At 36.6% G+C, this 57,756-nt stretch overlaps 3 protein-coding genes across 3 annotated transcripts; 2 read left to right on the top strand and 1 right to left on the bottom strand.

Annotated features, from left to right (window-relative positions):
• The first annotated feature begins 4,812 nt into the window (after window positions 1–4,812).
• On the top strand, window positions 4,813–27,096 carry LOC126974958 (tubulin beta chain-like). The gene is made up of 12 exons (XM_050822726.1): window positions 4,813–5,078; window positions 8,083–8,194; window positions 11,733–11,858; window positions 12,906–13,007; window positions 13,982–14,109; window positions 16,381–16,548; window positions 17,479–17,593; window positions 19,275–19,345; window positions 20,463–20,602; window positions 23,583–23,742; window positions 25,146–25,247; window positions 26,693–27,096. The coding sequence occupies exons 1-12, from the start codon at window positions 5,022–5,024 to the stop codon at window positions 26,765–26,767; spliced, it is 1,356 nt and encodes a 451-aa protein (XP_050678683.1). The 5' UTR covers window positions 4,813–5,021; the 3' UTR covers window positions 26,768–27,096.
• Window positions 27,097–30,635: 3,539 nt separating this feature from the next.
• On the bottom strand, window positions 30,636–32,713 carry LOC126974907 (RNA-binding protein 48). The gene is made up of 2 exons (XM_050822639.1): window positions 32,523–32,713; window positions 30,636–31,502 (listed from the first exon to the last, which is right to left on the bottom strand). Exons 1-2 carry the CDS (start codon window positions 32,622–32,624, stop codon window positions 30,780–30,782), a joined length of 825 nt encoding a protein of 274 aa, XP_050678596.1. The 5' UTR covers window positions 32,625–32,713; the 3' UTR covers window positions 30,636–30,779.
• Window positions 32,714–44,156: 11,443 nt separating this feature from the next.
• LOC126974036 (uncharacterized) lies at window positions 44,157–49,502 on the top strand. Its single transcript, XM_050821412.1, has 3 exons — window positions 44,157–44,768; window positions 47,865–47,935; window positions 49,135–49,502. The coding sequence occupies exons 1-3, from the start codon at window positions 44,589–44,591 to the stop codon at window positions 49,286–49,288; spliced, it is 405 nt and encodes a 134-aa protein (XP_050677369.1). The 5' UTR covers window positions 44,157–44,588; the 3' UTR covers window positions 49,289–49,502.
• The last annotated feature ends 8,254 nt before the right edge of the window (window positions 49,503–57,756 follow it).

Below are 57,756 nucleotides of genomic sequence, written 5' to 3'. Positions count from 1 at the left end.
TCCCTATTGTTATAGTGAATTTGTTTCACGGCAGAACTGTCAAACCATGCGTCAATAATTTTTCTCATAGAAAATATGTCCATACAAAACAAATATTGGAAATAAAAATAATGCTGGGTTCAAAATCGAAATAATAACTATCCTATCTCTCAAGTTGGACTAAACTGCACTCCATGAAGTAATCCCCATTTAAATCCGTTCATTAGTTTAGGAGTCCATCGGGGACAAACAACGTGTCACGTAATTTATAGATAATATTAAGATTTATGCCATACAAGAGGTGACAACCCCCACTTTAAACATGTGTTAAGTGTTACAGTGATTTAAGTATTGTGTTACCTAACATCTTAGAAGTTTATTTTCACTGTTACCGCTTTTTTTATTCTTTTGCCTAGCAGCAGTGTGCATGCATTAGTTCTGTTTTGGTTTGAAGGTTGCTATATCTTGTTGCTAGTTAATTTATTGAAGTAGTCGTTACTTTACGGAAATCCATAATTATCCAAATGATTTCGGTGTTCTTTTAGTGTTAATTTCGCAAATATTTGTCTTTAAGCAATACAACATGTGTCTCGCCTCTACACTGAGCATCCTCAGGACGTGTTGACCAGCCTAAATCTGGCACGAGACTCCAACACATGTCGAATTGTTTAAAGACAAATATTGGCAGCTTTAACACTAAAGAAAACTCAAATCATTTATTTTTTATAATACTGACACACTTTTTACACAAATTATCTTGCCCCAAGTTGAGCATATATAGCCTGTTATGGGTTACAAGACAACGATATATTTAATACAATATACTTACTTAAACATACATAAATTCATATAAACATACATAAATACATTTAAACATCCATGACTCGGACACAAACATCCATATTCATCATATAAATGCTTGCACCTACCGTGATTCGAACCCGGGACCTCTAGCTTAGTAGGTAGGATCGCTAACCACTCGGCTATACAAATCATTTGGATTGTTGCTAGTCGTTTAGCAACTTTGACAACATATGATTATATCTCAAAGGGATGAGGGTGAATGCAATGTAACTCACTATTTTGTTTTTTCAGGAATCCTGTGAACCACTGTATTATTACAATGTAGTGATATTATAACATTGACCATGAGGTGAATATATTGATTAACATGTCATCTCTTCAAAAAAAAACATATACTTATAATAAATTATAAGCTTATATCTTTTTATTTAGTAATTAACAGTTTAAATTAAAGTTTCAATCAATATTGTTAGCATCAGTACATTTATGAAAATTTAATATATGTTCACAAAAATCGTCACGTTTTTGATCTTAATAGTGATTTTCATTATTATAACACTAGAAATAAGGGATTGCTTGTAACTCATTCTAGTAGGCTTCATAAGATACATAATAGCTTTAAGGGTAAATGTATACACTTTTATAATAAAGTCACAGCCACTGTTCAGGCATTATCAATAAATAAATTTAAATGTTTTATTAAAATATGGCTCGTCCTAAGTCCTATTACTCCACAGCAATATCTAAGTGATCGGACAGCCTGGGACTAGATTATGATTATTTTATAGCAATAACAGTACAATATTGTATATTTTTATTAAAAAGGATTCTGGGAGTTTCTTGCACCACTTCTTCTCTCTCAGAGCGACATTTGTTTCCGAAGGGGTAGTATTAAGTATATTAGAAATGACATCAAAAACAATTGTAATGAAATCAATTTGGAGAGAATATAATTTTTTGAGAAAATAAATGCCTTCACTCATGTATAACATTTACATTAGCTTGTAATTAAACAATTTTTAATGTCGCTAAATAATATAAATAAATCTACTATCATTACATACTGTAACTCAAGACTAGGTATTATCTTACCACTTGAGTTATAATAGGTGCTTATAGATATTATTATTATTATTATTGTTTGGCTTGATGGCACATCCTTTTTAGATTTCACCAATGACGAGTGTATATTAATCAACTCTTTTATATAAAGCGAGTTTCATGAATGAACAAGGTCTTGATAAAAAACAGAGTTGCTATAAGATGAGGATCAGGAACAGGCGTTGAGAGAATGAGAGTGAAATGATCACTATCATGAGTAGATGAAAGGGCAGACCAAGACAGGCTAGACGCCAGGGATGGAGAAGTTATTGAGAGATCAATTGCAGTCTTTGGACTTTGAGATGGAGGGACTCTGCGAGTATGAGTCCCATAATTCAAAACACACAATTCTAATTCATCACAAAGATCAAGGAAAGAGGATGAAATAAAATCACAGTATTAAAGGCCCCATGACTATGATGAATATTAAAATCACTTAAAAAGGATAGGTGAAGGAAGACTAGTAATAATACACATTTTAATTCAGAAATGAGAGCAAGATTAGGGTTAGGAATGTAGATAGAATGGAAAGAAATATTATTAGCTCTTATAGCAACGGAAAAAGTGTCGTAGGATCTAGGAAAATTGATATTTAAATACTAAACTAGCATGATAAGCATATCTGTCAGTCCTATCATACCAGAGAGTGTAACCTGGGATCCTTAAGCTGGATGCTTAAGACATGTTTCCCGAACGGCGAAGACAGACAGATTGTATTTTTTAAAAAGAGTTATAATTTCATTCTTCTTGTGACAAATGTGTTGACAATTCCATTGAAGGACGTTTGGCATTATGAATAGTTTTGTTAAGCTGAGTAAGTTTAGATATGATGTTGTTCGGTAGTTTTGTGTCCTCAAAGCAAGATACAATATTTAAAATAGTAGAAAATAAGAGATCCAGAAGATTATCGTTAGAGTTCAATTTTTCAGATGGTTAAGCACATCTATTAGGGAGACTAGAGTGAGGAGTACTAATTCAATTAAATTTTTGAGATATGGCGTGTGGCTGCGCCAGTCGGGCGCTAATTATTTCGCCAATGTCGAGTGGAATTAAAGAGACACATTATGAATGGAAATTTTGTATGAATTTAATTTGGATAATTTATAAGTGGCAGGTTTTTTGAGTATAGCATTATTTTATATGGTTAGTTTCTAGCCTGGAACAACACAATATTATACAAAATACACTCTACATTACATATTTACAGCTTAATATTATTATATTTCACATATTAACATAAAAAATTACAATATGGACTAAACACAGATGTTAACAAACACACAACATTTACTGGACAGGGACATTTTGGTGGAAGAATGTCATAAAATGGATGAAGAAGAGCTTGATGAGCTTGTCTGTCATAACTTGAGGAAGAAGAAGAATCTGGAGTAATTCTTTGGGTATAATGTAAAATATAAATAACCAGCATGTGATTGAGCGCAGATGAAATGTCTGCACTGGCAGGAATGTGAAGAAGCAATAAACCCTATCTGGGAGTTTTTGTCCTATAAAAGTTAGATCCACAGTTGGGGTTGGAGTCCAAATGTGTGTGTTATTTTCAAATGACTTTCCATTGAGCCCACGGGCTCTGATTACACAACCAAATCCTCTAAGGTCCACTCCACTGGAACATCTCTCACAATACCCATGCGGGTCACATTGTCAGATGGAATAATGGTGTCATATTTCGCTGCAGCAAGGCTATTATGTTCTTAAAATACATTTGCGGCATCAGCAGTCTTAAACTATTCAGATACTCGGTTTTTGCAGATGCAGTTTACACCGACCTTGGCTCACTTTGTCTTTTCCTTGAAGGTTGTGTCAAATCTTCATTCATGGGAGATGGGTTAGTAATGGGATTTTTATCAGAAATCTCTCCCTCCGATCCTGGGGGAGGGATTTCTGACCAAAATACTGACAAAAGACGCCACCGATCATATTTACACAAACTCAATACTTCCAATTTATGAGACAACACACTTATAAACAGACAAATTACTAATTAGACAATCAATAGAAATTAAAATGCAGCAAACACACAAAACAGGTAAATTAAGTAAAATAAGAAATCGCTTTAAGTACTAATTGTTTCTAGCACTCACCCACCCAAAATAACCCGTGCTTATAGTTATGATTTTTTCAATTTCTTATTGCAATATATTTACGGATATCGAAATTGCTAAGAATTTTAATAGTTTTACCTTAATAAATAGACCGTTGCGCGTTTAGCTTGATCTGTAACACGTCATATCACAATAATGCAGCAACAACACAATTTATAGTTCTAAATGATAAAGGAGACGTTAGCCTGAGGCATTTTATTATCGAGAATATGGCGCTACCAGTTTACTTTACACTATTACATACTTAACTACACTGATTGCTCACAAAAGTTATCTAGATCATAATTAAACTTAAAATAGGCCGAATCGTTCAAAATTTACATTATAATTGTTAAATGTTAATAATTATAAGGCTTCAACAAGAACGAGTCCATCACGCAAGAATAAAAAATTATGAATTGAAGATATATGTTAACGTCAATGTCAGTTGTGACATTATACAACCCAATAGCGATAGGAAAATAGAAAGAGATTTTATATCGAGTGTAGCAATAAATTATTATTTTATTTTTATTTTTTGATGTAAAAAATACATTACGGCCATTATCCCACACCCATAAAATATACATATAAAATATTATAAAAACCGATCAAGCAGTTTCGGAAGAGTTTGGCAACTAACACTGTGACACTAGAATTTTATCTATTAGATATATAAATATATTATTTCAAAACATTTGAAACTGACCCATGAACGTTCTGAGCAAATTGTAAAAGTTTATGCATTTATTCATTTGGTAATTTCAATAAAAAATATTTAATTCAAATGCTGCATTATAATTACCTAATATTTATATTCAATATATTTTATCATAAGTAAATAGAATTTAATGAAAGATATAAATTTGTAAACAAAAGTTTCAAATTAATTAAGTATATCTTCCTGGCTTCAAAAGTCCCATTGCTAGAGTATAACGCTCACGTGGTACCGTTAAAAATAGTACAAATGCAGCATTCGCAATAATTTTCCCCTTGATTACACACATATTAGTATCACGGTGAACGTGCACGAAAATGCGTGAAATAGTGCATTTGCAAGCTGGACAATGCGGCAATCAAATCGGATCTAAAGTATGTAAAATATTTGTTGATTTATTTTTAATCTGTGACCTATATTGTGTGAGAAAATAGATATTCTATTTATAAATCGTTACGCTCCAACTGATAGAGTCGCGAACTTTTGCAAGTTATTGAACCTATTTATTGCATTCGCGAATGGGTATAAATTATAAAATACTTACTAATTTTTATAATAATTCGTTTTTAAGTAACATAATAAATACAAAGCTAGTTACTAAATGGGAAAAGGGTTGTCGTCGTTGTAATAATATTACTAAACTCTGTTATTCTATCAACGTAGGTGCTTATAAATATATATTTGCGAATGTTTTCACTCATTAGCTTTATATGCTCAGGTTGCGTAACACTCTATTTTTGACTGCCAAACAAAAGTCTCCGGTTTGATACACGTTAGTGTATAATGTCTTCAATAAAAAGCCCGAGTTATATTCTTCCAACGTAATAGTAGTTTGATCATTTAATATTAAATGTACAAAATAAAATACATTGCAATGAATGTTATGAGCCGTTCAAGATATAAAAAAAAACACTATGTACTTACATAAAAATAAAGAAAAAAGGTTACTTTAGAAAAAAGTTTTTATTTAAAGTCTATTGTTCATACTTCGTCGACTACCTATTTCATTGTGGTAGTAATGAGCTTTTAATGTAAGTAGTAAATAGCGGTAATAAATTCCTTTGTTCATTGTTACGGTATTTTAATGTAAGGGGCATCTTACATATGCTGGTTGCGCTGTGTAAGTAATGAGTGATAATAATAATGTTGGCAATGGATCCCCGATTCGATAATTGGCGGAATATCTACAGTATTTTACGTCCTAAAATTGCTTCAATAATGGGGAGACCGTCCAGAAAATTAGTGATATAAGAAAATCAGGGGATAAGTGGGTACAGTAGGGTGCAGTAGGTTGTTTTACCTACATACAAGATAGTGGTTCACTTTGATTATTTCTGTAGCCTGGTGCTAATAGGGCCAATATCAATAATCATTGTTTTCTTAGCGGCTTAAGTATACTGCAGCCCTTTTATCATTTTTTTTACTTAACTGTATGAAAGCGCACACTACATTGGCCTTTTTTACATAGTAACTTTTGAAAGGTTGTTAATACACTTACACCCTTTTAGCACAAAAAAATATCTTACTTTTACAATAAACTGGCATTAAAATCTCGTTACATACAAAAACATACTTTGGCCCTTTTAGCACCAGGCCACAGATTTTATGATATACAGAATCATATAAGCATATATTAGTGCGCTGTGATTTATAAATATCGACTAAAATCGCCCCAGATTTTGAACTTTATACGAAACTCCAACTAAAATATGACTAAAAATTACAAAAAGTCTCTCATACGGTGGTTCCCAATATACTATATACAAATAGAGATAAATTACTACCTTCTACTGTCAGTAATTAGCTGTCAATAATCTGAAGCTGTCCCACTATACCCGATAAGTCATTCTTATCGCCTTATACTGGGACGGGTGAATTGCAATTTCCATACAACATTTAATTGCTGGTAAGCTATACCATCTCAGCGATAGTTACGATTTTAGGTCACAACCGGAGATAGACTGAAAATTGGGAACGGTCGTAACAGAGCTTGCCACACTATGAGAGATAGCTCATAGACTATAGAGGTTTGCAAGGTTGAAGTGAGGTATTTTAATCTCTGCTCAAAACGTAATTAGCGATATTTATACAAGAGGGGGCAAACGGGCAAGAGGCTCTCGTGTGAGTAGCCCATACTAGGGGTCAATAAATTTTTGCCGGCCTTTAAGTTGGAAGTATGAGTTAAAGGTCCCAAAGTCCTATCGGTTCGAGAAAAATGCAGCCGGTAATTGAATCCAAAAGATGGTTGCGAAAGGTTAGAAGTTTCTCAGAAAACGAATGATAGACGTCAACATGATTAGGATGGAATTTCGTATTTTTGTCTAAAGTCGGGTGGTGGAATTGGGCTATGGTATCAATCCTAACAATTCCATTGAGCTCTTCACATGTTATTATATACGTATAGAAGATGCAAATACAATTAAGCGACGTTTCTATGCAACAACAAGTGATCACGGATTTCGTATTGAGTGGTATTGAGGCGCCATATTGAATACGGCCTAAGCCATTTTTTGCTTATTTCGCAGGTTCAAGTTTATCATTGTAGGCTTTGTATCTACCTATACTTTAACAGATTATAATTGACCAAGCAAAAATCTTACTTAAAGTTAGCCGGGGCTTAATAGTCGCTCCTGCTATTCATAATGGGCTACTGATTCGATTGTAGGTATATAGCTGAAAATTGTAGTCTTAACAGAAATCACCGTCTTCTGTCGGTACCCGCGTGCCAAACAGTAGTTCGCCCTGATTGTGATCTATTTACAGACAACATGACAACATGACAAACAACAGACTTGAGTTATAGGTTCAGTTGCTGCTCCAACTTTGTGAGTCCTCGCATAATAGTATCTAGCAATAGCAATGTAATTGGTGTTGTAACCGTTTTAATTAAAATAAAAAGAATATAGGAGATTAATGGTTTTTGACTGGACCTGCGCAGGCCACCTAAAATTGTATAATGTCATATTATGTAGGCAAAGCAATTTTTTTATTTTATGAACTAAAATGAGGAGATCCATCACCAATGTCACCGTTATAGCCCAAATGATTGCGAAACTCAAGTGGCAGTGGGCAGGGCACATAGTTCGATGGACAGATGGCCGGTGGGGCAGTAAAGTTCTCGAATGGCGAACATGTACCGGAAGAAGCAGTGTTAGTAGGCACCCCACAGATGGACAGAAGATCTGATCAAGATGACCGGAAAACGTTGAATGAGGGCAGTGCAGAGGCGTGAAGATCTTTGTGGGACGACTTTGTCCTGCAGTCAATTCAGCAATCAGTCTTCTGGCTAAGGATAATGATCTAAAAGATGAGCTGGTTTCTTAACAGTTTGTCTCCCCATGTCACAGTCTCTACAAACATATTATATTGATATTTCAGTTTTGGGAGATAATTTCGGACGAACATGGGATAGACCCCACCGGAAAGTATTGCGGTGACAGCGACCTTCAGCTGGATAAAGTGCAAGTGTACTACAACGAAGCCGCTGATGGTACGTAATACGGCCCAATAGGAGTCAGTTCAATAAACTATATTACTTTTTGAACGCTTCGATATCGGTCTTTGCAAATTTGAACTGTCCAAAGAGCATGTAAATTAATTGACTCTTGTTATGATGACCTTTGACGTCATAGTGCACCAAGAGTTCCAAAATGGCATTTAAATGCTATTTAATGTAAGTATTAAATACAACCAGTTAAAATATTATTATACCGTACAATTTAGTCAGATTATTTAATTGTTAGAAATAAATATATTTTTAAAATACAATTTATACAAATTGAAATTTATTTACTTCTCGTCCATTGAAGACCTGTATAGCCGAGTGGTTAGCGATCCTACCTACTAAGCTAGAGGTCCCGGGTTCGAATCCCGGTAGGTGTAAGCATTTATATGATGAATATGGATGTTTGTTTCCGAGTCATGGATGTTTAAATGTATTTATGTATGTTTATATGAATTTACGTATGTTTAAGTAAGTATATTGTATTAAATATATCATTGTCTTGTAACCCATAACACAGGCTATATATGCTTAACTTGGGGCAAGTTAATTTGTGTGAAAAGTGTGTCAATATTATATTAATATTATATTATTATTATTATTGGTTGTATGGTTCAGTAGAAATATTATGAGTTACACGAGGCTTGGTAGCTGAAGTATGGTACAAATGGTTTCCGCCCTTTTTTAATAACGTATCTCTAGTGACGGATACATTGCTATCACCGGTACAGCCGTACCCAATATACTATGTACAGATAGGGATAAATTACTTCCATCTTCTGTCAGTAATTAGCTGTCAATAATCTGAAGCTGTCCCAATATACCCGATAAGTCATTCTAGTCGCCTTATATTGGGATGCGTGAATTGCAATTTCCATACAAACTTCTATCGCTGGTAAGCTATACGTCGTCCCATTAACAGACGGATAAGGTGAGTTACCGTCGATGACTTTATTGGGACAGAAAAGTCATCGATAGTTATGATTTTTATCTCAAGTAAGAGATAGACTGAATATTCGGAACGGCCGTTAATTACAACATTTTATCTATGCATAGTTACGTCCAATATAGTTATAATCCAATGCTGTATGTCGACAGGTTATTGAAATGTAAGTAAGCGTAAAAGGATAGATTTGTCTACCTCTAGTAAGTTAAACTGATATAGATAGGTAATTGAAAACAGCCGTAAGTTGAGAAAGTAACGTCATGTTGTCGAAGTAGCGTGGCGGTGTGCGGTCACATCCATATCAATTAATGTCACTTTATTCATTTATTTCAAAGATGACACTTATGAAACACGGACGAGTAAAAAAGAAGGACTCCACGTCGTGATATTTGCAAGTGAAGCACCGTTATGCTAGTGTGTGTGCGGCTACGGGGGACCCTAGTTACACAAATAAAATTTGAAATACAAAATTTTATGAACGATCCGATTGGATTCGAACCCACGACCTCTGGCGTTCCGTGCCGGTGCAGGCGGGTTTCGAACCCGCATCGTTCATAAAATGTTGTTTTTCACATTTTACAGTGTTTGCTAGTTGATACATCTACCCGTTACTGACATTTTTATGTTTAATCTCTTCTTTTCTAACTTATAATATACTTACTGACATATCATTGTTTTTATATCACAGCAACCTATTTCTGCCGTGAAGCATTACTGTGTTTCGGTCTGAAGGGCGCCTGAAATTACTGGGCAAATGAGACTTAACATCTTATATCTCAAAGTGACGAGCGCAATTGTAGTGCCGCTCTGAATTTTTGGGGTTTTTCAAGAATCCTGAGCGGCACTGCATTGTAACGGGCAGGGCGTATCAATTACCATCAGCTGAACGTCCTGCCCGTCTCGTCCCTTATTCGAACAACCATCGCTTCCCTCGCACATATCTTGCAGTGCCATAATATAATATACCATATAAAATGCCATAGTATTTCAACTTTTTGCCGAAAGAAAGGTCTGTGTAAAATAAAATTAAAGTCCAATAATTTGTATTTATTATAATAGATTGTTTCACTAGCTTTCAGACAAATTCACTGAAATCACCGTAACTATAAGCATTCTTTTGCTACACGTAAAATAATAGGCATAGATACACTTCGGCACGCGCGAATTCGCGCTCTAAAATCGCCCGGTAAACAAGCGACATAAAAAACTCAAAGCAAAACGTCTTGCACCCGGGAACTCAACTAAAAAAAATCTAACAGATTTGTGTGATAGCCAAATTTTACGAAATTTGGGTTACCTACTCCCGAATGTATATCCAGTTAAATTTTCTCACAGTAAATACTCCAGCCATTCCCTTTAATATGATGTTAAGAATTTCTATAATCACTAAACACTTGTTGATCCAATTATGCCTGATTGCAATCATAAATCTAATAATACGATTAATTTACTAAACATCAAGAAAGCCCATTTGCCTACTTTTTTGTAATTTTATTTATTTATAAAACAGTATAAAAAAGGGATTCGTGGTTTTATGAAACCACGGTAAAAGTGAAACTGTTATCACATTATAGACATTTAACTAAAAATTTTTGGAATAATATTCCATTAAGGGTATAAAAATATGTAGTATAAACCATCTAGGATAATTTTCGCATCGAATGGTGGTAGTTTCACGTCGATACGATCAGTGGTTAAGGCGTGATTGAGCCTCAAACAAAGACCATTTTCATTATATATATTTAAAAGATATAGGTACACATACACACATATATTAGACTTTATTCAAATAAAACAAATATTATCTATTATTAACTATATTATTTACAATACTATGGTTACATTAGATTAAAACTATCAGTACGGGGAACCGTACCAAGAATACTGGCAGCATTTCCGCGTTGGATAGCTAGGCTGATCCGTTGACAAACGTTTAGAACTAACGTTATGTTATTAACGAAATTTCTCAAATATTCATATACGATAATGCGCGTGCAGTACAATGATTCTTTTCGCATATTGATGGGATTGCCTCGGGTATGTTTGCTGAATCAAGGGTGCCTGATTTTTATGCTGTGATGAGAAAAAGAGTTGCTTCCTTCTGGGATAGACTCCGCAAATGTCAGAATCGCATTCTCCAAACGGTTTGTGACGGGATGCCTAGCAATATGTTTTCATATTGGCTATCTCTGTATCAAAACAAAAATAGTAAATAAATGACGGTGCCATGACCAAGACTCCTGGGAAGAGCTTTATTAACCTTTCCAGATAGTTTATAAGTTTTGTGTATATTTTACTTTTTATCTTTATATAATGTATTAAAATATCATTAAACCTATTTGTTTTATCATACGCATACTGGGTAATTTTGCTTTTTAAAAACTTATTATTATTATTAACGTTAGCTTATCACAGATTTTCTAAGAGTAAGACTTTTTTAGGTTGGTTTTTATACAACTCTTGCTGATTTTTGGTGTTTGCCTGATTAATTAGTTGTACGTCATTGAAAACCTTTGATAATTCACTTTCACTTTTTGTTTCGTAAACATATTTTTATTCTATTATTTAAAATATATGCAGGTAGTCGCTATGTTCCACGGGCTGTTCTGGTTGATCTGGAACCTGGGACCATGGACGCAATACGATCATCAACCTATGGAGAACTCTTCAGACCTGATAACTTTGTTTTTGGACAAAGTGGAGCAGGTAAAGACCAGATGTTCATATTTTTTAATAAGAATTACACGTGTGTTACTTGGTACAAAGATTATTGGTAGATACAAATTTATATTAACGCTTCCATTAGATCTACGATGGTTCGTCAGGGTTGCTATCGACTAGTTTCGGACCATTCGGAAGTATTTCATCAGGTGTGTGTGCAGTTACTTCGCGGTGATTTCCCGTCTCAATCTGGGGATTTGCACTTGCAGTGTGCGGCTTGATAAGATGGGGTGCACCGGCGATGGTAACCAGCACAGAAGAACTAAAACTATTATTTCACTATTGCTGTTCACGGGTGCACAAAATGTACTCACAGTCATCAGCACTATGGGTTTAATTCCAAGATGCGTCTAACAGCACGGGATTCCAGCAGTTGGCAGAGACCAACCCTTGTTTCTTTTAAAATTAGGTCATCGGTTGATTTTGATGGCTTCCAAGAGCTCGCAAGACACTGAGTTCTTGTCGCGGGCCAATAATTTTACCTTATCGAACCTAATATAATGTGAGGTGTCGGAGTTGAGTGTATGCTCACTCACTGCTAAGGTGCTCTACGGAAGCCTTCCGTATTCGGAGGTTGTCTAAGTACATCCTTAGTAATCAAAATGCCAATCAAAATTAAACTTAAACAATATGAGACATGGTATACGATATTCAACCTTACAGCCCATAGCACTAAGTCGAAATTTCCTTGTAATGATGTGTTCTATGTGTCGAATTTTCTAGATAATTTATTGAAGTAGGCGTTATTTTGCAGAAATCTATAATTATCCAAATGTTTTGAGTTTCCTTGAGTGTTAATTCCGCCAATATTCGTCTTCAAACAATTCGAAACGTGTTTCGCCTCTACACCAGGTATACTCACGAGATATTGCCTCGCCAAACTCTGGCACGAGACTCAAGTCTTGAGAGTCTAGAAACATTTTGGGAATTTTCTAGATATAATGTTTTCCGTATTTATTAGAAACCATATTTCAAACAATTCATTTTTTATAACATGTTTAATCCCGTAATGTTTGCTTATTGCATCTTCAGGTAACAATTGGGCTAAAGGCCACTATACCGAAGGTGCTGAATTGGTTGAAGCCGTTATGGACGTCGTGAGGAAGGAGGCAGAACCATGTGACTGCTTACAAGGTATTATTGAAATTAATTTTATTTCATTCTTAATTTAGAAGTTGGTACTAATGGGAGGCTCCTCTGCACAGGATGCCAGCTAGATTATGTGTACCACAACGGCGCAATTTCTGCCGTGAAGCAGTAATGTATAAGCATTACTGTGTTTCGTTCTGAAGGGCGCCGTAGCGAGTGAAATTACTGAGCAAATGAGACTTAACATCTTATGTCTCCATGTGTCGAGCACAGTTGTAGTGCCGCTCAGAATTTTTGGGGTATTTCAAGAATCCTGAGCGGCACTGCATTGTAATGGGCGGGGCATATCAGTTACCATCAGCTGGATGTACTGCTCGTCTCTTACCTTACAAAAGTTGCACTTCAAATTATCTTCAATTGTTCGTATACCCAGTTATAATTACTATATATTCATCCATTAATGCAGGTTAAGCCTTACTGCCGGTTAATTGAGTGAGTTATCCAGCCTAGCGTAACTTATTATTAAAATATTCACATGAAATCTGCAGAGATTTGTGATGATTGACAGATGACGGCTATAATCTTGTAAAAAATCGGAGATAGCTAAAATACCCTACGTTTTAAGCAACTGTTCGCTTTCAAACTTAGCCAGATTATTCGTCGCCAATCGCCATACTGTAATTACTACTATTTCAAACTTATGTCAAATGATTGCGCGTTTCATATTTAAATAAATTTAAATTTTTACTAAGGCAGTCAGTCCCACCTCTTATTACGTAATATTTACTTCCGCTTTGAGTTTGAGTGTTGGGGCCCTCAACCACATCACGTGTTTACAAATTGCGCCCTTACCTACGGCTAGCAAATATTTTTATTCGAAAAAGTACATGGAATCACTTATTGAACGTCTAAAACTTCTACCCAAACGAAAATTTACGCTTCAGACCTGAGAGGAACGGGCGCAAGAAACAAAGAACAATATAATTTTGTAATCAATGATGATAGGAATACAATTTCAGGGTTTCAGCTTACCCATTCCTTGGGAGGGGGTACTGGCTCCGGTTTAGGTACCCTGCTGCTCAGCAAACTACGTGAGGAATATCCGGACCGGATTGTGAACACATTCAGTGTGATGCCTTCACCAAAGGTACGTTACCACCATGCCGTACGTACAATGTCGACATTAACGGCCGTTTTCAATAACTTTTCTTTCCTAAAAATTAGATTAGACAAATCTATCATATTACGCTTACTTACATTTCAACAACCTATCGACATAAAACATTGTACTAACAGACGTTTTCAATAACCTAACTTATCCTTAGTTTAACTTACTAGAGGTAGACAGATATATATATATATATATATACCTATTGACAGATAGCATTGGACTATAACTATATTGGACATACTTATCTATATATAGATAAGATCTTGGCAGCAATGTATCCGTAAGTTAAAATAAGGATAGATATGTTATTGAAAACGGGCGTATAACTATATTGGACATAACTATAGATAGATAAGATCTTGTCACTAAACGTTGACAGCGCGGTATCCGTAACTAGAGATACGTTATTGAAAACAGCCGTAGATGAACACAATGGTAGACCTACTACTTAACCATAAGCAAAACAAACGATAACATTCAATTAAAACTTTTTAACTTAATATTTTTATATTTACGAGGAAGTGTACCAAGAATATTGACAGCATATCCGCGTTCGATAACAAGGCTGATCCGTTGACCGAAATACCTGCCAGCGCTTGGGTTTCCAGTAGCCCTATTGAGGCGCGTAGATAGTACTTTGCACATTCTCAGCGCCTCTGGACCAATTTCTCGACATCAAACGACTTAAAGATGAACAGCGCCAACTGACGTAACTTGGACATTAGAAGGAGCCAGAGTGTCGACGCAAGTCCCGTCCCACACCATCGCCCCTCCCGGTGTCCAAGTATTACCGTACCTACCATAAGCATAAAAAAAACTCTAAAAATTAAAGTTAATTTGACGCAGGCGTGGTCGCTAACTATAGGCCTTATGAGAAAGCTCATGGTCGCTTAGTCGGCTAATTGAGAAGGCTATGCACTTTCCCTGTGATCGGATCAGAAATGAGGAGATCCGTAGGAGAAAATGTCACCGACGTAACCCGAATAAATGCGCTGCTAAAGTGGCAGTGGGCAGGGCACATAGCTCAACGGATAAATAGCTTTTGGGACAGTAAGTCCTCGAATGACGACAAGTACCGGAAGTCGAAGACACAGTGTTGGTAGGCCCCCCACAAGATGGATTGATGATCTGGTCAAGATCGCCGGAATATATTGGATGAGGGCAGAACAGGATCGATCGTCGTGGAAATCTTTGGGGAGGCCTTTGTCCAACAATCGACGTCTTCCGGCTGAAATGATTATGGTGGATTGAAATTTTTAAACAAAAAAAAAATATTGATTAAGGCGTTACTTTGCGGAAATCCATAATTATACAAATGATTTGAGTTTTCTTTAGTGTTAATTCCGCCAATATTTGGGAGAGAGACTGAGTCTCGTGCCAGTGTCTCTGTTCATTTACACAAAATGTAAATATTCAAAAATTATGTAATGAATATAATATGACCATTTAAAATTGAATAAATAATACAAAACTTGCGGATAACAAAGTGTAAAAAAAGTAACTTAACTTATTTCTCAGGCGGCCATTTGCATTACTTTCGACGCTTAAACCATCAAAAAAATGACTTAAATTACTTGGTAGTAAAAAAATCCTGTTGAATAGTAAATCACATATAATTATGTATGTATAGTATGGCAAATATATCTATGCAACTTGAAACGATAATAGCAACGACAGCCTAGAAGGTGTCGTTAAGATTATCGTAAAAATGACGTTGTCAAATTCGTATATTCGTCTCGGACATTTTGAACTAAGAGTAGGATTAGGACCGATAATATCGAAAAATGTTTCGTTCGTTCAATCATCGTTTCGACATTGAATACGATGTAACTAAGAGTAGGATTCGACACGACTTATGCCACGATACATCAAATATCGATTTTAGGAGTAGGCGCCCAGGTGTCTAGTGCGCCGTCGTTACTTACAGGTTGTTCCGAACTAATATTATGGAAAATTGATTGATTTAAATGAATTATCCCTAAAATTGCTTTACTCACGCGACGTTGTTCGCAGGTTCATCTAGTTTCGTCAAATGATTTTCGTCTGCTTTTGACTCACTTTAGCTATGTTTAAGATTCATTTAACTTTGAATATTTTTTATACACTTTTGATAAACTTTTAAATGACAGGGAACAACTTGGCACACGTCCGATCGCCTCAACGGTCCGAAGGAAAGTGGGGGAATACCTAGTTAGGTTGAAATCGCGTTTTCCGCGAACATGATATATAATACATATAAATGTTTAGGTTTCAGATACTGTGGTTGAACCTTACAACGCGACCTTGTCGGTGCATCAGCTGGTTGAAAATACCGACGAGACGTTTTGCATCGACAATGAAGCTCTCTACGACATCTGCTTTAGAACACTACGACTATCTTCGCCGACCTATGGCGATCTGAATCATTTGGTCTCAGTGAGTTTCACGCTCTCTAATATTTACAACAACCATCTTTACCAACCTATGGCGATCTGAATCATTTGGTCTCAGTGAGTTTCACGCTCTCTAATATTTACAACAACCATCTTTACCAACCTATGGCGATCTGAATCATTTGGTCTCAGTGAGTTTCACGCTCTCTAATATTTACAACAACCATCTTTACCAACCTATGGCGATCTGAATCATTTGGTCTCAGTGAGTTTCACGCTCTCTAATATTTACTACATCTATCTTTACTAACCTATGGAGATCTGAATCATTTGGGTCTCAGTGAGTATCACGCTCTCTAATATTTACTACAGCTATCTTTAATAACCTATGGCGATCTGAATCATTTGGGTCTCAGTGAGTATCACGCTCTCTAATATTTACTACAGCTATCTTTAATAACCTATGGAGATCTGAATCATTTGGGTCTCAGTGAGTTTCACGCTCTCTAATATTTACTACATCTATCTTTACTAACCTATGGAGATCTGAATCATTTGGGTCTCAGTGAGTATCACGCTCTCTAATATTTACTACAGCTATCTTTAATAACCTATGGAGATCTGAATCATTTGGTCTCACTAAGTATCATTATTATGAAGTTGTATCGGGCCTGCGAAATTCGACCGCATATAATAAGGTACAATTGTTTTTGAATTTTATGAACATTATTTTTAATTTGATTGAGAAATAGACAGCTCCTGAGAACTGCATAAAATAATTCTTGTATTATACTCAAAATACTAGGATGAGATATAGTTTTATAATAATCAAGTAAATGCTTCTCTTTCGTTAAGAATAGAGCTGAAATGTTGAAAAATAACGCATTATTAACTCTGAAATGCTTACTTTTAATTTTGTTTATGGTGTTTATAGAAAAGCGCGATTTTATTAAAATAACGATTGTTTTTCCAGCTCACAATGTCTGGAGTGACAACTTGTCTTCGGTTCCCTGGTCAACTGAACGCTGATCTCCGAAAGCTGGCAGTCAACATGGTACCCTTTCCGAGGCTCCACTTCTTTATGCCAGGTTTGATAACCATGAATATCCCACCACGCTGATAATTGGAACTCCCTAACCACTCGTTTCGCAAGAAACTTTTTTTTTATGGAAAAAGGACGACAAACGATCTTAAGGGTCACCTAGTGTTCAGTGATCACCCCCACCCACATTCTCTTGCAACACCAGAGGAATCACAGGAGCGTTGCCGGCCTTAAAGGAAGGTGTACGCGCATTTTTGAAGGTACCCATGTCGTATCGCCCCGGAAATACCGCACAAGGTAGCTCATTCGACAGCTTTATTGGACGTGGAAGAAAGCTCCTTGAAAACCGCACTGTGGAGGACCGTCACTCATCCAGATAGTGGGGATTATATCCTAACTTGCGTGGCATGTCGTGCGAAGGTGGAATTCGGCGGCAGGAATCATGTTAAACAGCTCTTCGAAACACTCCCCGTGATAAATGCGGTAGAACACACACAATGAAGCGACGTCTCTACGCAACGCCAAGTGATCCAGCCGTTCACAGAGCACTGCGTCCCCGACAGTTCCAGCTGCTCTGCGTTGCACGAGGTCAAATGGATCGAGCTGATACTGGGATACTGATCTTATATGTCTTGTTCAACCCTCAGGTTGACGTACAAGACATACAGGATTTATCAACGATACATCACTCGAAGGTTGGCGCAGTGGAATGAGCGCTCGCACGGAACGTGAGAGGTTGCGGGTTCGAGTCCCGTATCGTACATTAATTTTGTTTTCAAATTTAATTTATGAAATTAATCCCAGAAGTGTGGGTTATCACTTTAAAGAAAAATAACTAATCTTTATTCTGTCAATAGTACTATGAACTGTGTTATGTACATACATTCACCAGTGGGAGGCTCCTTCGCACAGGATGCCGGTTAGTTTATGGGTACCACAACGACGCCTATTTCTGCCATGAAGCAGTAATGCGAAAGCATTATTGTATTTCGATCTGGGTGCCGTAGCTAGTAAAATTACTGGGCAAATGAGACTTGACATCTTATCTCTCAAGGTGACGAGCGCAATAGTAGTGCTGCTCAGAATTTTTGGATTTTTCAGAATCCTGAGCGGCACTGCATTGTAATGGGTAGGGCGTATCAATGACCATCAGCTGAACGTCCTGCTCGTCTCGTCCCTTTTTTCGTAAACAAAATACATACCACTATAGGATTCTACTTCGATTATTTACTGGTTACGCAAATACAAACACACAAAAAAATACGATCTTTGTGTTGTATAGTCAGCTTAAGGTTTCTATACAAATGAAAATTCCCAGAAACTGGGACGATATAAAAATAGCGAAACACGGACGAGTAAAAAAATAAGGGCTCCGTGTCACCTAACATAACAGTGTACCACCAAAACAAGCCGGTAAACGTGTAAATATATAGCCCCACGCATACACTTACACTAATACAAGCCGATCGGCCGCCATTATGAGTTTTGCCATCGTCTGTGACAGATCAGTTTGCGTCGCAATAAAATATTTTAAAAATGCCGTCGAGCGTTGTGAAATAGTGTAAAAACAATAATATAAAAGTATTTGTGGATATATGATTATCGAAGGGAGAAAAAATTGTGTAACTGGTATAAACCGTAACCGCACGCACACTAGCATAAATGCACACTAGCATAAATAAACTGTTCTTACTAGTCCGTGCAATTATAATGGAAATTTATTGCAGGATTCGCTCCATTGACAGCGCGAAACAGTCAAGGTTACAGAGCGTTAACTGTTCCCGAACTGACGCAACAGGTAACTTCTATTGGGATACATTCCTTAAGTTAAATAAAAAGGATTGAGTGGTTTTATGAAACAACGGTAAAAGTGAAACTTTTTTTCACATTATAGACATTTAACTAAAAATTTTTGGAATATTATTCCATTAAGGGTATAAAAACTGCTTTATCAATCTTAAAATTGGAAAATTGGAGTGATAATGGGAAATAATAAAAGTAGATTAAGTCACCAACTAATATTTTTATTGAATATGTCTTAGCCCTGGTTAAAAATATGTATGTACAGTTTACATGGTGACTGATTCCCAATACTTTTCAATCAATATTTTTAATCGGGGAGAGTACGACATACATAATACTTAACAATTCTTTATATTATATACACATATTAAAAACAAACAAAATAGCGTGAAGCACTGGCACAAATGGTCTATACACTACACGGTCAGCTTCTGCGAACTATAGGCGCCGCGACTTGCACAGACGAAACAGTTTGAGGCTATGTAATAAAAGCTTCACTTTAATAAAAATTAAATTAAATACTAAATTTTTACTATAATTTTAGTAAACCCAACGTTTCAAGACATTTTCAAAATGACAACTATGACAAATACTATCTTGATTCATTTCATCTGCAGTCCCCCAGAAAACGAGGTCTGGAAAGGTCTTGAAATGTCGGGTTAACTAAAATAATTATAAAAATGTAACTTTTACGCAAAAATCTAATGAAGAAACACAGTTACAATTACACGCGTTTTAATCATTTAAAAAGTGTTTTATTTAAATGTGTAACACTCGCTCTAATCAAAGAAAATACTTTATGAAACAATAATTTTTTCCAAACTTTCGTCGCCTCTATGCATTGTGTGGAAGAAATACGTTGTCTGCATAATGAACAAGTGAGTGTTTATTTGGAGCTGGTACAGGATCTATACATTTACCTTACCGGACGTTTCGTCGTCCAAGATTCGCCTTCTTAACATTCGCCTTCAACACCTCATCTCGAATGCATCAATCCTTTGCATTTCTGGGCTCAAATTGTCCACGTCTCCACTCCATATAGGAATATAGGGAAAACCAGTGCTCTTATCAGCCTAGTCTTAATTATAATACCAATTCCTTTTATCTTCCAGATGTTCAGTCCAGTCAATATGATGGCTGCCTGCGATCCTCGACACGGCCGCTATTTGACTGTGGCCGCCATATTCCGTGGTCGAATGTCTATGAAGGAGGTCGACGAACAAATGCTGGCCATTCAGGATAAAAATTCAGGGTAAGATAATCATATCCTATCTATATATATAAAAATGAATTGCTGTTCGTTAGTCTCGCTAGAACTCGAGAACGGCTGGACGGATTTGGCTAATTTTGGTCTTGAATTATTTGTGAAAGTCCAGAGAAGGTTTAAAAGGTGAATAAAATTGAAAATGCTCGGAATTAAATAAAAACAACGATTTTGATTTTTCTTTGATGTGTCCCCCGTCGTTCAGAAATCAATTTATTAAAATAATAGTTTAAAATGAATAACTAATTAGAATTTTGGAATCTTTCTCAGGAGGTAAAACATAAACTTAATTTTAGGTAACTGTAGTAGTAAGATTAACTATAGTTGTTAACTATTAATCAGATTATTTTTATGTAGATTGATAAATCTTACGTTTTGTCCAAAAATAAAATTTCTGAACCTAACAGACTGTATCAAAACTGTGTGTGTCTATCAATATCAAATTGAAACCTTATAAATAGCCAGTATTTCAGGAAAACTCTGTTTAGTAAGTAAGGAATATGTGTGTATTAAATCGAAAATAATAATAAAATTTCATTCGTACCGAACATTTTTTTTATTTGTTTTTATAAAAAAGGATTCCTTTTGTTTGTTTTAAGTGTATTTTATACAAAAGTTTAGGTATTTTATTTATCCATTGAGGCAGTACGAAATCTGTCCGGTCAGCTAGTAATTAATAAAATTTTAATGTATTCAAAATGGACAGTTGTGTTGTGTTTTCTGCTGCCGCACATTTTCTAATAGCTTATTTGAGAAGAAGGAAACTGTCAAGATTTAGGAAAAGACCAAAACGCTTGGGGATAAGAAACATAATAAACTTTTTGTTTGGTAGACTACTGAAACTATTATTAATACCTTTTACTGTTGTAGTTTTTCTGAGATATGCATTAATTTAAGAGAAAATAAGACGTGTGGCACTCGGGGACTGCCGCGGTAAAGCTATTGCAGAGCATTTTTTATCAACTTATGCAATTATAATAATTTATTTATTTTATTTATGCAGTATTTTTTTTTGATAAAATTAATTTAAAAAAAGCAAACCGGAAGTAAGTAAAATTTTACTTGCAAGATTTGATTACAGACAGACAACGGGACAGGTGTAATAATAAAAAAAATAAAGAAATTAAAAAAAATCAAGACGTCCCAGGCTCGAACCTGGGACCTTCTGCACAAAAAGCATACGTATAACCGTTGTTCCACGGCAACTGTAATGACCGTGGCGAAATATCTATATAGATCTAGTAAGTAAGTGTTAGGTTATTTTCGTTACGGAATTTCTGGCTTCGGACTCCACGATCAAGGCCCGCGATAGAAGCTATGCAATAGCTTAAAAACACCAATTTTCTCAGATAAGTATAAGGAAATAAAATGTTGGCCGTGACTTCCTGAATGACCTGTAGTAAGTTTCATTTTAAAGAAATATGAAGCACGCAAGTAACTGACAATAACATGATTTTCTCTATACATAAAATAATTCAATGTTTTTTTTTTTTTCACTTAAATTAATGCATATCTCAGAAAAACTACGTCAGTAAAAGGTGTTTACGTAATAGTTTCAGCAGTCTATCAAACAAAAAATCTGTTCGATTCCTTGACCTTCAAATTGACCTCACCCTAAGTCCACGATTTCGAGATATGGAACCAGTGCGTCAAACTCAAAAGTCGAAGTCAAAGTTTTTATTTGCATAAACATGTTACATAATATTATTAAGTACATGTTTGCCACATTTATGACGTGCAAATTTTATAAAATACATTTCTAAATCATTAGTTACAATAATATAAATTTAACAAAAGATTAGTAGCAATATTATATAGTATATAGTCAAGTTTCTACTAAGGTATATTTTCAATTTAGATGAGAAATTTCTATTTGACGATGCCTCTCTTATTGTTTTTGGGATGTGATTATAGATTTTTATGCACATACACAAACACTCGCAATCAACATGGAAATATATAATGTCAGGATTTGAAACATTATAAAACCGTACATAATTTCATACGTATATCCACTGCTTATAAGTGTTCATGATACCAGCTAACTATGAGTATGCCTTTCTAAGTACACAGTATTAGTTCCACTTCTCTGCTTTATACACTTCTTCAATATCTCATATTTAAGATATGAATTTTCCAACAACATTAGCTTCCGTCCGTCCATGGCAAATGATTAATGCTAACTGAACTGAACGGCGGCGGAGGGCCCGGAGGGGACGGTTCGCGCGCACGTAGGGCAGAGTAGCCGCATCGCTCCGCACCGCATTAAATTCGCATCGGATCGTTTCGCAATCGCGTTCGCGTTGATTCACCCACGTAGGACACCGCGTTACACAACTTGTAGAAATCGCGCTCGCGAGCCAATACCAAACAATCCGGGGTATCTTTGAGGGCGTCTCATTCACCAACAGCCGACGGTTATTAGCCATTATTAGCAAAGTTTAACAGTAAATGTGGCACGACAACGGCACACCTTTTTATTTATTTACGACGACGCACGACGATTTATTTATTTATTTAATTCAGAGAGATCTCCATATATATTAGTAAATGTATTAGTAACAATATCTCTTATGTACTACGCTAGTATTATTAGTAGAGTATATTTATAAACCTAGAGCTAACTGTATCCAGTGTTTCTGGAAGAAACAGTCAGCTCTGGCAGCATTCATCTTTAGGATGCTGTTACTGCTAACACGAAGACGCTGCAACATGGAAACCGCTTTTTTGCGCATTATGGCATGGAAACCATCCACAGATGCCTCAGCAAACATTCCAATAGCGCTACAACGCCATGGTAGCCCCAACAGCCTCCTAAACGCATTATTATATGTGATACGTAGAAGGCTATTAGATGCCGCATTTTGCGATTACGCCAACGACATCGTGTTGGAGCGCAGCGGTGACCAATCCTTAATCTAATATTATTATTATTTAATTAATTACGTGATGTCAAATTTACTTGCAGATATTTTGTGGAATGGATCCCGAACAATGTGAAAGTAGCTGTTTGCGACGTGCCGCCACGTGGTCTCAAAATGGCCGCCACATTCGTCGGAAACTCAACAGCTATTCAAGAAATCTTCAAGCGAATTTCTGAGCAGTTCACTGTTATGTTCAGAAGGAAGGTTAGCTTTTGTATCAGAATAACTGACTTCCCAATTGCTCTCGTCACTTTGAGACTTAAGATTTTACCAGTGGTCCTCCCCCTTTGCACAGGAAGCCGGCTAGATTATGGGTACCACAACGGCGCCTACTTCTGCCGTGAAGCAGTAATATCTAAACATTATTGTGTTTCGGTCTGAAAGGCGCCGTAGCTAGTGAAATTACTGGGCAAATGAGACTTAACATCTTATGTCTCAAGGTGACGAGCGCAATTGTAGTGCCGCTCAGAATTTTTGGGTTTTTCAGAAAGGTAGGGCGTTTCAATTACCATCAGCTGAACGTCCTGCTCGTCTGATCACTTATTTTCATAAAAAAAGACATAAGATGTTAAATCTCATTAGCCCAGTAATATCACTAGCTACGGCGCCCTTCAGACCGAAACACATATATATATTGCACTTTACTGATTGGTGGAGGATAAAGGCACAACTGTGTTATTTATTCCTGCCTCTGAAATCCACCTTCGCACGACACGCCACTAATAAGGATCTCCTCCCGACCATCTGGTATACCGACGACCTGTATAGCCGAGTGGCTAGCGATCCCACCTACTAAGCTAGAGGTCCCCGGTTCGAATCCCTGTAGGTGCAAGCATTTATATGATAAATATGGATGTTGGTTTTCGAGTCACGGATGTTTATATGTATTTATGTATGTTTAAGTAAGTATCGTTGTCTTGCAACCCATAACATAGGCTATATGCCTAATTTGGAGCAAGGGCCGCCGAATTCCACCTTCGCACGACACGCCACAAGTTAGGATATCATCCCCACCATCTGGATGTGTGGCGGTCCTCCACAGTGCGGTTTACAAGGAGCTTTCTTCCACGTACTACAAAGCTGTGGAATGAACTTCCTTGTGCGGTGTTTCCGGGACGATACGACATGGGTACCTTCAAAAAAATCGCGTACACCTTCCTTAAAGGCCGGCAACGCTCCTGTGATTCCTCTGGTGTTGCAAGAGATTGTGGGCGGCGGTGATCACTTAACAACAGGTGACCCGTACGCTCGTTCCTCCCGTGTCCTCCTATTCCATAAAAAAAAGATAATTTGTGTAAAAAGTGTGTCAATATTATCTGGTTGCGTGTCGTCCTCAGAGTGGTTTTCAAGGAAATTTCTTCCACGTTCAACCAAGCAATTTGGGGATGATACGACATGGGTACCTTAAAAAATCGCGGTTACACCTTCCTGAAAGGCCGTTAACGCTCCTGAAATTCCTCTGGTGTTGCAAGAAAAAGACTCATATGCTCATTTGTATTCCTTTACCTTAAAAAACATCCGTTGTTAGGCGGTCCTCCACAGTTTACTCAGTCAAATCTTGGTCAGCTAGTTTTTTTTAAGATATTTAGTCAAATCTTCTGTCACAGGCTTTCCTACATTGGTACACTGGCGAGGGTATGGATGAAATGGAATTTACTGAAGCAGAGAGCAACATGAACGATCTCATATCGGAGTACCAACAATATGAGGTTAGTAACTATCTGTTATATGTAGAACCACCGACCTCTAATATATACCACTGGACTGACGGCTGTTAAAGTGCTTTTGTGCCTGTTTGATTCGCCATTTTGGCGCTGTTGGCCATGTTACATGTAGCGAGAGTTTGCGGTACTAAAACTAGTGATGACAACCTCAGCAAACATCGATAGTTGGTGGAAAACTATTTACAAAAAAATGTGTATTTTATTAAGTTGATTCTTGAAGATTTTATATCTAACACGGAAAACGAACGAAATTAATTTAAAATGCAAAAATACTTCAGAATATTGTACGTCTAGATAGAGCCTCTTGCTTTTAGACAACGTCAGTCACTTTGTTTTGGTGTGCTTGCGCTGCTGAAAATAGAGGCTAACAGTTCACCTCTATTTTTCCGACGTATTCACTGTCACAGTATATCTAGACGTATAAATTATCTAACGGCCATTTTCAATAACCTATCTATCCTTAGTTGAACTTACTAGAGGTAGACAAATCTATCCTTTTACGCTTATTTATATATCAATAACCTATCGACAGATAGCATTAGATTAAAACAAATAATATAACTGTATTGGACATAACTATGGATAGATAAGATCTTGTCATTAAACGGTGATAGCAATATATCCGTAACTAGAGAAACGTTATTGAAAACGGCTGTAAGCCGAGAACCTCAATACACCCGAGTAGAGGAATCGAATATTCCTTAGACTACATTTACGAAGAGAATTAACATAATAAAGTAAATCTTAAATATCAACTATTAAAAAAGAACGAGGAGATCTATTTGAAGCCTTATTGACAGCATTTCAAAAAAAAAATTATCGAGTACTGCAGTCTATCAACATATTCGATATCCAAATAAGAAAACTAAAGAAAGAACACAATAGAAATGGATTTTCATATAAGTTTTCCGCCCACGTATTTCTAAATCAGTAGTAATATCAGTCATATAAATACTAGCGGTGGGCGATTATGAGATATACTAATGAAATCATTCGATTATAAAAATGTCTCGCGATATCTCGATCCAATCGATAAATCCAAGCTAAGTAGGTACTCAACTAAATAATTTCATAAGTACCAATTGTCTTTATTATTAAAAACACCATAAAGGTAATATTTAATAATACTAATCATTTCAATTAATTTCTAAAAATCACAAATCCAGTGGACTTCGAGTCTCTCTATTTCTAGTTTTATTGCAACAGGATACTAATTAGTAACGTCATTCGATTATTAAAATAAGTTTGTTACTTATTGTATAATCGATTATAAATATTAGCAATATAATTCGATTATAGCAATCATTCTTAATCGCCCACCGCTGATAAATACGAATGCAATCTAAGCGAAAAAAAAAACTCCGTACATTCATTCATGTGATGTGTAGATTTCAAGCTCGTGGTTAACATTAACATACGGTATTTTTTAGGAAGTTGGGGTAGAAGAAGAATTCGATGAACAGGAAGAAGTAATGGCTGAAGAAGAGTATCCTGAGGATGGTTAGGTTCACCAGATACGATAATGTTCATAGAATGGTGCTAACTGCTAGCCTATAAACTGACAGTTGACAGGGATAAGTGACATTGACAAGAAATCCAAAATTGGTAGTAAATAGTAATAGAATATCATAATTCACAACTTCGAAATTACCTTTCCTTTTTTGTTTTCGTATCAATTAATGAGTTAAAAACTCTAATAATAGAATTTAAATTGCAAACTAAAACATATTTGGATATAGTTTATTTTGAATTAAAAATTTAGATGGAACATCATTTATCTGTTGAAATATGAGGATAATTGCTTATCATATTAAATAATGTTATGGTTAACAATTATTTTTGTTTTATTTATGATTCCATTACGCCGGGAACCTAGAAAAAAAAATTAAATAATATCATCGATAGAAAATAATATTGCGTTGTATACAATAGTATAATGTTCCATAAGGGCACGGTAATTTTTTTACGAACATTGATAGTTTTTATATTATTGGTAGTTATATTGGGTATTATAATCTTTTTGATTTGAAGCAGTCTTATTTACTGTATACTACGATATTCATCGTATCGATAACAACATTGTGACTGCACAACACTATGAAACAAATATGTAGCATATTTTTCTAACAAATGGCTATTATATGAGTTTCATTTATTTACATGAAAGTGTTACAAAATAAATTCAAATTCCAATATTTTATAAAAATAGCTCTAAACGCTCAATGGCAAATTCCCGTCTTCATCGGATTTCTCACTGCTACAGCCTTTACAGCCAGAAGCAACGCAATCCATGTAATTTCTCATTAAATACCTTTTTACAAACGAACAATATAAACAAAATACAGTTTTTTCGCTATAACACAGTATTTAAATCACACACGCAATGGTCACCAGATCAAAATTAAATAAAAAGGCTTCAAGTTAATGTTTTGTATTTCAAGATAGACAAGATGAGATATAAGTGTCTCTTTTCAGTGCATTGCGTTTCGCGTAAGTTAGAAAAGTCACGCCATGATAAGTGCTCTGTGCTCTGAGATTGCCAGTAACAATAATAATTAATAATAAAAAACAAGATAGCGAATTGGGCGCGACGCTTATTATACAGTTTTTCTTTTACAAAGGTATTTGGAAGTGATATATTTGACGATAGATATGGCCCACTTGTTAGTGACACCGACTAATTAAGCCTTAAACTAAGTCGGGATTAACATGGCTACTCCCATCGCCCTCGCTAACGACACTAGACGCGGCGCTACGACATTAACTCTTTGCTGGAATCACAGACAATTCCCATTTTCCTTAGAATGTTGTAAACAAAAATCTATATAGTTACATAACAAGTAACAGTAAGTACATATACTCAAGTGACGCGCCGCTTGCTGTGTCGCACTGAGCATCGGAGCATTGCGGGTCTAAATATTCTGTTGGGCTCTCTGCCACGATGCGCATCAACGCACAGTACAGCACCGTTATAGTGAGACATTCACCATACCAGCCTAGCGAAACTCTCTAAGAAAAAAGCGATTCAGTCGATTGTATGAAACTTGCAGTCATCGATAGATTAACAGATGACGGCTGGATCACTTGCCGTTGCGTAGATATTTCGCTTCATTGTGTGTCTTCTACCGCATTTATCACGGGGAGTGTTCCGTAGAGCTGTTTAACCTGATTCCTGCTGCCGAATTCCACCTTAGCACGACACGCCACAAGTTTCCTAACTTGTGGCGTCCATCCCCACCATCTGGATGTGTGGCGGTCTATACTGCAGTGCAGTTTTCAAGGAGCTTTCTTCCACGTACTACAAAGCTGTGGAATGAACTTCCTTGTGCGGTGTTTCCGGGACGATACGACACGGGTACCTTCAAAAAAAGCGCGTACACCTTCCTTAAAGGCCGGCAACGCTCCTGTGATTCCTCTGGTGTTGCAAGAGAGTGTGCGGTGATCACTTAACGACACGTGACTCGTACGCTCGTTTGTCCTCATATTCCATAAAAAATATCTTGTAAAAAACGGAGGTGCCGAAATCGACTACGCTTAAAGCAACTGTTCACTATCAAACTTAGCCAGATTATACCTCGTCACCAATCGCCATACTGTAATGACTACTATTTCAAATTTATGTCAAATCACTCCACGTTTCAAACTAAACTAAATTTTATCCCGCCTCATATTACGAAGTATTTACGTTCTCTTTGCACCATACGAAATAATATTTTGATTCTTTATACCACGCTCTGCAGTGCTGCACTGCGCCGCTATAGTACGGTCCGGCCTTAAGGCGAAGAGTAAGCAGAAAACACACAAACATGGTGTTTTAGGACAAGTTTTGTGGTGAAAGTATAGCATTTAGAGCTATGAACACTACTTAATCATAACAAATCCTTAAGTCTTATTTATAGGTTGCTAATGATTGCTCTTAGTTATAGTTAACACTGCCGAGCCTTTTTGAACTACCACTTTTCTTTGAAGTTAAACAAGTTTTTTGGCATGACGTGACGCATTTTTTTGGTACTTCTCTCAGAAAAGTTATTCTTATAGCTTGTACTTTTTGTGTACATTCATTTATTCAGATTAGTAGTGAATAACGAGGATTGTAAGCATATTAACTGTTTACCACGCAAGAATTTTGAAAATATTGGCTTTGTTACATAGATGGCGGGCCGGCAGCCGTGAACTCATATCGTTCAAGGTCGCTGGCATTTAGTGTCGCTTTAAGTCTCATTAGCCCAGTAAATTCACTACTTATGGCAGGCACCTTCAAACCGAAAAACAATACTTTAATTAATATGTTATGTTTTTAAAGTGATAACCCTCACTTCTAGGATTATCATACAAATAAAATATGAAAAACAAAAATTTTATGAACGATGCGGGTTAGAAGTGAGGGTTATCACTTTAAAAACATCGGGTATTGTTTAGATTTACAAGAGCGACATCTCAAGTCAATTTCCCAATATGCAAAAAAAAAAGGGTTGAGCAGGTTATCAACTGTAAAGTAGATCCTGTAGATGAAGCCACAACCTGAGAGTTGAACAAAGCAAACAGAATTTTATAACGAGGCGGTACTCGAACGGTTAGCTCAGTTGGTTAGAGCACCGGCACGGAACGCCGGAGGTCGTGGGTACGAATCCGCATCGTTCATAAAATTTTGTTTTTCAAATTTTATTTGAATACTTTTATTAATCATAATAATAGTGACATTACTGCTTCACTGCTGAATATGATGCCGAGCTCTTAAAGCCTGAACACATGGTCGGATTTGGTACGGCCGGACCATCGGGCAGTTCGGTGGCCGCCTGGCAACTGGCATAAATTGCGGACGGTAGTAATAGTACTTTTGTGTGATGTTATGTGAAGGTAGTTTTAGTTATAATGCAACTAAGTACTGGAACAATAAACCACCACCTTACAAAGCCTCATTATCAGTTAATTTCTTTAAATTAAAAATGAAAAAATATCTGTTAAATTAATATCAAAGTCAGTATTAGAGCCTTAGTTGCATTCAAATAGACTAGGAGCTTTTAATTTTGTTTTATTTTATTATTTATTATGACTATGATTTTGTTCTAATTTGTAATTACTTTTATGATCTGTATGTTTTGTTCTAGTTCTTAAGTTTAGTAGTAACTGTTTTTTATGTTAATTAGTAAAGTCAATTTCGTTCAGGCGAGGTGTCCCCCTTGAAGTCATATGTCACGCGGGGGTCACAGAAGATCAGTGTTGCATCACATGCTGATTGGCTCCATTTTTAAACACCACACGTTTCTATATATATATTTATTTATATCTTTAAATTGTTTCATTTTTGTTATTTGTGTGTGTGTGTTTATAAATAAATATTTTTCTTTCTTTCTTTTTCTTTCTGATGGACAATGAGACGCGAGCTTGTCCGATGGTTCGGCCGTACCAAATCCGATCATGTGTTTAGGCTATTAGGTTAGAGAAGGATGGATATATAGATGGAATTATGTTAATTATGGCACGCACATAAGATGTAGGTAAAAAACAAACTCAAAATCAACTCTTATGCAAAGTAAACTTTATTTTATTGATTGGCTTTTCTGACACCTTTCTAACAACTTCATTACCAAAGTTTTTATAATTCAACGCTTCATCAATATTTGACACAACCTCTTTCTCAACTGAAGTACAATCTACAATTTCTATATCCTTTTGCTCAATAGAAGTCTCACTTTGTGTATTTTTAACTTTGTCAACAAAACATGGTTTAAATTGCTTAGATATAACAGGAGACTGAGAATATTCCTTCTTCCGTTTGCATGAAATATCTTTAATCTCCTCACCAAATGAAATAGTATTTATAACACCCATGTTTAGTTTTTTCGTCTGTATCTCAACTTTATCATCTTTTGGATGTTCCTTCTTTTCAACTCTCTCTTTCTCTAAGTTTTTCAATCTAAAAACAACATCATTATGTCTTGTAAGTAATTTTAAACGAGTTTCTTCAATACTTTCCAATTCAGGGGCGTAACAAACATGCAATATGCCTCCATAAAAGTTTTTAGTATCGAGCATCTTTTTGGCTATTCTTGCCGTATGTATTCTTTCAAATTGTGCATGGTACGTCTCTGTGAATATGTCCGCTTTGTGTTGTGTCGATATATTGAACTGTAAAAGCTTTCCAAACTTAATGAAAAGTGATTTTGTTTCTTGCCGTAAGTTGAGCGAAGGGACACCAAATATTAGAAGATGATTTGATTCTCTGGCTATTGTATACACCTAAAAATAATGAAAGTATTTATTTTTGAGCGTCCCTTATACTGTCAGCTCAACACACAATATAAACTATTTGTTATATCATTCATTATTAAGAAAAACTTGTTAAAAGTCATAAAAGGCATTTATTTTCTCAAAATTGATTCCTTAAGAAATCTTTTTGATGTCATTTCTAATATACTAGATACTACTACCACTTCGGAAACAAATGGCGCTCTGAGAGGGAAGAAGTGACGCAAGAAACTCTCCCAGCATTCTTTTTTTGCACTCTTTCCAATAAAAATATACAATATTGTACAGTAATTTATATCACTATAAAATAATCATAATCTAGTCCCAGTCAGATCACTTAAATATTCAGCTGTGGAATAAAAGGATTTATGACAGAGCCATTTTTTTATAAAGCATTTAAATTTATTTATAGATAATGCCTGAACAGTGGCTGGGACTTTATTATAAAAGTGTATACATTTACCCTTATAGCTATTATGTATCTTATGAAGCCTACTAGAATTAGTTACAACCAATACCTTATTTCTAGTGTTATAATAATGAAAATCACTATTAAGAGCAAAAAGATGACAACTTTATAGTGCAATAGCCATTCTCTAGCATGAAATAGCATAAATGTATTCATAATCAGCCTACAAGTTCCACCAGTGTGAGGCTCTATGCAGAGGATGTCAGCTTGATTATGGGTACCACAACGGCACCTTTTTCTGCAGTGAAGCAGTAATGTGTATGCATTATTGTCTTTTGGTCTGAAGGGCACTGTAGCTAATAATGTAGGGTATTGGATAAGTCACTGACAGCTGAAACACAATTCATGCTAGTTTCGCTGTCTATGGTTGTATTGTATGTAAATAGTTAATAATATAATTTTGAAACATATTTTTAACATGTAGTACTATTTTTTAAAGTAATTATTGGGAAATCCTACTGGAAACATACAATTTAGGTACATTATGTATGTAAGGGGTGCTTATTTTCCTACTAGGATCATTAAAGTAAAAAAATATGTACCTTAACTGCTGTTAATTTTCTTCCTTGCCTATACGGAAGTCTGGTTGTACATAGGTTTTGCTGTTCATGATGAGGCAATAAAACTTTTTCTTCACTACTCATAATATATGATATTGTTGTTATTTAGTGCAACACTGTAAATACATCGTTACTTATTCGAGGTATATCTGATATCTGTAAAATAAATTCAGACAATATTAAGTGAAATAGAAACTTATTTAAAGCAAACGAATAGCACCGAAAAATATTTTTACTATAAATAGCACGTCACTTACTTACTCCTGCGGTCCAAAAAATATATATTTTTGACACAGTATTATTTACAAATATTGTGTTTGGAATATTTTTTTTAATTTAATTATTCATTAGATTTTTCTGCCCTACAATGTGACAATAAACAACTCGGGCGAATCAACATTCAACATGACACTTGGCTCAAATGTCATTTGTGCAAGTACAGTGTGCAAAAAAGTTTTTGTTTCCATTTCACTTTCTCGTTTTATGCATGCATATAATTGATTACATAGATGTATCGGTTTTAGGAAGTTACTTGTAGTTGTCATCCGATTTATACGGAAATAAAACAATTATTAATAGTAATTCGTATTTTTGTATAAGATTTATTTATTTACTATAGTTAAAAAGATGTTACTTTTTCTATCATTACTTTCATCAATTTCTACTATTCCAGATAGTACTATATCGCTATCATTGTCATCTATTAAAAATAGCTATTTCAAGAAAAAAACTTCCAAATGTAACGATGACAGCAAAAATTTTAAAAAGAAATATTACACGCATTGTAATCTTTTTAAACAAACAACATATAACAGCAAGAGAATACCTCATATATATCCCGATAGTGCTGTGGACATGTGCTCCGCAACTGGCGCCGGTCCTTACCCGTCTTTTCTGGCTCTCCTAGTCATCAGTCGTAGTCTCGAAATTATGGAAGTTGGCATAAGTGCACCCGATCCCTAATAAAGATGTACGCTCGGATCCGTCGAACTACCGCCCCATTGCCGCTACCTTTTTTTTTATGGAATAGGAGGACAAACCAGCGTACGGGTCACCTGTTGTTAAGTGATATCCGCCGCCCATACTCTCTTGCAACACCAGAGGAATCACAGGAGCGTTGCCGGCCTTTAAGGAAGGTGTGTGAATGTCGTATCGTCCCGGAAACACCGCACAAGGAAGTTCATTCCACAGCTTTGTAGTACGTGGAAGAAAGCTCCTTGTAAACCGCACTGTGGAGGACCGCCACGCATCCAGATGGTGAGGATGATGTCCTAACTTGTGGCGTGTCGTGCGAAGGTGGAATTCGGCGGTAGGAATTAGGTGAAACAGCTCTTCGGAACACTCCCCGTGATAAATGCGGTAGAAGGCAAACAATGAAGCGACGTCTCTACGCAACGCCAAGTGATCCAGGCGTTCACAGAGTACTGGGTCCCCGACAATTCGCGCTGCTCTGCGTTGCACGCGGTCAAATGGATCGGGCTGATACTGGGGTGCGCCAGACCAGAGATGTCAGCAATACTCCATGTGTGGCCGGACCTGCGCTTTGTACAGCGCTAGAATGTGGGCCGGCTTGAAGTATTGCCGTGCTCTATTAATGACGCCCAGTTTCTTTGAAGCCAATTTGGCTTTGCCCTCCAGATGGCCATGGAATTGGCAATCGCTCGAGATTTCGAGACCCAGTATTCCGATACTAGGCGAGGCTTTTAGGGAAGTGTTGTCGCAGAGCGGTGATGCGACAAATGGGGTTTTTTTAGTGGTAAACGCGCAAACTTGAGTTTTCTGGGGGTTAAATTGGACAAGGTTCAATTTACCCCATTCCGCGATCTTCTCAAGAGAGGACTCGATAGAAGACACAAGTTTCTCCCGGCACTGGTTCTCACTGGCACTCTCATTCACGGGCTTCGGGTTCGAGCAATGTCCGTCGACAACGACCTGTATGCTGCGCCCAGTGAGGAAGCTGGAGGTCCACTAGCACAAGCTCTCGGGAAGCCCAAATGATGGAAGTTTAGAGAGGAGCGCCTTATGCCATACACGATCAAAGGCCTTCGCTATATCCAGGCTAACTGCCAGGCCTTCCCCCTTGCTTTCAATAGCCGCAGCCCATCTATGTGTTAGGTATACCAGAAGATCACCTGCCGACCGACCATGGCGAAACCCGTATTGTCGGTCGTTGATCAACTGGTGACCCTCTAGGTATACCAAGAGCTAATTATGCTCTCCATGATTTTGGAGAGCAGGGAGGTAATAGCAATAGGCCTGTAGTTTGCCGGATCCGAACTGTCTCCTTTTTTTTGGATCGGATGGACAAGGGCTGACTTCCATGAGTCAGGGACTACGCCTTTGGAATAAGAGTGTCGGAATAAACGCGTTAGCACCGGCGTCAACTCAGGGGCACACGTTCTAAGCACGATTGGAGAAATGCCATCCGGCCCGCTCGACTTCCTGACGTCCAACGAAAACAGAGCTCGCCTAACAGTTTTCTGTCTGAACTTTACTTCAGGCATAGAGCTCTGACACCGCGGGAGGGTCAGCGGTGTTTTTCCGTTGTCGTCAAGAGTCGAGTTGGAGGCGAAAAGAGCGCACAGGAGATCGGCTTTCTCTTTTGCCGTATGGGCCAGGGTGTCATTCCTCATGTGCAACGGTGGCATGGACGGCTGGCTGAAGTTACCAAGAGCAGCTTTCGACAACGACCAGAACTTGCGTGATCCGGTCGGGTAACTGGAAAGCTGCTCGCCGATTTTAACGACGTGTTTTGACTTTGCACGGGCGATTTGCAGCTTAAAAAATCTGGAAGCACGGTTGTATTTCCTCTTTAGAACTATGCAGTTCGGATCCTTTGTGCCCAGCGCCGCAACCCAAGTTCGATACGCCTGTTTTTTGCAGTCAGATGCTGCTTTAACTGACGCATCGAACCAGGGCTGTGATCTGCCACCGATCGGTACTACAGAGCTTGGTATAAAAATATCCATGCCCTGTAGTATCACATCGGCTACTGCAACGGCGCAGGCACTAGGATCATCCGAAGGGAAACAAACCCTCCTCCAAGGGTAGGATGCAAAAAAGGAACGCATCCTATCCCAATCTGCTGACTTGTAGTGCCAAACGCGGCGGGTCGCTGGTGGTCTGCGACGTGGGCGTCGTATAGGCACTACGCTCCTGACCAGGCAATGGTCGGACGTTCCGAGAGGGGCGTCGACAATGACCTGGTAACCATCGGGATGTGTAGTCAGAAGAAGATCTAATAAGGACGGCATGTGGCTATCCACATCCGGGAGCCGCGTTGGCGACTCAACCAATTGGGACAGATCGTACGCCAATGCAAAATTATGCACAGATCGCCCTGCGTAGTCTGTGGTACGTGATCCAAGCCATTCGGCATTGTGCCCGTTGAAATCACCCAAGACTACGATTTCAGCGGAGGGGATCTGTGCAAGCACGTCGTCAATTGCCGCTTGAACGCAGCCCATGAGATGATCGGTTTCTGCGTTACCACTATGGGACCTGTACACACACGCATAGATGCGGACGCGGTCCTCTAAATCTACGCGGAGCCAGAGAGTGGACAGGTCCCTACCCTCAAAATTGCCGAGACGTCGACAGCAGATATCCTCCCTAACATACACACATAGCCCGGCATGAGGCAAAAAATTGTGCTCAATTTTGTACCCGGGGTACGTTAAATATGACGTATCGCTAGGTCGAGATATCTGCGTCTCAAGGTGGTGGTGGACGGCGTTTAATTTGGAGTGAATTCCCCTGATATTGCAAAAGTCCACGTTGAGTGTGGAGCGGAGTGCCGTGGTGTTACTGCCTCGTTTGTCCTTGGTCATGCGCGGTACTGTGCCCTCCCCAGAATACGAAGGGCTGCCCGAGCTAGAGTGCTCGGGGAGGGATTCTCCGACTCTGGTAGAGCCGGTACCCTCCTGGGGTACTATCTCTTTAGGGACCGCTTTCATAATCTTTGTTGGGGATGGGGGGGGGAATGACCTCCGGTCCTCGACACTAACCTATGCGAAACATAGCGGCACTAGGCCACTACTTCACGCCGGTATTCTGTGCGAGTGTGGTAATTAACCCGGACGAGTCTGGCCCGATTGTGCTGACGTCAAAAGACGGCTGCGTGACTCTCCCACTTCTATCTTAGTTTACCTCCATTTTCTCCAAAGTAATTGAGTCAATCATCAACCGCCAGCTCTTGGTATACCTAGAGGAACACCAGCTGTTCAGCGACTGCCAGTACGGTTTCTTCTTAAATTTATTTAGAATATTCAATTCAATTCAATTTCAAAATATCTTTATTAACAAATAAATTAGGTTATGTACAAAACCAGTATAGGTAGATCCTAGCAGTACAGTATCGTGATTTAAGGTATTGTTTTGCGGGTACTTAGGCCTACTAAAAACATATAAAACCGAATAAATTCATAACATGGTAAACAAACGTTGTTAAGTATAATAATTATTGATTCAGCAAGAATTTTTTGTGTATGCAAGCCTTAGACACAGCATTACATTTTATATCACTGACAATTTTTTGTATTTAGAACTTAGTGATAAAAGCAATTGCGTTTTATTGAGGATATGAAAGTTACAGCACTTGGTATGATAACATATGTGTTTCCAGTTAGCATTCTTAAGGAATTTACAATAATAATTGATAAGTATGTACCTTTAAAAACAACATTTTTTAAATCATTATTATTACTATCATTCGGTTTTAGCTCTCTAATATCTCCCTTTTAGTTTGTAACCTGCATAGTAAATAATATCAAAGTCTTACTTACCAGTTCATAAAATTAAAAATAGTAGTTAGTTATAACTTATATTCTGTGGTTTTTGCTATTGAATATAGTGGTTTAATTCTCTTTGTCACAGTAATTTTACATTGTTATCAAAACAAACGTATTTTTATTTTTATAATATTTATATGATTTACCAATTCATTAGAGATGCGGTGCTGTGTTCCTTGGTGTAAAAATGATACACGACATATCGATAAATCTCTTAGCTTGTCCTTCCATTCGTGAGTGTGTACTGTCTTATTATAAACTAGATATTGTCACAGTTTCTTGCTTTTTAATCTAACGTATACAGTTTACTTATTTATTTAAACTCTATCGTTTTGTTCTGTGAAACTGTATAAAATGGTTGCAGGTTTCCACAGGAGCCTCTGAAATCAAAGTGGTTGGAAATACTTGGCATGAAAACCTGTTTTACCCGAAGTTGTGTATGCTCGGAACATTTCTCTGAGAGTGACATACATTTAACTAAAAGAGGTTTGAGGAAGTTAGCTGTAGATGCTGTCCCGATTGGAAAGGTAATTTTATGATTAGGAAAAAATTTTTTTTGAAAATGGATGAACACAATACATCCTGATAACATGTTATAGTGATGCTGTCATTATTGATCACTAACACTAAAACCTTTATAACACCATTGAAAAGGGATTGTCAAGATATATATATTAACTAGCCATTCCTGCCTGCTTCGCGGTGCTAATTTTAAAAGAAAGGAACATTGGAATTTAAAAAATATGTAGCCATGTATGTATCTAGGATAAATTTTCCATTGAATGGTGGTAGTTTCATGTAGATACGAACTGTGGTTTATGCTTGAAATAGCCTCAAACTAAGACTAGATTTGTGTAATCTAGACTTTATTAATGTAATAAACTACTTTTTAATCACCCGCTCTTCATCTCCCTGGTGGTAAGTGGTGATGTTTTCAGCCCCTCCTCCACACAATTGCAGGTATTTCTTTGATAGATACAGGTTTAGTGTGGTTGGCAGGGAATCTGCTGTAGCCTATTCACAATTAATAAATATAAAGCGACAAGTGTGGATGTAATCACTTGAGAACTGGTCAGCCCTTTCCTCAGTCAAGAAATACTTCACCTAGCACTTAGCTAATGCAAAGACAGTAGTATAAACCTAGTAGTAGTAGCATAGAGAGGTGTATGTATGGTGAGTAGTGTCCATACAGTCAAGTTGAAACACTCATTGTAAGTGGCCAGAGATAGTAATGAGTAGGACATACAAGAGGCGGTACATTTGTCCCGTACATGACTTTAAAATGTAAGAGCGACTCGAAATTTAAAATTGTACTACTTCAAATTTTATGTCGCGGTAGTCGCGTGCCACACTCACTACTCAACTACTCAGTAGTCAGTACTCACTCTGTAACACTATAGTGTGTAGTTGTGTACTGTGAGAGAGTGAGGGAGCGAGTGGCATGCTACAAAACAATTAAAACAAATGCACAATAAATAACGAAAAATTAAATTTTGTTAAATGGAATATCTTATTTTTTGTAATATATTAAAATCACAGTTTATTAAATAATTTTTTTTATTATATATTTACCTATACCTAAAATTATATTTGTTATATTTTTTTATTTACCTACTTAATAACATTACTATGTCGTTCGTTCCGACTGCAATAACATCAAATGTCATATATTTTGTACTCGTAATTTCAAAAGTGTCGCCTCGCTTCAGTACGCCTCGCCTCATTTGAAGTAGGACATTGTACTGCCTCAGTGCAAAAAACAGGCTACTCTTACAAACTCATTTTCAAATCGTGTCCTACCCATCACTAGCCAGAGAGTAGTTAAGCGCCATATGTGACAACCAGGGTGATGCTAATGCTCGGATTGTACATCAGCCCCCAAATAGCGTCATGTGTCATATTTAAATGAGAACAATAACGGTGCAAACACCGTTATAACCATATCAATGAAATTACCTAATGAAACATTATTTTTTGTTAACTTGATATAAATATATGTTTGAAGAGTTGGTAACTTGGTTATTTGGTTTGTGATATGATTATGACAATACAAAATTGACTTGATATTTTGCTATTTAAATCTAAACAATTTGATTGTTGAAAACAAAATTTAATGATTGGTGCGGGACTCAAACCCAAGATCTCTCGCATTCCCAGCGAGTGCTCTTCCAACTGAGCTAACCGTTCGTGTGACATATTCATTCATCATTCATTCATCTACAGGATCTACTTTATAGTTGATAACCAGCTCAACCCCAATATATTAGGAAATTGACTAGAGATGTCACTCTTGTAAATTTAAACATTCTTATGTTTTTAAAGTGATAACTCTCACTTCTGACCATTGAAGACATATCAAGATTTATGAACATACGTCACTCGACAACCGTTCCTTAGTGGAAGTACGCTCGTACTGAATGCGAAAGATCACGGGTTCGAGTCCTGCATTGTCCATAAATTTTATCTAGTTAGCACTTAAAAAAAATAACATTTTTTTTCAACATGATTTCTGACATTTCAGATGGAGAAGAGAACCATAAAATTCCAGTCAATAAAGGTAAAGTTTGCCATTCAATTATTTATTTGGCTAGTGGCCACCATAGTCTAGCATAACTTAACCTTTCAAGTTCAAATATTTTATTCAAAAAAAAAACTACGTTAAAAAAACCGACTTCAAAAGCTGAAAAGTATCAAATAACTAAAAATTTAATTTAATACACCTCTTATGCAAACCTTTACCTTTAATATGAATAAAATACTATTATTTATATGTGCTACCTATTGATAGGTTTGAAGTCAGTGCCAAGCCGAAAACAAAATAAAACTTAATATTATAAACAGCTTACTTACTGTAATTATCTAGGTTGTCTGGCCACGCGTGTCTGACCGCTTGGTTCTAGACGATGCTATCCCGCTCAAAGTCACGCGTGGCGAGTGTAGGTACCTTTATTACATTTGGCTTGGCACCGACTTCAAAGCTATCAATATGTAGCACATACAAATAATAGTATTTTATTAATATTGGGTTTGCATAAGAGGTGTATTAAATTAAATTTTTTGTTATTTGATACTTTTCAGCTTTTGAAGTCGGTTTTTTAAAAGTAGTTTTTTTATTTGTTACATTTTAGTGTCAGTTAATAATAATATATAATCAACCTGTATGAAAACTCCAAAAAAAGCTGTACACAGAAAACAATTATGTCATCCAGGTAGACAAAAATTTTCATATAAATGTTCATATAGTGAAAACTACTGGGCCAAATTATGTAAAATTTTTATGGGACCAAATGGCATCTATTCTGCATCGAAAAATTACACAAATGAGATCATATACCTCATAGTTATCGGTACATACATAAAAAATACAATATGGTGTGTGTACAAAGTACACATGTCAGAAGTGAAACTTCTTTGGAAAACTAATTAAAAGAAAGTCATTTCTGTTATAGTAACCTTTACCACATAAACGTTTTTTAACAATTCTTTTCAATTTCGTAATACATTTGTTATGCAAATATTCTGGAATCTTGGTGTAAAAGCATATACGTCGCCCTACAAAAGATTTACTAACTCGACTTAGCCGAGTAGTAGGCATTATAAGTTTATGTCTGTTCCTGGTGTTAACATTATGGCTATGACAGTTTCTAGCAAATTCACTTATATGTGTCAATCTAATATATAAAATTCTCATGTCGCGGTGTTTGTAGTTAAACTCCTTCGAAACGGCTTGACCGATTCACATGAAATTTTGAGTGCATATTGGGTAGGTCTGAGAATCGCATACATCTATTAAGGGTGGTCCACGCCAAATTTTTCTTTTAATTTTAATGTAATTTTTTTTAATTTGTTTGATTATGAGTCAGCATACAAATACATACAACTTCAAATTTTCACCCATCTACGATCAACAGTTACTTTTGTATCGCTATTTTAATATCGGCAATACAAAGTTTGCTGAGTCAGCTAGTGATTCTATATAACATTATCAAAAATATATCGAGAAATAAAATAAGTAAATATAGTTAAAACATTTATTTTATCAATTTTTTCTATTAATGATTCTGTCAAATCCTTTTTAAAGGCCTGCAGAGTATGTCTAGTATCAGATGTTAAGTTGTATCCACTATGGAAGTATAATCTAAATCGAGCCTACGAGCAGCTAACAGGAGTTATGGTAAGTATTTTTTTTTATGTGCTAATCTGCAATTTGTCGTGTCAAGTCAAAAATTTGTAGTCTTGTTACCGTGTGCAACCCACAGCTGCTTGAATATTTGGGGATTAAGTGTTCTGTGAATGGTTAGATCATGTAGAGCAGTTTCTTCATTGTGTGTCTTCTACCAAATTTCTCACAGAGAGTGTTTCAAAGTGAAAAAACATATTTATTCTGTGCTATTTATTAGCTTGGTTATAGACAGTCTCTCAAAGAAAAAATTAAAGTAATAAATATTATGACTGATCATTCTCAGTACATTTATGAAAATTTTATATACGTTCACAAAAATCGTTACCTTTTTGCTCTTAATAGTGATTTTCATTATTATAACACTAGAAATAAGAGATTGCTTGTAACTAATTCTAGTAGGCTTCATAAGATACATAATAGCTTTAAGGGTAAATGTATACACTTCTATAATAAAGTCCCAGCCACTGTTCAGGCATTATCTATAAATAAATTTAAATGTTTTATAAAAAAAATGGCTCAGTCGTAGATCCTATTACTCCACTGCTGAATATCTAAATGATCAGACAGCCTGGGTAGAAATGATTGTACAATATTGTATATTTTTATTGAAAAGAGCGCAAAAAAAGAATGCTGAGAGAGTTTCTTGCGCCGCTTCTTCTCTCTCAGAGCGCCATTTGTTTCCGAAGCGGTAGTATTATCTAGTAGTTATTAGAAATGACATAAAAAGAATTCTAAAAGAATCAAATCAATTTTGAGAAAATAAATGCCTTTTGTCTTTAAAGTTGAATGATGAAATGACACGGGGAAGGGCGCTTGTGTGGGACGCAACTTGCGTCGACACTCTGGCTCCTTCTCATGTCCAAGTTACGTCAGTTGGTGCTGGGGCTGCTGCTTCGACTACCGAAGACGGCAAGCGTCGCAAATATGTTGGTCTCAGTGAGTCATACATCTTTGTGCCCTTTGGTGTCGAGACCCTTGGCCCGTGTGGCCCAGAGGCGCGGAGTTGTTCAAAATACTATCTTCGCGCCTCAATAACTACTACAGGTATAAGGCTACTGGAAACCCTCGGGTTAGAAAGATAGATCTTGGTCAACGGATCAGCCTAGGTATCCAACGCGGTAATGCTGCCAGTATTTTAGGTACGCTTCCACGTAATGATAGTTTTAATTTTATGTAGTCATAGTATTGAAAATATAGCTATAAGATTTATGTAAAGTTAATCACAATTAATACTATAGCATTCTTCTTTCAGGTTTCCACTAAAAGTACCCTTCCGAGATATGCTTGCGTGGAATGTGCTCAAAGATTATTAAATAGTCGAAGTTTAATAAGTAAATCTTCTATATCAAATGCGCTGTTGCAGAATCTGCTTAAAGATGAGCGTGTAAGTAAACGGAAATATAAAGTTGTTAATCGATTTCAGAGCTCAGTTTGTACTTGCACTAGAATGGAAAGTTGACTAAGTTAGGAAAAAACTTCGTATGAATTGTGTGTGCAATGATCATGACTAGAGACCGGATTATATGCAAATGCATATTGCATTTAGAAAAAAAAAATATTATGCATATTTACGCTCGATCTCGCCCATCGTTCGATGCTTTTCATAGTACACCCAAACATTGTACACAAAAGATTCTGGCCAGTAACCTCAGTAGACGTAGAACGCACCTTTTCCGCTTACAAAAATTTATTAAGCGATCGTAGACACAGTTTGTCTACAGAACATTTAGAACAGTACTTAGTAGTACATATTTTTAAAGGTAAATCTTAAATTTCATTGTTACCTAAGTACAAGCCATATTTTGGCCCTTTTTATGGATTTTCGTGCATATTTTAGTTATTTTACTTGCATATTTTGGGCATTTTTTGTAGCATATAATCCGGTATCTAATCATGACACTCTCAGCTCCCTTATCGCGGCACCAATGCCGCATCGTGCATGATGTCCCACAGACTAGTTTTATCAGTATCGGAAGGCAATATTAAATTCAAAATAATTCTTTATGCAAGTCAAATTTAAACAAAGACCTAAAATAACTAGGGCATAGCAAAATTAAAGTGCTAAGCTACAAATAATAATAAAGGCAATTATTATAATAATTTGGAATAATGGAATAATGGAATGTAAATTCTTTACAATTTCTATTAATATAAAAAAAAAACTTGCGATTTTAAAGCTTTAAAACAAAGATAAAAAAGAAGCAATGAAAGTCATCTCGTTTCTTTTCTAAAACTAACCAATATCTCACACAAACACACACACACACACACATACATACATTCACATTTAATTTTTAATTTTGTTTCGTCATTGTCATTTGTCGAGGAATCACTGACCCCGAAGATACAGTTTTAACTAGTTTCGGGGTCAGAGGTCAACCTCTTTTAATATCACTGCGAAACCGTTTTTCAATGTTCAATGTATTATACAATTAGCGATAAAAAGATGTAAATAATTTGTATTATGTAATAAATATTGCACATTTAGTAATTTAAGTTATTTGCAGTGAGTGTAAAAGAAAATGAAATAAATTATTATTATTATCTTCCGCAGCCAGTATTTATTTTTACATCATTACGAAACTATATAATATGTCAATGAATTATAACAAAAAATGACTGTAATAAATGTTTCAGTTATCTCTTGAAACCATCAAACAAATAGACAGAAATGCAAATTCACTATCATCTAGTTTATGTACGAAATTAATTGATAAATACGACGCAATATATAAAACGAATGAATATACTGACTCTAAATTGGAATATCCTAATAACGATGTTGGTAATGTTGATACTTTAAAAAATGAATATATACCTAATATAAATGATAATCTTGATCTTTATAAATGTGAAGATGACGCTGATAGAAACATTGAAACTGCTAACGAAACAGACACAGTGAATACTGATAATGAGTCTGATGATGAAATTGATGGTAGTAATGAAGATGCATTTCATACCAATGATAAAAATGAAATTGATGAACATAAAGATAAATGCGAAAATATTTCTAATGTCAGTGAAGACGAAGATAGTGATGAATTAAATGAAAGTAAAACGAATAAAAGTGAAATGACAACCAGCGGTCCGCTTATAAAAGTGACGAAGTTGTCACTTGAAGAGCAAATAGCTGATATTGAGAAGAGGAAAGACTCGAAGAATTTCAAGTGTTCCTTGTACAAATGTATGGAATGCTTTAAAGGATTTTTGGACGAACGAACTTATAGCACACATATGACAAAGCATTCGAATGTAAGTTGTTTTAGCTTCTTCTTCTTTTTCTTTCCTTCTTCTTTTCTTCCTTTTTTTTATGGAATAGGAGGACAAACGAGCGTACGGGTCACCGGGTGTTAAGTGATCACCGCCGCCCACATTCTCTTGCAACACCAGAGGAATCACAAGAGCGTTGCCAGCCTTTAAGGAAGGTGTACGAGCGTTTTTTATGAAGGTACCCATGTCGTATCGTCCCGGAAACACCGCACAAGGAAGCTCATTCCACAGCTTTGTATGACGTGGAAGAAAGCTCTTTGTGGCGTGTCGTACGAAGGAGAAATTCGGCGGCAGAAATCAGGGTGAACAGCTCTTCGGAACACTCCCCGTGATAAATGCTTCCTTTATTAGCACGACTTTGCTAATACAATGTTTAATTTTAACCAAAATTTTCAACTTTTAATGAAAGCAGAAGTACTTCGTGAGAATTTTATGTATATATTAAAATAGAGTATGATAAGCTACAATGTACTACAAGAGACTTGATCATGCAGACAAATTGCCCAAACAGTTTTTGGGATATGTTAGCTTAAGATTGTTTCTGTAAATGATTAATATAAGAAAACTATTTTTTAATAAATTCTAATAATTCATTTCTTTTGACTCCCATATCTTAGCGCCTCAATATTTTTTATATATAATCATGGTATACATTTATGTTTATAATTAATATAAACTTGTAGTTGTACGGTGTTTAATAATTTTTAAATTATGTGGGTCCATTCTCGACACCCTAATTTATCGACATCAGTTATAATTCAGTCACATCTCTATCGCATGCCTGAACTTTGCATTCAATGCGCGGTATCTGTAGATTATAAATACCACATTTCGTATACACAGACGAGTAAAAAAAGAAGGAATCCGCGCCTTGTTATTAGCAAGCGAAGCACCGTTATGCTAGTGTGTGTGCGGTTACGGGGGATACTAGTTACACAATTTTTTCTCCCTTAATTAATCATATATGACCACAAATACTTATATAGTATCGTTTTTATACTTTTTCACAACTCACGACGGCATTTTTAAAATATTTTATTGAGAAGCAAACTGATCTGTCATAGACGATGACAATTCTCATAATGGCCGCCAATCGGCCTGTAGTAGTGTGTGTGCGTGGGGCTATGTATTTACACGTTAATTAGCTTGTTTTGGTGCTGCACTGTTATGTAAGGTGACACGGAGTCCTTAGTTTTTTACTAGTCCGTGTTCGTATAATAATTTTTTTTCAGGCTTCCGGAGACCATGTGTGCAAAGTTTGCAAGAACTATTACAAGACTAAGACAAGACTAACTCAACATGTGCTGGCGAGTCATCGAAAGAAATACAGTTGTAGTGTGTGCCCGTTTGTCACGGCTCATCGGTGAGTTTTCAGCTTTTTTATTAAAGATCGCGTGAATTTTTTTTAACAATAAGGGACGAGACGAGCAGGACGGTCAGCTGATAGTAATTATCCTGCCCATTACAATGCAGTGCCGCTCAGGGTTAATGAAAAACCCAAAAATTCTGAGTGGCACTACAATTGCGCTTGATGTCACCTTGAGACTAAACATCCTTTATGCTTAGTCTCATTTGCCTAGTAATTTCACTAGGTAGGGCGCCCTTGAGACCGAAACACAATATTGCTTACACATTACTACTTCAAGGTAGAAATAGGCTCCGTTGTGGTATCCTTCAACCTTCTCACACCTTCGTTAAAGGCCGGCAACGCTCCTGTGATATCTCTGGTGTTGCAAGAGAATGTGGGCGGCGGTGATCACTTAACACCAGTGACCCGTACGCTCGTTTGTCCTCCTTTTTCATAAAAGAAAATCTAGCCAGCATCCTGTGCAAAGGAGCCTCACACCGGTAGATGACCATCTTCTACCGCATTTATCACGGGGAGTGCTCAGAGGAACTCCTCTATGGAACAACTGTTCGGTTTCGGCCGATCCGCACCCTCATGGTGTAGACGTTTGGCATTCTACAAAAGCACATTTTGCGAGGAACTTCTTTGCGCAGACACTTTGTGGAATCAATAACAGGCTGCAGATTGCTCGAACCCTTGCCTTGTCAACAGGTTTTATTTCATATAAGAAAGGGCAAACCTGCAAGAGGCACAGGTGATGTGGTGAAGGAATCACCCATGGACATCCGCAATACCAGAGGTCAAGAGATATATCATCATCACCTTAGCTGGTAGACGTCCACTGCTGGACAAACTTCCTCCAAAGATCTTCACGACGATCGGTCCTGCGCTGCCCTCATCCAACGTATTCCGTCGATCTTGACCAGATCGTCGGTCCATCTTGTGGGGGGCCTACTAACACTGCGTCTTCCGGTACGTGGTAGCCATCCAAGTACTTTACTGCCCCACCGGCCATCTGTCTATCGAACTTTATTCCCTGTCCACTGCCACTTCAGTTCTGCAATCTTTGGGCTATGTCGGCTTTGGTTCATAGAGATAGGTTGGGCGTTTGTTTTTAATCTTGATGATCTCGTATCGGTTGGGGAATGGTGGAGATTTGAAATGTATATCGGCCTATCACTACAAATAATGCCAAAAAAAAAATTCTCACTCTTTTTATAATTTTAGGAAAATAAGGGACGGGATGAGCCTGACGTTCAGCTGCTGGTACTTGATACGTTCTGCTCATTACAAGTGCCGCTCAGGATTCTTGAAAGAACCAAAAGTTCTGCGCGGCACTACAACTACGCTCGTCACCTTGAGACATAAGTTGTTAAGTCTCATTTGCCAACTAAATTCACTTGCTACGGCGCCCTTCAGACCGAAACACAGTAATGCTTACACATTACTGCTTCATGACAGAAATAGGTTCCGTTGTGGTACCCATAATCTAGCCGGTATCCTGTGCAAAGAAGCCTCCCACTGATAATATAACACATACTTCTTCCCAGATCTAATTATCAGGTATGTAGACTATATGATATAAATAAGACAGAAATTAATTTCTATTTCAGTAACTCGGCCCTAGCTCACAAAAACTGGCACCAGGGAACTAAATACACGTGTGCCTATTGCTCTACGGAATTCTAGTGAGTTGATTAATTTGGAATTCTTTTCTCATAATTTTACAGACACTTCATGAATACAAGAATAGTACTTATACTGAAATAACGGTATACTGTGGTCAATTTAGACATCCGAGGTTACATAAATTCGCACCCGCCTGAAAATTTGTAGGAATGTTCAAAACACCATTATAAATGAAATGTAAAAAGTCCTCATAGATAGCCTGGAAAAAAAATTACTCGGGGGCAAAGGCCACATAAAAATTGGTTATTTGTGATATTTTTTTTAAAGAAAGAAAAATAATTATAGGTCCCCAATCGAAGTAATAACTATTCCATCTATATAGTTGGACTAAACTGCACTCCATGAAGTAATCCCCATCAAAATCCGTTCATTAGTTCAGGAGTTCAGTTTAAACAAACATCAGGACACTGGAGTTATATATACAGGGTGTCCCAAAGTTATGGGACATGAAGGGAAAGTACCTTAAATATCGTAGATAGGGTATTTTACTGAAAGAAGACTTTATGTTATTTCTAAAAGTTAGTAATTCTGCATTCAAAGATTTTCTAAAAATTACTTGCCTTGTCTGGGACTCGAACCGACTTTAATGTAAAAAACATGACATCGTGATCCTTCGAGCCGGTTCTTAGCCAGTGACTTATGTATGGAGATTGATATGTAATTTTAGCGTAAACTTATTTTTCTGTTCTTTTTAAACTATTATAATGTGAGGCGTTGATTGTTTTTTTTATATATTTCTGAGTCAAAAAAAAATAGGTTCCGGATAAGTGGTCACCATAAATTATTTACCAAAACTTTCTTCGAAACACGCTGCATCTTATGGTATAAGTATTATTCCGATCGGTTCAGTATTTACGCAGTGTAAATGAAGGGAAACAATTGCGTGCGTACAAAGTATACATGTCAGAAGTGATATCTGCATTGTGCATGAACCTCTTAACTGCATATGAAGTCCTGGTACGTGTTGCTAGGATGACACATGATTTCAACCGCTATGAAAGACATTACTATCACCGCTACTTTATTTATGTTCTTCTGGTGTCTATGTAGTAATACATCGTGCGCATGATGTCAGAATATATTAAGGTATACTCGCGTCATACATAAGACAATCTCTTCCACAACTATGATCGCCTGGTACCAAAACAATGTATAATGCTTCCTATCACATTTTCCCATCTTATGAATTTATGTGTCTGTCTCTTTTAACTGTCGCGCGTTTTCGTTTCTTCGACTTACAAGTTTACACTCCAAAAAATCCATTTATTAGTATAGATGTTGTAATGTTTATATCACATCTGTTTTTTTCAGTAAGAAAACGTCGTATTTTTCTCACATTCGCATAAAGCACCCGTCGGACTTCGTTTGTGAGTTGTGCGGACACTCCTTTGTGAGCGAGAAAGGAATTGAATCTCATAAGAATATCAAACACCTACTGGACAGTAATGAGGTGATCTTATCATGAATATTTACTGTTCTTTTTGATGTGATATTTTTGTTCTGCAGACAAGATAATACTAAAAATACTTTTGCTAAAAGTATCACCATTTCAGCCGAAAGACATCAACTGAAGGACAAACCTACCCTAAAGATTTCTACGACGATTGGTCCTGCGCTGCCCCCATCCAACCTATACCATTTTCAAGTGGGAGGCTCCTTTGCACAGGAAGCCGGCTAGATTCTGGGTACCACAATGGCGCCTATTTCAACCGTAAAGCAGTAATGTGTAAACATTACTGTGTTTCGGTCTGAAGGGCGCCGTAGCTAGTGAAATTACTGGGCAAATGAGACTTAACATCTCAAGGTGACGAGCGCAATTGTAGTGCCGCTCAGAATTTTTGGGTTTTTCAAGAATCCTGAGCGGCACTGTATTGTAATGGGTAGGGCATATCAATTACTATCATCTGAACGACCTGCTCGTTTCGTCCCTTATTTTCATTAAAAAAAACCATCTTGTGGGGCCCCACGGATACTGCGTTTTGCAGTACGTGGTCGCCGTTCAGGGACTTTACTGCCCATACGGCAATCTGTCCTTCGAGTTATGTGCCTAGCCCACTGCCAGTTCAGTTTCGCATTCATCTTGGTTCTTCTACGGATCTCCTCGTTTCTGATTCGATCTCGCAGGGAAATTCCGAGCATAGCCCTCTCTATTGCCCTCTGAACGACCATGAGCTTTCTCTGTAGGCCCATAGTTAGCTCACATGTCTGCGTACCATAAGTCATCACTGGCAACATACACTGGTTGAAAACCTTAGTCTTCAGACACTGTGGTATTTGGGACGCGAAGATTTTACGGAGCTTCCCGAACTCTACGCATCCGGGTTGGAGTTGACGAGTGACCTTTTTCGCGAAATTGGATCTTCGTCTTGTCAATGTTTATTTTGAGACCTAGTATTTTTTTATGAAAATAAGGTACGAAACGAGCAGGATGTTCAGCTGATGTTAATTGATACGCCCTGCCCATTACAATGCAGTGCCGCTCAGGATTCTTGGAAAACCCAAATAATTCTGAGTGGCACTACAATTGCGCTCGTCAACTTGAGACATAAGATGTTAAGTCTCATTTGCCTAGTAATTTCAATAGCTATGGCGCCCTTCAGACCGAAACACAATAGTTTTTACACATTACCAGGCCTGTCTCAAACCCCGTGTAGGAATCGAAATCGTAAGTACCGTGTGGCGGCCTCTACAGAGAGGCTAGACATTAGGGGCTCACGAGCGAGCATTGACGCATTCGCAAGCTTTGTTCGTCACCTACTTCACCGGTCCGAGCGAGCATTTAAAAATGGAGAAACATAAAAAAGCAAAGCATATAAAAGTCATTGCGATCAAAAAAAAATTTTTTAATGCTTCCTAAAAATTGTGAATTAATGTTATTTAAATTGATTATTAATGAAATTACCATTCATGATAGCTATTTCTTCCAACGCCTACGTTACTATCTGCAACTAATGTAGGTTTGACAACGACAGAATATTAATTTTGAATTACGATTACATACATATTTATGTTATAGGAAATCTGAGCTATTTTTATAAAATGACCTAATACTAGGTAGGTACAGTTTTAGCTAAACAAGTTAACCCTAATGTCGTCAGAAGAGGTAAGAGTTACGCGATAGAAAGAGAGGCAACTTCTAGGTGAATAAAAATATAGGTTAGTAGCGCTGTGCGATCTGAATCACACCTTATTGTATGACCCCAAGAGTCCCTATTTCTTTAATTGATTCTGCGGAGTGGGACTTTTACTTGTACTAGGTATTATATTATATTCTTTGATATTTTTGCTTCACGGAAGAAATAGGCGACCTTGTGGTACCTATAACCTAGCCGGCATCCTGTGCAAAGGAGCCTCCCACTGGTCGAGATTGCCCTGTGAGTTGAAGTATTATGTTTTTATTTCAGCTACCATCGGACGCACCTCTGTGTGAGCTCTGTAACGTTCGGTTCGCGTCTGAAGAGGCTCTTATGTGTCATTTGAAAGTGTCCGCTAGACACGCGACAGAACCGTACGTATGAATCTAGTTTACTTTCATTGCAAATCTCAATCTCATTTATTTAATTAGTTTGAGAATTGACAATTACCACCACAATTTCGTGTGAGCTTATGAGAAGAAATGGCAAGTGACGACCAATACAGTGCGGTTTTCAAAGAGCTTTCTTCCACGTACTACAAAGCTGCGGAATGAGCTTCCTTGTGCGGTGTTTCCGGGACGATACGACATGGTAGTAGGTAGACTTGGAGGATTATAAATATATAAATATTTAATTCTCTAAGTCTGTGTCTCGGTGGCTAGAGAATACCAGCGTTGAGAAGTAAAATACCCAACATAATGCTGACTTTGGTTCTGTAATGTCCATAATATTGTTATTAGTTATAAGATTTTTTGTATTTTTCAACCAAATAAACCTTTTAATTATTATTATAAAAAAGATCTACAACTTTTATTTTACATTTTTTCACATAACCCCAAAATTAAGTGAAAAATAAAAATGAGTTTTTGGTTGTTTTATTTTTATCTACAAAAACAAAATTCCACCAAATTTGGCGAAAAGTTACCTTTTAATATCCCATATACAGTTTTTTTTTTGATTTGAAATAAATATTTATTCACCTTACTTTTACTCGAATATGGAAAAAGATCTCATTATTTTCAAGCAAAAGTTCTCCCGTCAAAATAATTACTTTTTCAAAAAGTCGGTGGGCTTTTTGTTTGTCTTTTGAAGTCACTACTTTTTGATGGTTTAAAAAAACATTACTATGGTAAATGTTCGGAAAATAAAGCTCATCAAATGGCATTTCATAGAGAATTCATACCTATTGTTTCGTAGCAGCAAAAATATAAAAAAATAAAAGGGTGTGTGTCAGCTCCGACGCACGACTGGAGTTTACTCCTCAAGAACGATTGTCTTTGAGCAGGTACTAAACAAAATCAAGTCCAATGGAGTCGGTTACAAAAAGACATACAGCAGAAGCTAATAAAAGCGTCTTAATTAAATATATATATATATTAAAAAAATAAAAATATAGGTTAGGTTAAATTTGTCTATTTGGCGTGAAATGCGCTACATATTCTGTCCATATTTAATTAAACATTTAATTATGTACATAGCTCATATAAATTTGTATGAACTATATTGATAATTCAATATTTAATAAATACAAAGCACACATGTTTATATATACAATACATGTAAGAATTGTAATTTACTTACTACCCACGTGCATATCAGATTTTCCGGCACTATTATCTACACAACTTTCTTCCATAATTTATAGAATTTTCCCTTAACTTTATGAAAGTATAATAATAAATCAATTTCAATAATATAATAAAGCTTCAAAATACAAGAAAAGATAAATGATGTTTGCTATCCGTATCACTGCAATACAACTAATTTAGAGACCTCGCGTCTAGAGTCCTAGAGTCCCACGCAAACTGAAAAGTGAAAGGTGCGCGAGAAATGATGCGCACCAAAAACGTCACTATCCCATTTGATGAGTAGGTTTTACTTTCCATGTTTTTTTCATACCGGACGCCTTATATGAAAATAGATTCTTAAGGAGTAAACTCCAATAAGTTTGTCTTCAACTATTTTCAGTCATAGAACTGGAACAGAACGGAGGAAAAAAGGTGTTCCAACCCAGCGCTGGGACAGTAGCTGTGAGCTGGTAAGATGAATTTTTTCAAACACGCTTGGAAATTTTTAGCATTTGAATTTTTCAAATTCAAAATCAAATATTTTTATTCAAAATAGGACGTGACATCACTTATTGAAAGTCAAAAAAAAAAACTACTACCCATTTCAAAATGAATGCCTCAGACCTGAGAAGAACGGGCGCAACAAAATCAGCGGGCTTTTTTTGCATCAATAAATATGTTTACAAAGTAATATTATACAATTAAACTTATTATTTAATACCCTGAGGGCGGTCGCTCCATTCCCAATCTGTGGTATCATTAAGAAAGTCATTTATGTTGTAGTAACCTTTACCACACAAACGATTTTCAACAATTCTTTTGAATAACCTAATACTTTTGTTTTAAATATTTTCTGGGATCTTATTGTAAAAGCATATACATCTCCCCACAAAAGACTTACTAACTCGACTTAGGCATTATAATACACATCATATTTAGGGATATCTGTAATAGTCCACCCTGTATATTTCACAGTGTGGGATAGAACTTAACTCGGCTCGGGAGTACCGCTCGCATTTCAGACGCATTCACCGCGATCAGAATCGAACCAAGTACCCGCCGGTACGAAGGCCGCACATGTGTGAAGAGTGCGGGAAAATATACCAGGCAAGTAGAAACTTCATCTATACAGTCCATATTTCATAGTTTCTAACCAATGACTCACAATATCCCTCACAATCAATGACGTTCTATACATATAGAAAAATCAGATCGTAAATATACGTTCACAAAAATCCTCACCTTTTTGGTCTTAATAGTGATTTTCATTATTATAACACTAGAAATAAGGGATTTGCTTGTAACTAATTCTAGTAGACTTCATAAGATACATAATAGATTTAAGGGTAAATGTATACACTTTTATAATAAAGTCCCAGCCACTGTTCAGGCATTATCTATAAATAAATATAAATGTTTTAAAAAAAATGGCTCTGTCGTAAATCCTACGACAGCTGAATATCTAAGTGATTGGACAGCCTGGGACTAGATTATGATTATTTTATAGCGATAGAAATGACTGTACAATATTGTATATTTTTATTGAAAAGATCGTTAAAATAGAATGCTGGGAGATTGTCTTGCGCCGCTTCTCAGAGCGCCATTTGTTTCCGAAGCGATAGTATAATCTAGTATATTAGAAATGACATCAAAAAGGATACTAAAGGAATCAGTTTTGAGAAAATAAATGCCTTTATGCCGATTGCCATCCTGCAACCCTATTGCGGGTCTGTGGATCGAATAGAATATTATAAAAATCGCGATACAAAAATAGGTGTTGATCGTAGAGGGTTGAATATTTAGGGTTGTATCATAAAAAAATAAATAATTTAACTTAAAATTTAAATTAATCTTACCCTTAACATTTAGGGGGATGAAAATACATGTTGTTCGATTCTCAGACCTACCCAATATGCATACAAAATATCATAAGAATCGGTAAAGCCGTTTCGGAGGAGTTTAACTACAAACACCGCAACACGTGAATTTTATATATTAGATTTATATGGAAGATTATTTTGAGCTGAAACTTCAAATCCCTTTAACTCAAAAGAGCCTTTGTGTGGTTTGAGTCCTTTCTGCTCAACTACGTCCGCTCAATAAGCAGCGATGTAAAGTATTAATTCAGTTCAGGTTTGATTCGGACAGTGACAGTTGACATAAGTTATAAAGTGTGCTTAAATTGTCTATAAGCACACTTTTGCCGTTCCGCTATCAGACTACGAATTATATGTGTGTCGAACGCCATTGCTCATAATACATATGCATGAATATAATGTATGTTAGAATAGTACGATACAAGTGCGGAAAGGAGTCGTACCCGCACGAGCGAAGGGAGTGCACGATGACCTACGTGCGCACGAGTATCGTTTACTATTTTTCCTATTAAGTTGCGCAAAGTTTGACCACTATAATTATTTTCAATAATTTCCCGCTCAGCTACATTCCCGCACGCTCTTGTCAACGTGTGAGAAAGTGGTACTTTGCGAACGCAAATGCATGCGCAAAATCGAACTTTGCGCACGATAATAGGAAAGAAATATCACCGCATTCTAAAAAAATTGTGATTTGAATTCATTTTATTCATGATGAAAGAATAAACTGTACGTGCCGATTTATAAGTTAGCTAGAGTTAAGGGCTCCTTCACAGGTCTGGGTATTAAATATTATAATAAAATACCAGTCAGTATACTAGGAGTAACCGAGCACAAATTCAAGAAATATATTAAAGCTTCTTTGACAAAGAAGGCTTACTATAGTATAGTATATTATATAGAGTTTATTTTATGGGAAAAGTAGGAAAAACGAGCGTTAAGGTCACCCAGTGGAAGGCTCCTTTGCACAGAATGCCGGCTAGATTATGGGTATCACAACGGCGCCTATTTCTGCCGTGAAGCAGTAATGTGTAAAATTTACTGTGTTTGGGTGTAAAGGGCGCCGTAGCTAGTGAAATTACTGGGCGAATGAGACTTAACATTTTATGTCTCAAGGTGACGAGCGCAATTGTAGTGCCACTCAGAATTTTTGGGCTTTTCCTGAGCGGCACTGCATTGTAATGGGCAGGGCGTATCAATTACCATCAGCTGAACGTCCTGCTCGTCTCGTCCCTTATTTTCATAAAAAATCCAGTGTTAAGTGATCACCGCCGCCCACATTCGCTTGCAACAAACAGAGGAATCACAGGAGCGTTCTCGGCCTTTTAGAAAGAAAGCGCTTTTTTAAAGAAAGGTATGCCCTATCCATGTCGTATCGTCCCGGAATCACCGCACAATGAAGCTCATTCCACAGCTTTGTAGTACGTGGAAGAAAGCTCCTTGAAAACCGCACTGTGGAGGACCGCCACACATCCAGTTGGTGGGGATGATATCCTATTTGGAATTCGGCGGTAGGAATCAGGTGAAGCAGCTATTCAGAACAGTCCCCGTGACAAATGCGGTAGAAAACACACAATGAAGCTACGTCTATACGCAACGCCAAGTGATCCAGCTGTTGTTAAGCTTAAATTGTTAAAAAAAAACTCTTTTTCAGACACAGGCGGCATTGAAGTACCACCATTTAACGCATAAAGGCGAGAAGCCATTCGCTTGTCCACATTGCGATAAGTCGTTCACGGGCAAAATCGGACTTACGAAGCATTTGCGAGTGCACAGTGACGTCACAGTAAAGACTACCTACCCGTGTAAGATATGCGGGAAACAGTTCTCGACTGTCAGCAACAGATGGCGCCACATGTTTGTGAGTACTTCTTATAACCGGACAACTAGGCATAAAGCTGTTATAAATTCATTATTTTCTTTATTGGGAATAGCAAAATAAAAAAATATACATTAATAATTAATACGAGGATAATAGGACTTACCAGTCCTTATAATATTAATAAATTAGGAGAGTAATTTAATAAATTAACGTATTAACTTTTAAATATTCTTGATAATGTTATATATTTTTCTAGAAACTGTGATAACCATAATGTAACACCATGAAGAAACATAATGTTATTATGCCTACTACTTGGTTAAGTCAAAAAAAAAGTCTAGTCAGTAAGTCTTGTCGGGCCATGTGTTGGCTATCTATGCCACTGGCAAGGAATTAGTTATAATTATTATAATAGACAATGGTTAATTGGTGGCATACAAATCTTTTATGACCACTTAATTATTTAAATATAAATATATTTTATAATATAAATTATATATTACTATATAAATTATATAGGTACAGATTACAGTCAAAAATGGCGGGCGATGGTAGGCGATGATTACGCAATGGCAGCCATCGAAAACAATATCGATGGCTGCCATAGCCATCGATATTGTTTTTCTAATAGGAAATTAACGGCTAAAATTTTTACGGCTTTTATCTGCACACTAATATTTAGTAATATATTATATAATAAATATTAGGTCAATATAAGGCTCGAAGGACCAAAAATGAAAGCGCGTGTTTCAGCGTATCAACTAACGGCCGTTTTCAATAACCTATCTATCCTTAGTTTAACTTACTAGAGGTAGACAAATCTATCATTTAACGCTTACTTACATTTCAATAACCTATCGACATAAAGCATTGAACTATAACTATATTGGACATAACTATAGATAGATAAGATCTTGTCATTAATCGGTGCCAGCAATGTATCTGTAACTAGAGATACGTTATTGAAAACGGCCGTAAAGTAGATCAATTGCACCACGTGATTCAAAGGCTCTTAGTTTAAGCCTTATTGAATAAAGTTTATTTGACTTAATGATATTTTCAACTGTGTTATTTATGCACAAATAAAACTTGAAGAACAAAATTTTTTGAACGATGCGGGCCTCGAACCCACGACCTCTGGCGTTCCGTGCCAGTGCTCTAACCAACTGAGCTAACCGTTCAAATTCGAATATTTTTATTCAAAATAGGATTTAAAATCACTTATTGAACGTCAAAAACTACCACCCATTCAAAAGAGACTGCCTCAGACCTGAGAAGAATGGGCGCAAGAAACACAGCGGGATTTTTTTTTAAATATAAAATATGGATTACAATGTAATATCGTACAATAAACATTTACAATTAAAGAGCCTGAGGGTGTTCGCTTTATTCCCAGTCCGTGGTGTCATTAAGAAAATCGTTTATGCTATAAGACGTTCGAGTGACGTATCGTCATAAAATATTGTATGTTTATATAAAATCTTGTATCTTCTAGTAGCTTATATCAATTCCTATAAGAAAAAAAAACATATTTG

Source organism: Leptidea sinapis, chromosome 2, assembly GCF_905404315.1.
Source record: "Leptidea sinapis chromosome 2, ilLepSina1.1, whole genome shotgun sequence".
Taxonomy (NCBI): Eukaryota; Metazoa; Arthropoda; class Insecta; order Lepidoptera; family Pieridae; genus Leptidea; species Leptidea sinapis.
The sequence above is the reverse complement of the archived record's forward strand: the minus strand, read 5'-3'. Positions and strand labels throughout refer to the sequence as shown.

Bases quoted from the DNA above. Each gene is read 5' to 3' on its own strand.
- LOC126974036 (XM_050821412.1), top strand. From the start codon at position 44,589: ATGACAACCAGCGGTCCGCTTATAAAAGTGACGAAGTTGTCACTTGAA. The intron at 44,769-47,864 runs GTAAGTTGTTTT...ATAATTTTACAG, and splicing joins ATATGACAAAGCATTCGAAT to ACACTTCATGAATACAAGAA. The intron at 47,936-49,134 runs GTTACATAAATT...TGTTTTTTTCAG, and splicing joins GGTCAATTTAGACATCCGAG to TAAGAAAACGTCGTATTTTT.
- LOC126974958 (XM_050822726.1), top strand. From the start codon at position 5,022: ATGCGTGAAATAGTGCATTTGCAAGCTGGACAATGCGGCAATCAAATC. The intron at 8,195-11,732 runs GTACGTAATACG...AAATATATGCAG, and splicing joins CTACAACGAAGCCGCTGATG to GTAGTCGCTATGTTCCACGG. The intron at 14,110-16,380 runs GTACGTTACCAC...ATAAATGTTTAG, and splicing joins GTGTGATGCCTTCACCAAAG to GTTTCAGATACTGTGGTTGA.
- LOC126974907 (XM_050822639.1), bottom strand. From the start codon at position 32,624: ATGAGTAGTGAAGAAAAAGTTTTATTGCCTCATCATGAACAGCAAAAC. The intron at 31,503-32,522 runs GTACATATTTTT...CATTATTTTTAG, and splicing joins GAAAATTAACAGCAGTTAAG to GTGTATACAATAGCCAGAGA.